This window comes from Panthera leo, chromosome D3 (assembly GCF_018350215.1).
Source record: "Panthera leo isolate Ple1 chromosome D3, P.leo_Ple1_pat1.1, whole genome shotgun sequence".
Classification (NCBI taxonomy): domain Eukaryota; kingdom Metazoa; phylum Chordata; class Mammalia; order Carnivora; family Felidae; genus Panthera; species Panthera leo.
Window position 1 is genome coordinate 88780892 of NC_056690.1, and position 72089 is coordinate 88852980.

Below are 72089 nucleotides of genomic sequence, written 5' to 3' on the forward strand. Positions count from 1 at the left end.
AGTTACAAAACTAGTCTGAGACGAGGCATAAGGTGGAAGTTTCCTGAGCACTCGGGACCCAATACCTAGATAAGTCAATTAGCCTGTGACTTTCACCACAGGACGTCCTCTCACGAAGTTGTGGCAATTGGAGTGACAGGAGAGGCAATGAGGCTCTACAGGCATGGTTTCGCTTACCTGATTAAGCCAGGGGAAGAGTAGCAAGATAGTATGACCCAGATGTCCTCAAGCAGACAAGCTCAATATACACATACATCCAAACTTCATCCCTTAGGACAAACGAGACCATCTGTTGTCACGGACCCTCTGTTCATTCTTCCTTTTATAGTATTATTTTGTATTTATTATTTCGTTTTGTATGCATGTACTTTGGTGATTATACAAGGGTAGCTGCTGCTCACAAAAGTGTGCACTTATTGTTGTGATAAACACTGCCAACTGGATGATTTTCACTCCTACTTAATTTCCTACTCCTTCTATGTAAATATTGTTGATCATTACTAATCAATGAGACACGCGTCACATTTTATTTTGTTTTTAAAACTTTTTTTCCACGTTTATTTATTTTTGAGAGACAGAGAGAGACAAAGCAGGAGGAGGGGAGGGGCAGAGAGAGAGGGAGACACAGAATCCGAAGCTGGCTCCAGGCTCTGAGCTGTCTGCACAGAGCCCGACGCGGGGCTTGAGCCCACGAACCGTGAGATCATGACGCGGGCCGAAGTCAGACACTGAACTGACTGAGCCACCCAGGCACCCTAAACGTATCACATTTTCAACTATTTATTTACCTTTATTTTTAAGTTTTGGCTAAGACAACATGCCTCTAGACACCGTGTATTTGTTCACTTCTGAAGGGCCTACTCCGCTCCTGTCTTATTGACATTTTCACAATATTGGCTGCTTATTTCCTTTTGACATCTCAGGGACCATTTGGTTATTGTAGCTAGTATTCCACATATTGATGGCCTCAACATTGACTTGTGCTCAGAAAGCCTGTCCTCTAGCTCATGATCATATAAATATATATTCTTTCATATTTTATTTTTTAACCTTTATTTTATTCTTTTTAAATCTTTATTTTTGAGAGAGAGAAAGAGAGAGAGAGAGAGAGAGAGGAACAGAGAGAGAGTTGAGACCCTGACTCGGAAACAGGCTCCAGGCTCCAAGCTGACAGCACAGAGCCCGACTCGGGGCTTGAACTCATGAACTGCGAGATCGTGACCTGAGCCCAAGTCGGATGCTTAACTGACTGAGCCACCCAGATGCCCCTGTGTTCTTTCATAATTTAAAATGTTTTTCTCAAGTTACCGTGGCATTTAGGTCTTGAACCAGTTGGAAGTCTTTTGTCTTACGATATAATGTTGGGATTTGGCTTTTCTTAATTACCGCCTTCGAACACATGGTTTCCTGGGTTAGTGGTGTTTCTGGGGCTCCCTCGCTCCCTGACCTCCAGTCTTTAGTGTCCCTCTCCAGGCAAGTGTTGGGGAAACCTGCACACCCAGTTCCCCAGGCCTTTGGTGGCCCAGCTTCTTCAGACACCCTGCGTCTTCTTTTTTTCAAGAGGCATCTTTATTATTATTATTATTATTTGAGAGAGAGAGTGCAAGTGGTGGAGAGGGGCAGAGGGAGAGAGAGAGAGAGAGACAGAGAGAGAGAGAGAGAGAGAATTTTAAGCAGGCTCCATGCTTAGCACGGGGCTTGACGCAGAGCTTGATCCCATGACCTTGGGATCATGACCTGAGCTGAAATCAAGAGTCAGATTGCTTCACTGACGGATCCACCCAGGCGCCCCTATTTTTACCATTTCTGAGAAGTTATGTAGCCATTGTTGTTATCACTCCCATAGTTATGAGGAAAACAATGTCTTCTTTACTCTTCAGGGATTCATGATGATTTTACCAAATCTGTATGTCTACTTGAGATAGTACTTTTGTATCATGTTCTTCCCGTAGATCTGTGCCTTCTAAGCTCCAAGTCTGGGGACACCTGGGTGGCTCCGTCGGTTAAGCATCTGACTCTTGATTTTGGCTCAGGTCATGATTTTGTAGTTTGTGGGTTCAATCCCTCCCCCCATTGGGTTCTGTGCTGACAGTGCAGATCCGGCTTGGGATTCTCTCTCTCTCTCTTTCCCTCTCTCTCAACCCCTCCCCTCTGTGTGCTCTCTCTCTCTCTCTCTCTCAAAATAAGTAAATAAATATTTTTAAAAATTAACAAATTAAAATTAAAAATTAAAATTAAAAATTAAATTAAATTAAAAATTAAAAAAGTAACTCCAAGTTTAGGCCTAACTTCATACTTAAGAGTGGTCCTGGGCTTCAAGGAAAATCAGGGATGCGTCTGAGCCTTACTTCCATGTCCCCCAACTGTCTGCATCGTTGTCATTCTGACGGGCAGGAGGCCTCTGTGCCCTGTATTCCAAAGTAGTGGAGAATTTTATGGAACCTGCAACACCATCTGCATCCTACCATAACCCTAATTATCAAGTATTCACTAACTGGAGGTGGTAATAACCAGCGTACTGACGAAGAACCTGGGAGTCCGAATGTTCCGGAAACTTACCTAAGTTTCAAAAATAAATAAAGATCATTGTCTGGATTTGGAACCGTATCTGTCTGGGTCAAGATTCTACATTCTTTTTTTTTTTGCTGGATTACTCTGCTAATTCATTATCTGCAAATGGTCGTCTGGCACACTGCCCATTGCGTCACCTGATGACATCTATGTGACCAAGTGCAGCCAAAAAAAGGGCTCTGTCTCTGAAGAAACGAGTGTGCTGTTTCCTTTCTGATGAGCTGTGGGCCCCTCCCATAGCCTTTCGTTCTGCTCTAGCTATTGAGGCTCTTACAGTCATAGTTCATGTTTACCGGGGCAGCCAAATTAACCTTTCCTTGAGGCGTATTTGGTTTCTCTTTCTTTCCTTGATTGAAATTTCTATTTTCGTTTAATTTTTAATAAGTTAACATTCATGCACGCGAACTTTGCTCTAAATTACCTCAAGTCATTTGGAGAGTGGAATGATGTAAGTAAAGAAAATAAAGAAAAAAAATGTTCTTTATTTTCAATAAAGAAAATAAAGTCTATACAGTTGTGGCTTTCTCAGAATGTCACGTAACAACACAACTCATATCGAGCCTTGAAATACATCGGTAAGGCGAAGGAAATAACAAAAATCCTCCTGCGTTAAAAATATGGAATTGCCATACAACACGTAGCCGACATGCTTTGCATCGTATACACAGGCTCCAAACCAATGGGGGGAAAAAAAAGCATTTCTTGGAGTCGGACTAAAGGGAAAACTGATAGAGGAAGAGGAAAGCTGACGAAAAGGCCGTGTTGGGTTGTGGAGTTCAGGTGTGCACATGCGTGCATGTGCATGGGTGCATGTACACGTGTGTGCACGCATGTGCGTGCATGTGTGTGAATGTGTGCATGTGCATGCAGGTGTGCATATTGGATTCATTCTTAGTCGTCAAGAATGCTGATTGTTCACATCCGCTACGACACGAGAAGACATCTTGGGCTCATAGGAGGCCAGGACTAGAAACAAATTTTCTGGTCCATTAAACCTGATTTTTTTTTTTAATTTGCCATTTTTAAAATTCATGACCAGCGTGATCAGGGAAACCCTACGCTGAAAAATGAACCCAAACATCAAACTCAATTGATAATGTTTCTGAAGTAACCTGATGAAAGCACCTTGGTGGTATAAGCTTTTAAGGTAGGTTGCTGAATGTTTGATGGAAAAACCGTCCTGAAGGTGAAGCCACGATCCAAAGTACAATTCACGTAATGAGGTGATTTCCCAATAAGTGTGAGCAGCAGGCATATTAAAAGATGGAATCAAACCCGAATAACTTCAGATGACAGAAACTTTTATGGGCTATCCATAAAGTGTCATCTAAATGATTACAGCTAAACAAATAAATCAAGCATGCAAGAAATTTACAAGACTCAAAGAAATAGAATCCGTAAGCTCAAAATAAAAGAAACATAGTAACTAGGGATAAAAAAATGTAGTCGGAAATAAAAAAATCCATCAAAAGATAATAAAAATAGATTGTATAATATATAGTACAAATAAAACTTTCATATCAATAGAAGGCAACGTGAATACAAAAATTTAAATAATTAAATAGAAAACAGGAAATGGGACTAAGATGAAAAGAGAAAAACTTTTGTAAATGAAAAGCACAAGAAAAAGAATATATATATGAAAATAAATTATACCGGGAAACCGTAAATATAAACTGATTAAACTCCTATTGAACCTATAAAAATAAAGATTTTTTCATATTGGATTTTGTTTTTAAAAAATCAAATTATATGCCGTTTAAAAGACGTCTCAAATTTAAAGACATAGGTAATCAGGAAAACACCAACCAAAAGGAAGCTGGGATGGCTCTGGTAAATACCATTCAGGGGAAAGCATTAGCACCTATAGCCCAACTCTGGACCCTTCTTCCTACTCAATGGCTGGCTGGTCACAGCATGACTCAGCAAGAACACAGTGGTCAATACACTCTGTGTGACCTTGAGATCCTGGACTAGAATTTCTCCCAACACTGTTCCAGACAGTGCTCTCGGATTTAGTGTGTATGCTGCACCCTAGATGACGGTGCCTCATCCGAGCTGGCATGTTCCGTGTGCCATTTTAACGCTTTACCAGTGAGCTACATCCTGAGGATGCGTCACGGGATGCGATCAGCAGATCCCACGATCCCGAGCCACTTCTTCGCATCCTTCTCTCTGAAGGTGTCCCCTGAGCAGGCGCACATGGTGCGGGGTGGGTTTCATGTCTGTGGATCAGACAACGTCAACCTTCAGTTAGTTGACTGGCTACCTAGCCATACAAAGGTTCCGTGGGCAGGAAAGGCAAAACTATACCCAGGATAGGTATTTCTTCCTCTGATGATGCACCATCAGCTTTTCTAGGATGGAAGGGGTCCAAGTCATCAACTCTCTTTTAAGAAGCTGGTTGGTATCCTTGAGGATACACCTGCCTGTTGTTGACCGTGGACGTTTCAGAGGCTGCGGGAGTGAGCTTGCCTGTTACCAACCTCCATCTCTGCCATTGTGGCCAGTCCATTCCAGCTTGCAGCACCGAGGGAGTTGATGGGAAGGCTGGATGATGTCACATGGCTGAATCACTGTGTCTGCTTAGCTGTTCAGTGACTCTCCCAAGGGGGATGTCTCTAGAGGGCGTTGGATAGGGCTCGTGACACCAAAGTCCTCACTCTGGTGCTGACGCCCAGGTGTCCACCAACATGTCCTTCCTCCGGACTCCCTTATCTAAGATCTGCCGGTCCTTGTTGTCCCAGGTCCCTGGCCAGCCATAATAGATAAAATGAACGGCCATGAGCCCAAATGAGAAGGGAGAAGATTTTTGAAACATTATACAATTGAATAAAAATAAATATGCAGATAGTATGAGGAGGCATTGCTAACAGAGATACATACAGATGTACTATTTGTTATAATAGGACAACAGAATATAACGCCAACAGGGCACCCGGGTGGCTCAGTCAGCTGAGTATCCGACTTTGGCTCAGGTCGTGATCTCACGGTTCGTGGGTTCGAGCCCCACCTCGGGCTGTGTGCTGACACCTTGGAGCCTGGTGCCCGCTTCGGATTCTGTGTCTCCCTCGCTCTCTGCCCCTCCCCCCACTTGCACTCTGCCTCTCCCTCTCTCAAAAATGAATACACACTAAAAAAAATAAAAGCAAAGAATATAATGCCAACAACAACTTTTTCTAGAAAGGGAAAAATAGTAAATACTTTAGACTCTGTAGGCCTTGAAGTCTCTGTCACAGCTATTCAACTCTGCCTTGGAGCAGTGGTGCCGAAGAAACCACAGACAGTAAGGGAGTGAATGACAGTGACGGTGTCCCACAAAACAGGACAGAGGCAAACTTAGCCTTCAGGCCACGCCGTTAAGTAAACGACTCAATTCCCAAAATGATCCGTAACTTATTTAAAGTTTAAAAATGAAAAACCCCAAGTATTTTAACATATTCAAAGACTTTTAAATGCAGAAAAACACCCCGTAAACTCACCCACAGGTATTTAAAAATAAAACAAATATTCACAAGAACTTGAAGGAGAAAATGTATGGCATATTTATTCACAATATCCCCCAAAGGATCAACAGCCAGGAGTCCGTCAATGGCAGAATAGGGAAACAATGTGATATATTCATACTATGGAATTATGCTATACAGCAAAAACAAATCGCAACATGAATAACTGTCAAAAACATTCTGGTAAGTAACAGAAGCCTTATAAAACTATGGTATGTAGACTGCATACTTTTGTTTATGGAAAGTTCTAGAACAAGTGTCACTAATTTATGGTACAAAAAGATGGAAATAGTGGCTGTATCTCAGTGGGTGAATGTGGACACTGACTAAAAGTAGATTCCGAGGGTGATAGAGATGTTCTTTTTTTGAACACATTCTGTTTTTTATTCTTTATTAAAGATTTCATTTTATTTTTATGTTTATTTCTTTTTGAGAGATTGAGAGAAAGAGTGGAATAGGGGCAGAGAGAGAGGGAGACAGATAATTCCAAGCAGGGTCTCTGCTGACAACAGAGAGCCCAATGTGGGGCTCGAACCCACAACCCGTGAGATCATGACCTGAGCCGATGTTGGCTGCTTAACCAACTGAGCGACCCAGGTGCTCTCAAGATTTTATTTTTATGTAATCTCTATACTTAACCTGGGGCTCGAACTCACAACCCTGTGATCAAGAATCATATGCTCCACTGACTGAACCAGACAGGTGCCCCTATAGATGCTCTTTATCTGAATAGGGTTTTGAGTTACACAGGTATATAGACACCAAAACTCATCAAAAGGTAAATTTAAATTGTGTGCATTTTATTGTTTTTCCCCTCAAAAGGAAAAAAGCGTAAGCACGTATTGAGCCTTAGATTATATGCTTACTAAAATGTTTGGGGGTGTACTTACTGATGTCTGCAATTTACCTTGAAATACATCAGAAAATACAGTAAGTCGATGAATGGATAGAGCCATGTATAGTTGGATACATATATGATAAAGAAAATTTTAGAAACATAGCAATCATAAAATCTAGATGGTTTGTGTATGGGCATTCACTAAAATTATTTTAATGTTTATGTGGGTCGAAAATGTTCATAATAAGATATTAGGAGAAAAATAAATAGGTATTATGAGCATCTTATTCAAGATAATGATATTTGCCATCATGGTTTTGCTTCTGCTTCCTAAATTATATTTTGGAGGAAATATTAATGCATCAACAGTGAATTCATAGAAAAATGATATGAACCTATAATTTTTACATTTAGCTAAATTTCCATCAATATATTCAACATAAACTTGCCTACAATTTATTTTCCATTGACTATTAATCTCTTATTCATGGGTTATGCATAGATTCCAGAAAGAGTCTGTTAATTCATCTGTATTTTAAAGCATTTTTTCCTAGTATTTTTTCCCTAGAGTTTTTTCCTAATACACAAATGCATTATGTATTTTCTTATAGTCATATATACCAACTTTTTATACTGACCTCTAACATAATTCATTGCTTTACTATAATAAGCTTGCTCATGTTATCCCTGTGAAGTACATAATAGATTCTACAATGGCCTTTAATAAAAGCATTTATCTAAACATGACTTACTAAAATATTTATATAGGTTTTGTAATCAAAGTAGTGATGGAAACATTTCTAGCAATGAGGTTGATGTATGTTTAAAAAAATCACAATCGTTTAACTTATAATGTGGGTAGACTATTTCTTTTTTTTTTTTTTCCTTTTTCTTGACACTGAAATTCTCCATATTAAAAGCTCTAGAATTTGAAACTTCAAATTTTCTAAATTTAAATGTATCTAGAGCACTTTAGAATAATGAGAGAAGGGTTGGGGTTTTTTTAGCAACACAAGTTAAGATCTAACCTTAAAATGACACTGTATCTATTTTTTTATTCAAACATTTCTCAATGTTGATTTATTATTTAGAGAGATAGACCTCAAGCAGGGGAGGGGCAGAGAGAGAGGGAGACGCAGAATCCGAGGCAGGCTCCAGGCTCTGAGCTGTCAGCACAGAGCCCGACGCGGGGCTCCAACTCGTGAACTGCCAGATCATGATCTGAGCCCAAGTCAGACGCTTAACTGACTGAGCTACCCAGGCGCCCAGACACTGTATCTAATTTAATATCTATCGGTTTATATTCTTCTAGATGCTTAAGGTGTTATTGAATTTGATAACTTCATGTTAATTACTGTATTTCATTGGGTCCCCCTTCCAAAGTCACGTGTTGAAGTTCTACCCCTACCCAGAGTACTTCAGAGGGTGACTCTGCTTGTAGCATAGTAGGGTCTCTAAAGAAGTAATAAATAAAATGAGGTCATTCGGGTCAGCTCTGATGTGACTGGTGTCCTTAAAGAAGAGAAGCTTAGGACCCAGACACACACCCAGGGAAGACCACGTAGACACCGGGAGAGAGGAGCCATCTAGCATCTGGAGAGGAGCTTCAGAAGAAACCAATTCTGGGGCACCTGTGTGGCACAGGCGGGTGAGCGTCCAACTTATCTCGGGTCATGATCTTGCAGTCACGGGATGGTACCTGCGTGGGGCTCCATGCTGACGGCCAGAGCCTTCTTGGGATTCCCTCTCTCCCTCTCTCTCTCTGCCCCTCCCCCACTCAATAAGTAAACATAAAAAACAATTATCCCGAAGAATGAAAAGCTCTTAAAATGTTTTGGATTTTTCTCAAATTTGAATAGATCTCTTTTGCTTGGGAGAAGTTGAAAGTATCTATTTGGAGAAGACACAGTTGGAAATGGGATCAATACAGGGCCGTTTCAGAGGCTCACCCGGGACTACGGCTAGAACGAGTTAAAACAGAACACGGAATTGCAATGTGCCATTTGTTGGTTTTTCTTCGGGTATGAGATTTCAGTTGTCAAATATTAAAAGATTAACTTCACAAATAGAATAAGTAGCAATATTGTGTAAACTCCTACCACCCCAATGGGTGTCGCGTCTGGATGTCAAAATATCTAGTGACAACATCATATGCAAATTGAAAAATTCCATAAATCAAACGGCTTAGATGGAATGAAAAAAAATGTAGTCTGAAAAAAAAATGGGTTCAATTACTCACACGGATCCTATAGATGCATGTGAATAGCTTGCATAAAATTATTTTGTGTAAGAGTGGACATATGTTATATCTCTAAATTAAAGTGCCATTTATATAATATGGTAATTAAGTGCACACAACAAAATTAATAAGCCTTAAAATTAGACATTCATCTATTTCCTCTGCACCCTGAGAATTTAGAGTCAAGTTCACCAAAAACCTCCTGTGTATTAGTGTAGATATGGTGTAAGCATTTGAAATAAACCTGCTAAAATACACATAAATGTATATTTACGCTGAACATCTGTCATTCTAAATAATCTGATGCAGTCTTTTACCTTTGTAACCAAGGAACTTGTTCTGGTTATTTTTTCAAAAGGAAGATAGTGAAATGCTTGAGGAACAAAAACTTAAAAGTGCCTGAGAACAGCGTAACCTATGCGATTGTAAATCCTTCTCCCCCCCCCCCCCCCTCAAGTCTGCAATTCCCCTGAGCTTTGCAATGGCCACAAGCAGTGCTAGCTTTCCCCTTGTGCCAGTCTAGACATAAGTGACTTCACTTTCCGCTCCTGGCTTGCTAGTGTAGCACAAAGGTAATGGGGAGAATTAATGGATGGATAGTCTGCCGTTTCCGCTCTTTGCTTTGCTCTGCACACTTTTCCCTTTCCCCCTAGACTTTGAAATCCCCTGACTCCGGAAAGGGAGGATGTGACAGGAACAAAAGGCGAAACAGGAGTGAGTGCTCCTGTTTTGAGCTTTCAAAAGTCAAGGGCGTGACCAAACCAACAGCTCTGAGGGCCAGCTAACTCCTTAGGAGTCCTGGCCCCTCGCTAACCAACAGGGACAAGGGATCAAATGCTCTCTGCCGGGGAGAACAAGAGTGAACAGCTATCAAGGACGCCAAGAAGTTAGCTCCTCTGAGAAGGGACTTGGTGTCCTAAGTGTCATGCCCCGGGCTGAGCTGGGGAGGAATGATAAAAGCAGATGAGAAAGTTGGTCATCTAAGGTCACACTGAAGGCTTGTCATTTTTCTTTGCTGACCTTTGGGAGAGTGAGTGGTGACTGTCCTTCACGTCACCCCAGCAGCCTGCAGCAGCAGTGGGACTCAAGACGTGTCACTGCCTACCACCAGCAGGAATCCAAGAGTGACACAGGCATGGCTCGGGCTCAAGGCAGAGCCCACGCGGCCCCCCGGGGGGTGGACACAGACTCCACGGACCCACGAACAGAAAATTGTGGGATGCAACAGTGTTACAGGTTGAGCAGAGGAGGGGATTAGGACCACACCAGTAAAAGGGGAGTGAGACAAACTCCACTTCGCGCCCCCCCCCCTCCAAAAAACAGACAGACAAACAAAACAAAGTTGGATCTAAACCATAAAACGGACCCAGACAACGTTGAAGTTATCGGAAGCAAGAACCACAGACCCAAGGGTCAGCCCATCATCGTGCCACAGTCTTTTGGACTCCCTTTCCTTGACTAACTGCTCAGTAGCTGCACACAGATTGCGCAATGCGTGTGGCTGGCGTCTTCGCCCACCGGGAAGCCACCGCCAACTGGGACTCGCCCCTACTGAGACTAACCTGGCCGCTCTGATCATGTCTCATTGGTGAGGAGTAACACCGTTCTTGAAGAGAAACATCAGAATCCTTATGCTCACGGCAAAACTGCAACAGAAACGTTGTATCACGTTGTTCAGATACTAATGCTGGGTGTTAATTATTTGGCTGCCGGACCACAGACCAAGGCAAGGCCATTTGTAAACGTGGAACTATTAAGTAGCAAGGTTATTTATACACACACAAACCCAGTCCACCTAAACACACATCAGTCAGGCAATTTATTAAAGCAGTTACTTGGTAGGCTTCTTACAAAATTCTGCATTTGGGGCACCTGAGGGGCCCAGTGAGTTAAGCGTCCGATTTCGGCTCAGGTCACGATCTCACAGTTCCTGGGTTCAAGCCCTGGGTTGGGCTCTGCACTGACAGCTCAGAGTCTGGAGCCTGCTTCAGATTCTGTCTCTGACTCTCTCTTCCCCTCCCCTGCTTGTGTGTGCTCTGTCTCAAAAATATGTAAACATTAATAAAAAAAAAAAAAAAAAAGTAGAACCATCTAGCACGGCTTAGCATGCCCTGCCTGTTAACCCCTGTCCGGCCTTAACTCAGACCACCTGCTCATGGGTCTCTGTCCTCCCCAAATATTGGCCTTTTTTTTCTCTGTTTCTCCAAAGTGCACTGTTCTTTCTCATTTGTTTTATCTGCCAGAATCATCGAGCTCCTTCACAGGTGCCTTCCTTTCCTTTTGTGGATCCTGGATGAACCTCACTTGTATCTTCTCTTTGCCCCTCCACGTCCCCATCCCCGACTGTCTCACACGCCACCACCATTCCCTCCATCCCCGACACCTGACCAGTTTACACACTCCCACGGCAGCGGGTAATCATTTTCACAGAACGAATCCGACGTTGAGATCATTGTGTTTGTAGAATCATTACTTGTTTAATATCTATTATCTTCTCTGTAATTCGGAAGATTCTTCGTGGATCTTAGGGTTTATTTTGTTACCATTATTTCTAAGTGTTGGACATCTGATAGATGCTCAGTGAATATTTTTCCACATTGTCTTAGTTTGGGCTTCTGTAGTAAATGACCATAGACTCTCTGGAGATTTGAGGTCCAAGATCAAGGAGCTGTCAGCTCCACTGTCTGGTGAGGGCTCTCTCTCTGGCAGGCGGACAACCGTCTTCTCCTTGTACCCTCACCTGACGGGGGTCGGAGACAGATCGTCACTCTCACGTCGCTTCTTATAATGTTGCAGGGCTTTGTTACCTCAATAGCTGGAGTTTGTGGTGTCTGCACTTCGAAGAACAAAGAGGTGGACAAAAAACGAGCACCGGGCAAAAGTTACTAGAGTCTAAGATTAGAAAGTAAGAGTAGTAGGAAAGCTCTCTTTGCACAGAGGTGACTGCCTGTGACAGTAAGCAGGGGTCTTGACTTCATTAGATTTTGGTCAGGCCTCATTCCTTCTCAGGATCTACCCCTTTCAGCTGGAAAACTCTAGGTGCTGGGTTGTCCCTTCCTGATCGGCTCGACTCCATTGTGTGAGGAATCAGACCATGGTCGTGCCGTCCCTCCTATAACATAAGTGTTATGGGTTTCTTTTTTTTAGTTAGGTATTTTGATTGTCACACTCCTGAGGGGCACTGGAGAGGGAAGAGGGGGTGTCTGTCACATTCTTAAGTGGGACCTTACGCCCGAGGGGTTTCACTGTGGCCAGATGCTCCCAGCATTGTTCCAACATGTGCGTTTTTCCCACTCATGGACCTCGGGCCCTAACATTTCCCTCCCTCCCTATTTTATCCTACATTTTCCCCATCACAAGAAGGGCACTATCCTCAGGTTTCAATCACCTCTTGGAGGTCTCACCTTCAAGTACCACCACATTGGGGATTTAGGCTTCGATACATGAATTTTGGAGGGAGAACACATTTAGTCTATAGCACATATAGAGTCAACATGGCAACATAGTCAACATAGTCAAATGGCAAATACTATTAAAAACCTTAGATGTTTCCATAAATCTCTGAGCTTCTTAGGCCACATGGATGATTATTGTAAAAGCACTTTGAACTGTGAAAATCTGACCAAGGAACTGCAGAGCGAATAAAGCATAGGTGGAAAGAAACCACAGGAGTAGCCTCCATTGGGCCTCTCATCTTCTCGGCCACTAAAGGTCCTGGATGTCAGTGAGCCTCAAACATCTCACACCACCCAGGGTCAATGAAAGAGCCAGTAGGTCTATCCTGCCTTTGGTTATTGAGAATGGCAATGACCTTCATTGTTAACACAGGGAAACCCAAGTGCCAAGACAAGGCCCGGACATCATCCTCAGGTGAGGAAAAGAAACATGTAACATTCTGGAAATACTCTTTAGGATTCAAAGAGATATGAAGTAGCTAAGAACTCAATTTTATAATTTAAACCTAGAAATTCATCCTGTCATCTAATTTTTGCCAAATGCTTTTTATGTCTCTCCCAGTAAGGATCATTCTGTTCTTACTTTCTGAATACCTAACATTGGTGGTTCATGTGTTCATTTATGTTTACATGATTTTCCCCTTGGAGTCTACCCTCAATTATCCATAGTATTGGCCTATCACATTAGGTTTATAGTTGCAGATAAGTGGCAATGATACTTCTGATAAAATTAAATTAAATTAAATTAAATTAAATTAAATTAAATTTTAAAAAAGACAACTGAAGCTGCCTAGTATGATTTCATATCAAGAAACAAATATTGATTAACATGCCTTTTATCCATACCTTGATCATCTTAAAGAAGGTGCAGGAGAGGGAGTGACCAAAATAGGAGAGAAAAATTAGAAGAAACAACCTTATGGGTTTAAAAGAAATACACAAGCAATGCATAGACTGTTGTGGAAATGTTGGGGTTCAGGAGAAAACAGTCAAGAAAGAATCCTTGAGATGTCTTCGGTATAAAACTGTGGTTTTATTAAAGCACAGGCACAGGACCCGTGGGCAGAAAGAGCAGCACTGGGTTTGTGAAGAGTGGCTGATTATATACCTTCAGGTTGGGAGTGGGGTAGGGACAGCGTAAGTCTCTAAGGAACTTGTAAGCAATGTTTCCGGGACCTTGAAGGGCTAGCTGTTGTTAGGAAAATGTCATTTATTACTGTCTAATAAAACCTCAGTCATGAGACTCTTCAGATGTCTGTCAGTGGGACATATATTTGGAGGATGGGGGTAGAGATAAAGGAAGTTTCCAAGGGAATTTTCATATGTTAAAGGAGACTTCCAGGATCCTGGAGGTCAGGATAATGTTAAGCTAAGATTGCCTTTTTCCCGTAGCAAAGTATTAACGTTGGAGGCCGTTGAGTTCCTAGAGGAAGGTCACCGCCTGTCTCAAATACTTGTCAATGAGCTGTAAGTTGTAAGGAAATATAATTTTTTTTTCTTTTGCCTTCGTTCCCCACGTCATAGACAATGCACAGTTTCCTGGGACTATATTTTGTGTCCCTCTTTAACATTTTTAACATCACTGTCTTGCATTTATGAATGTTTTCTCGAGCCTTCATGACAGTTCTGGCCACCTCTTGCCCCAAGGTCACCTTTTCTGGAACTATAATCTAATCTTCTTAGTGTCTCATCAATTTATTAATTCACAAAAATCAACCCAGCTTTCAGACCACCCTTCTTGTAACAAGGCAATAGATCATTTCAGGCAAGGGTGTGTTGTCCTATGATGCAACACAAAGGGCAGTGAGGAGAAGTCAAATTTGTCTAAGGCAAGATTACCACAGAGCACTTGTGTTAAATCCCCTCTCCTGCCCACAGCCATTTGTGTTTAACAAAAGAACACTTCTTAGGTAATAGCAATATTTAAAATAAGGCCATTGTCGTCTTGTTTGTTGTTTATTTCATTGACAAATCCACTCTCCAGAGGTCAAGGAATTAGCTCAGAGGGTGGCATTGAGACTATAATGGTCTGTTCCATCTTAAAAGCATTTGAAAACACCTAAAGGAGCTATAGAAATATAAAATATTCTTGTAAAGCCATTTTTATCATTCCACACTCACTGCAAAGGTAACCATGGAAGTCAGACTAATGCCAAAGGCAAGATAAACCTCACTTGAACAGGCAAGAGTTTCTGCATGAAGGACTAATTGGAAAAGGCCAACAAATCAAATACTCAAGCAGGCAGGAGGCAACCACAAAAGAGAGGAAGGGACTGGGAAGAGAGATTAAGAGATTAAGACAATTGGGAACATTGTTAAATGTAGCTCAGGGTAAAACCAACCATACATTTCACAGACATGCCTTTGTGTATATGAGGCCAAGTGTGGAAAGGGTTTTTACATAAAGGAATGGATAATGGGAGGCTTGCTTTTATTGTCGTTTGAGTTAGCTTTGTGTGCTACACGCTGGTTGCCATTGGTCCTTTGGACCCTATAGTCAAGAGTGATGGGGTTTGGGGAGTCATGGTGGGGTCCAGAGCCAATGATCAAGAAAGAATTCTTAAGCCTTCTTCGGTGCAAAAAGGTGATATTATTAAAGCATGAGGAGTTCACCCGTGGGCAGGAAGAGCTACCCTGGACCTTGAACAGAGACTGCTTATACACTGTGGAGTTGGGGGAGGTAACATCAAGGGCAAGTCTTCAAAGGGATTTCCATATGCCAAAGAGGATTCACAGGAAACCGGAGGCCTGGCTATTGTCAAGCTAAGGTTATTTTTCCTTCTAGCAAAGCATTAACATGAAGACAATAGGGAGTTCTGGAGAAATGTTCTACTCTGCCAGCCTCAAGTATCTGTCAATGGGCTGCAGGTTACAAGGAAATTTAATTTTACCTGCCATTTCCTTCTGCCTTTGTTTCCCACATCAAAAAGGAGCACACATTCCCAGGATCCAGGGAACACTGGCCTAACCAACTCTTCCCACATCTCTCCAACAAAGACAAACACAAAATCATCATCACCTTTTCCTAGAGAAGATCTGGCAGTGGGGTCGAAATGCTTTCCTCGCCCTTGGACTTAAACTCATAGTCGAAATACCATGCTTCTTGTGCTCTGAGCAGACAAATACACAATGGAACTTGGCACATAGTGACCGAAAATGAAATGGGAACCATTCTGTTGCTGTCACACAATGATAACAAAATACGCCTGGAAAAAGACAGTGGTAAATGCCTCATGACAGGAAAGCATTCTTTGTAAACCTTGAATTGACTTTTTTTTTTTTGTCTCATTCCAAGAAAGGGGAAAAGTAAAAATGCTGTGATTAAGGGCTCAGTAGTGGGTGGTAGATAAATAACATCCAGAAGGATGTACTAATGATGGGGTCTTAAAATAAGTAAAGGCAATTTTTTGTTGGCCAGAAGCCACAGCCTATAATTTATTTCATTCTAACAAAACACCGTGTGGCATGATTCATTAAAGAACAGGGAGAAGGAGATGTGACGTCAGAAAGTATTCACGCTGAACATTAACCCCGAAGCTGATTGTTTGACGGAAAAGCACTCGACTCGTGCCACAACCATTTCTATTTGAAGCCACTGGCTGAATTCAGAGCAAGGCTGCTGTCACTTCCTTGCTTCTTGAATAGGAATAAAAAGACACATTCAAAAATTAACTCTAGACAACACTCTGTTACAATAACTGACACCTTCTGGCCATTAACCCTCAGATGTTGTGCTTCTTTGTAAATTTCCGAGGTTTCTTCCACATGTTAGTGGATTCTGTAAACATTTCTTTAGGTTACATTGAGGTTTTAGAAAGTCTCCAGGAGAACAGTATCTGTGTATATTTGTCTCAATTTGCATGTGATGCGTGTGTTTTAATGTCACCACTCAACACCAAAATACCAACTTGGTATTTATGAATGCTAATATTATTATGAGTGCTAATAGTAAAGAAACTGTATTATTAAGTGACATGAACTTTAAAATGATTTCCAACCAAAACAAATGTGTGCTTTTCATCCTATCCTTTCCGTTGACCAGGTCCCCCAAGAATCTGCCTAAGGTGCTCTTGACCTTCCAGCGTACGGACATCACCTCTTTCTCGCTCTTCTTTCTGGGAGTAGTAATCCCTAGAGCTTTTTATAGAATGGACAGTCCTGGAAAACTGTTTTATTTAGATTTGTCATCTGAAACGTAAACAATGGTTTCTCGGCACTGCTCACTTTGTGACCACTCCATTCTTACCAAAGTTTTCTACTTACGTATGTGAAATACACAGCGTAGAACGGGTTAAGTTTTGATAATATTGAATTTAGTCTGTCGGTCAACTTAGGTGCAGGTGAGAGCAGAGGCTGAAGAAGCTCGGAATCTTTTGAGAACACTGTTGTTCATTCAGACCTAAATCAGATTCCTAAAGTGGGCCTCCATTCATTCATCACTTTACGAAATAGCCATTGGAGGCCCAGGGGTTCCAGGGATCGTGTCATTGTTCAATGGGCAAAGACACAGACACAGACAATTACAAACTATTATTTTATTTTTGTCTTTTTAAAATTTTTTTTAAGTTTATTTATTCTTTTTGAGAGAGGGCACAAGCAGGGCAAGGGCAGAGAGAAGGAGAGACAGAATCCCAAGCAGGCTCCATACTATCAGTGAAGAACCCGATATGGGGCTTGAACTCATGAACTGTGAGATCATGACCTGAGCCCACATCAAGAGTTGGACACTTAACCAACTGTGCCACCCAGGCATCCCTATTTTGTCTTTCTTTATTCAGCTTCCTGTATCTGAGTTATTTTGTAGGAAATTACACAGGCAAAATGAGGTAAAGTAAAAATCGTCACTAATGGCTTTAACTTAAGAGACAAGGATCAATATGCTCTACAAAGTTTTTTAGGTGTTGGGGGAAAAAATCTCAATAGTTTCTGATATGAGGGGGAAAATATCAGATTTGATATTATTTTGTAACATCTTAGTTATAAAATGGCAGTGAGTCTTTATTTCACTAAAGTTTGACAGTCTTCTTAAATGTATCTTCAATTAAGTAATACCAATAAGCAAAAAAAAAAAAAAAAATCCTTGTGCTATTTAGTACTTACTTATACTTGGCTATAATAGTATACTATAGTAATTTTGAAATAATTGAATTATTTTTCAATAGGTCTTTTTATGTGAATCTTGTGCTGGGACATGCAAAAAAAAAAAAAAAAAAAAACAACTTAAAAAATTTCAGCTACCAAAAATAACTTGATTTGTTGTTAACTGCCTACTTAAAATATATCAGACTATTTGCAAATACTTTGAAGAAAGAAATTCTATGTTCTGGGTAACATTTCTCCTGTTGTTGAATTTTCTGTTATTTTCTGGGAAGCACCAAACCCTATTTAAAGGAATTAATTACAGCTTGCATTTTTTTAAAGGCTTAAAGGAATGCTTTAACTTACATTCTTAAGACTTCAGGGAAATGCTCAAAAAGTAAGATTGGCCTATAAGCCAATATATCAAGTAACCTACAGTCCAATGATGACAATACGAAATCAGTCCCTCCCTGTTGAATCAAGTAAGTGGAACCTGGGCAAAATGTAAAGGGAATGTGAGCATTGGGTAAAACGTGCACTTTGACAGCCATGGTTTCAGTCTTGATGTCCACAGAATGCGCTGACAGCGGGTGAGAATCAATAATAAGAAAAATATTTCAGAATTTGCAAACACCTTAGCACTGTCGACACGTGAGCTGGTTTGATTCCTGCCAGACAGCATCACAGAAGGCGTTATCATGGTGCTATGGGCTGAAGGCGTGCGTCCCTTCCCAAATGCCTATGGTGAAGGCCTAATGTAATGGTTTCAGGAGATGAGGCCGTTGAGAGTCAGTCACGCCATGAAGGTGGAGCCCCCACGATGGGACTGTGTCCTCATAGGAAGAGGAAGTGAGCTTGCCCTCTGTCTCTGCCATGTAAGGACACGACCAGAAGATGGCTGCCTGCAAACTGGAACCCAGTTCTCCCCACACGTAGCTGTCAGCACCTTGATCTTGGACTTCTGAGCCTCCAGAACCATGAAAAATAAATGTTCATTGTTTAAGCCGCCAGGTCTATGGTATCTGGTTACAGGAGTCTAAACTAAGACCTGTGATTTAGCCAAAGTGTTCGTGTCATCAATTATTCTAAGAGCTTCATGACATTTAGACTTCCTGTTCTTCTGAATCTGGGCCGACTTCAAGTGTCTCCTTCTTCTACCTGCTCTGGATACATTTTGTGTCATAGTCAGTGATTCCCCTTTCCTAAATTACTTAAATTTTCTGTTAAAACAATTCTCAATAAAAACAATATGTGAAATGGAGAATAAAATGCTTTCATATCTGATACCAAGAACAGTAAAAATAAAGCTGTTTTTATACGGTAGAAAATTTCTTAGGATGGCAAGTTCCCCTATAATAGAAGCTGAATGTCATCTTATATAACTGGGGTAAATTATGCTTAATTCATGATAGACAAAAATACTCACACTTTGATCTGTCCACATCAATTTAACACCATTGATTTATCTTAGCACCTTTGTGAAAAACATGAGTCTTCCAGTGAAAAGACATGGAGTATTTGTTTTATTTAGAGTAACGATTACGACAGAGAGAAGATTGCATGTGTTATTTTATAAACAAAAAAGTATGTAATTAAATGGAAGTGTTATATATTTATTATGTAGAAACTTACATATGTTAGTTTTCTTTGTGTTACTTTGATTGAGCTGTAATTTATCATTTATACAAAATTCTCATATTTTAATATAGTTTCATAAATTTAGATAAGTATATATAGTTATGAACCCATCACCCAACCAACAGTGCCAGAACCCTAAAAATTCTTTTCCTTCCCCTCTGCATCGGTCGTTCTCCTTCCCTGCTCTCTGGCCCTGAGAAATCACTGATCTCTTTCTATCAAAACAGTTTTTGCTCTTTCAGAATTTCATAAAAATGGAACCAGAGGATATGGAGTTTTTTGTGTTCAGCTACTTTATTCACTTGAGGTTTCATATATTAATATGTTCCATTTCATTGCTAATTGGTGTTCTGTATTATGAGATTCTAATAATTTGCTTATAAATTCACCAATTGATGGTCGTTTAATTTTTTTTCTGTTTTTTATCTTGTGAATAATGTTGATGTGACATTCATATGGAAGCTTTCCTGTGGACATATATTTTGTTTCCTCTTTTCTCTTGGGTAAGTAGTTAAAAGTGGGACTGGGGGGGCAGAGGATGCATCCCGGTGGTTCTCTAAGAAAGGGACCCCCAAATGGTGTTAAACAGGCAATGCTAGTACTTGGTACATTACCCGTATGAAGGAAAAGAGGCAGAAAAGCAACAGGGAGAGAGCTTGAGAGACACCTGAATGCAACAGAAGACTGCACCAAAGTGAAGGAGAGAGGTGATATGATTTGGCACAGCCCAAATGCTTAACAAAGCCATTGGTGAGTTCCCGGCCAGTCTGCTGGGGATGGGTATGCCTGGTCACCCTGCCAGGCTCTGTCACCGGCTGGGAGCAGCTGTGGCACAAACACAAACACAGTGGTGGAGATGAACGCACAGTAAGGAGGCAGTTGGCCAACTTCGCTCCCTGTCACTGGAAGTCTTGAGAAGTTCACTCTTATGGCTCCCTCGTGTGAAAAATCGCATTATTATTGGCTCTCATTTCCACTAGCAATATATGCGGGCTCCCATGCGGGCTGCATATCCTCACTGATCCTGGGTATGTGTGCCTTTTTTACTTTCCCATTTTTGTTGGTTTCTAGAGGTACCTGACTGTGGGTTTGGCTTTCATTTCTCGGATTATTCCATACGTTGCACACCTTTACACATGTTTCTTGGATCCTTGTGGATCTTCTCTTATGAAGCGTCGGGCCATCTGACATGCCTGTCATCGTTATTGCAAGAATTCTTTGCATATTCTGGAAACAATGTATTGTCAAATTCAAATGAGTCACTAAACACATATGGTTAGAATTTCTATTTTCCCAATATCAATAAATGCAAAACCCTCCTGAACCACTGTAAAGTATTAACCACAAGGCAAAAGTGATTTGTAAAGCAAATCACAAGGCAAAAGTTTGAGACCCACCGACTTAAGCTGATGTAATAGTTATATAATTCGTAAGCGTCTGGAACTATTTTTTAAACATGGTTAATAGAATTTGTTTTTTTTTGTTTATGTTTTTTTTTTTTGATGACTGGATTGGGGATAGGAAAGAAAGAGAGGCTTAAACGATAACTCCACAAAGTTGGTCTGAGCCACGGCAAAGAAGGAAGGAGTCTTCCTGAGAAGGCAGAAGAGGGAGGGTTGATCTATATGTGAGGAGTGGTGTTGGGTTTTGACATGTTGTACTTAAGACAAATATTTGATATCCAAGTGGGGAGTTTCAGCATGCACTTGGATATAATAGTCTGATGTTCAGAGAAATAACTTGCACTGACTTCTAAATTTGAAAGTTGTCAGCAGATTGGTATTTAAATAAGGAGTACCTTCGTTCATCTTGGGGAGGATATAGTTGAATTCCAGAAACACAAAAATGCAGTATCCCCACCTTCACACCATGGATTGCTTACAAGTGCTTCATCTACAACATTCCAGTGGTTAGGCTTCAGGTTGATTTCTTTTCCTCCCTCTCTCTCTCTCTCTCTGTCTCTCATGCCATAAGACATGTTCTTCTATCATGATCCCTCTATGGAATGCAACCATTGCAAGTTAGGCTCGAATTTATTTTCATTTCTCCATAAGTCAAGTTCTGTTTTTCTGGGTCCTGGGGCAAGTCATAGAACTGGGTTACCCTTCCGGGTGAGCTCAGTCTTAGATTTTTATCAGATTAAAGTAATTATCCACAGATATACAACATATATAAACATATGTGTATTTATTATGTATACATACACACACTATCTGTATAAACATATTTTATATGTGTATATGATTTGTTATGTATCTAGTTAGCCACTGAAAGTTCTGATTTATGTGGAAACATTTTTATGAAAAATAGGAACGATTCTGCTTCTCTCTGCTCGCGTCTTTCTGTACAAATATATTTTTAATTATTCCAGGCATGAAATGTAAGGTTTTTAAAGATGTCTAAAGGAACACTTTAAAAACCCTTCTAATGTTTAATGAAGTTCATTTTCTGCAGTCTTTAGATTTGATTTAAGCTAATTTTCTCTTATTCCCTCAAATACTATCAATAATGTTAAAACTGTTATTAACAAATATAATTATATTTAATAACCTAAAAATTGTATGTTTTTTCATTTCTTATCTAGGCTGAGCAGCTCTATTTTTTTTTTATTATTCTTCATAAGTGTGATTCTCGGATAAGACTTTCTTCAGTGTCTTCTCAAAACCTATCCATCTTCCTTAGTCTATCTTTGTCTATAAAGATTACAATTGAAGTGTTGATATCTGCTGAGCCCAAAGAAATTGCATTTCTCCTACAGCAATAGGGATTCTTTACAATGTAATTTTCTCCTCATTGTAATTCACAAGGAATTCTCTAAGTTTAAAACACTTAAAGATGTCCTTTTGAAAATATGCAAGATTGGCACTATCGTAAGAGTTTCAGAATTAAATATATATATATAAAATATATGTATAAAATATATATATACATATTTACATATTTACATATATATACATATATATAAAATATATGTATAAAATATATATACATATTTACATATTTACATATATATAAATATACATATATATAAAATATATGTATAAAATATATATATATATGTATAAAATAAAATAAAGCTCACACTTAGCCAGGCTATTCCTTATTGAAAAGTTGTTCTCCCACTCCTAGACTAAAACCATGCAGTGTTTTGGTTTTAAAGCAGAGCGGAAAGGGGCCCCCGGGTGGCTCAGTCAGTTAAGCATCCCACTTTGGCTCAGGTCATGATCTCACGGTTCGTGAGTTCGAGCCCCATGTCAGGCTCTGGGCTGTCAGCACGGAGCCTGCTTCGGATTCTGTGTCTCCCTCTCTCTCTGCCCCTCCGCCGCTCTCACTCTGTCTCTCAAAAATAAATAAACATTAAAAACAAACAAAAAAATTAAAGCAGAGTGGATGGATGAGAGATTTAAATATAAAAAAGACTTGGAACTGTAAAACTCCGGGGAGAAAATATGGAGAAAAGGTTTCTTGACCTCGGTCTCACCGGTGATCTCTTGGGTATGGCACCAAAAGTGCAAACAACAGAAGCAAATCTAGACAAGTGGGACTACTTCAAACTAAAAAGCTTGTGCACAGAAAAATAAACAATTAACCAAATGAAAAAGCAACACAGAATGGGGGAGAATATTTGCAAGTCAAATGTCAGATAAAAGGTTAACATTCAAACTATATAAGGAACACTTACAACTCAGTAGCAAAAAAAAAAAAGAAATTGAGAGACCAAATAATCCAAGTAACCAACAGGCAAAGCACTTGAACAGACACTTCTCCAAAGAAAAGACACAAATGTCCAACAGCTCTCTGTAAAGATCATCAGCATCACTACTCATCAGAGAAATGCAAATCTAAACCACAATGATGTACCCCCTCACAGCAGTTAGAATGGCTTACCATCAAGAAGACAAAAGATAAAAAGCCTGGGGGAGGATGCGGGGAAATCAGACTCCTATATTGTCGGTAGGAATGTAAAATGGCCATTGTTGTCACAATGGAAAACACCGTAGTCCAGAGGTTCCTCAAAACATTCAAAGCACAACAACCGTATGATCCAGCAGTTCCACTTCTGGGTATATACCCCGAAGAACTGAAATCAGGATCTTAAAGGGTTACCTCCACTCCTGTGTTCACTGCAGCATTATTCACAATGGCCATGTTATAATGAACCCAAATGCTCACCGACAGGTGAATAGAGAAGGGAAATGTGTATACCCACAATGGAATATTACTCAGCGTGGGACGGTAAGAAAATTCTGCTGTTTGTGAAAACACAGATGAACCTGGAGGACATTTGCTGAATGAAACAAGTCGGTCACAGGACGACGAACACCACACGACTCCATTTATATGAGGTACCTAAGAGAGTCAAACTCACGGAAGCCAAGAATAAAATGGTGGTCATTACCAGGTGAGGAGTAGGAGAAATGAGTTGTTATTTAGTGGGTGTAAAGTTTCAGTCATACAAAGTGGATTACTTTTAGAGCTCTGTTGTGTAGCCTATCGCATTCAGTGAAAAGTACTGTGTTGTGCACTTACAATTTTGTGAAGGCGGTAGATCTCACGTTAAGTGTTTTCACCGCAAAAACCAATAGGCAAACAAAAAAACCCTCAAAGACACAAGGAAGCTTTTAGCAGGGATGGATAGGCCTATTACCTTGATAGAGATGATTTCACGAGGGTGTACATGTGTTCAAAGCAGTCAAATTGGACACATTAAATATGTAATTTTTCTGGTATATTAATTATACTTCAATAAAATGGTTACAAACAACAACACACACACACACACACACACACACACACACACACACACACACAAAAGCAGAATGCCCGCATACACAATTCACATTCCATTCCTATGAAGCACATCCTTCTTCTCAGGTCTAAAACTCTTCAGGAGGACTGTCCTATGTCCATGCCACATTGGGCCCCAAAAGACAAGACAGCGCCCTGACGTTGTCCCAAGTTGGGGTCTGTATACGCGGCTGGTCTGGGGAGAGGTATATAAGTCTCTTTGCCTAGAACTTCCTCAAAATGAAGTACCTGTAGACCACCTCCAGTCAATGCAATCCACATTTAGATCTAGATGGTGATTTAAACCCCATGTTACTTTTTATTTACCACTTCGGTTTTATTGTTCTATGGAAATCTTGTTAAAGGAAATGATTGGTTCCCCAAACCAGCCTAAAAGAGTAGTTACCCTGTCACATATCCTTTTCAATCCAGGCAACAGAACACCCGCCTTCATGACCCACATAGCCAAAGAGGAAAAAGGTAGAACTTGCATCAAGGGTTGTGAAATCCATAAATAGTTTTAGAGAATTTGGGGTTCTTTGACATCTTCCTCCATGCCAGTGCTGGTTTTCCAACACCACCATGTAAACACCCAAAGGCATGTTTCTACATGAAGAAATGGATGCTGCTCTCAAGCCAGTTAGTCTTGCAATAAGTGATAAATTGTTCTTATACTGTAAACCAAGACCACAAAATTCAAATGTTTACACATGATTCAGGCTAAGATTTCAAACGTCTCCCCTTAATGAGAACATATGCGGACACAAATTTTCTGCAAATCTGTAAAGAAAACATACATGAAATGCACAGAAGTGACTGCTGACAGGTGGGGAGGCACCCAGATGCACCTACATAATTCATAATATCATGTCTTGGATCTATTCCTATTCAATCCCACTGCATTTTATAACTTTTTTTGGGGGGAGGGGGATCTTGAACTGCTATGAAGAAGGGTTTCATAAGCCTTTCGATATTGTTAAACGGCTGTTATTCCAATCCACATCACTCAATTTTTTTCAAGACTTGCATTGTTCTTGACTATTGTTTTCCTTTCTCACAGGGAACCAAATCCTTCAGTGCCCCGAGGCACTGAAAAAAAAAAAGCCTGATACTTGGCTTTGTTTATTTAACAATTTCAGTTAATTAAAAAAAAAAGAAAAAGAAAAAGTGAAAGAAGAGTGGAATGCTTTATGTTAATGTTCAGACTAATTATTTGACTCAATGATTCAGCGCACATTCACCAGTGAGGCTTCCAGAGAGGTAAGCAGCTGTGAAAGAACTCACCAGATTCCAAACTGGAAAGGCAAGTGGAGAATTTTCTCCCTTTGAGAGATTTTGGAATCTGCAAACTGGGGCAGTCACGTCTGACCACGATCATACTGAATGTTGTTCTTTGGTCTTCCGTGTGTGTATGTGTGTGTGTGTGTGTGTGTGTGTGTGTGTGTGAAACCGAGGCAATGCTCAAACATCAGCTGACCATGAGGTAAACGCTTTGATGCTCAGGCTCTTGCGTGGCATCCCTTACGCAAAGACCCCTGTGTGGACATATAACATTGCTTGAGTGACATGTAAAATATCAAGCCGTCTGCAGTATAAAATACTGTTTCCATTAAAAATAGGTAAATTTTCAATAATAATAGGTACATCCTTAAAACCTTACAATTTTTTTTTAGTTAACTTAAAATATACCTTCCCCCCCCCCCCCCTAAAATGTGTTTCATGAGTACTGCATACTCTATTACCCAGGGCATGTCCGGACTTTTTTTTCACTTTCTTGGGTTTCTGTTATTTTTCCCCTAGAGAGATATGTGCGATCCTTTGTAATAAAAATAATCAATCTATTGTGGCCAAGGCAATTACAGAACATGAAGGAGATCAATCAAAAGCTTAGCGGCAGTGAATACTGATGAATGTGTGTGTGTGTGTGTGTGCGCGCGCGTTGCACAAGCTCACGTGCGTCTTCAGTAGCAAGATGTCTATAAAGCTCAAGGAAAGGAGGACATAAATGCCATCTAAAGTCGATGTGCTCCAAGGATAGGGAAGCCCTTCTCCCCGATGCCCAAACCCAACATCCTACCTGCCTCAGTGTCTGTGTCTCAGGATTCTCCTCTCTGCTGCTATGATGGAACTGTGGCTCTCATCTTCAGCAAACCGCTGCTTCTGACATCCGAATTCCATCCTATCCTCCTTTCTCCAGAACAACGTTGCCACCATTCTTTTCTTTCTCTTGGAGCTTTGCTATCTGCGGATGAAACATGCTCTAACATCGACTGTATTAAAACTGCCCGTCACCCCACATGGCCCTCAACTACCAACCCATTTCTCGGCTCCCCTTACGGGAACGTTTGTCCACACAGGCTGTATCCGTTTCCTGCGTTCTGTTCTCTCCCCCCACGCCTCTCGGATCTGGTTCCTGACCTTTGTGTTTCACAGACAACCCTGTTACCGGATGCACAGGTTCCGGCCGCCCACTCGGCGGGCCCTTGGTACTTGACACATCTCTCGATTCAGACTCAACATCTTCTGCTTGACCCGTTCCTCCTTCTTGAAATGCTTTTCCTTCTGAGAGAAGCATTTCCCTGTATTTCTTTTCCTTTTAAATTTTCGCCAATGCACTCCTTTTGGTCTCTTTGGAAACATTCATCAAACCAGTCTAATCAGACTCTAAATATTAGAATATCCCCCACTTTGTCATGATGTGTTCTTCTTTTCTACTTACTCTTTCTTTCTTCCTAATTTTTTTTTTAATGCAAGTGATAGCATCAAACTGCCTGGCTTTAAAGACTATGAGACTATGTGCTAAATATTCCCAAAATATCTACTTGGCATTTCCACATCAGTGTAAAAAAGGAGTCTCACATTTAATCTATCCAAAACAGAACGCGGGGTGTGTCTGCTCCTCTCAATCCCCGTGCCCCCCTTCTGCCTCAGGCACCCCCCATCTCAACGTGTCGGCACCATTCAGCTCAAACCCGAAACGTCAATTTTTCCCTTCTTTCCCACATCCCTCAGAGTCGACCCAGTGTGAAGTTTACCCCGTTTCTTTCTATTTTCTCTGCTACCCCCACAGTCAAACCTACTATGTTCCTTCTCGAGGACTGTTGTGCTGTTCCCTTTGCAAGGGATCTCCTTGCCTCGGCTCCTGCCCAGGACCAACAGTTCCCCACACGGCGACGTGTAGACATTGCTCCGGAAAAGTTCCCTGGAAACCGAGACTCCCTTCCTAGTGGGTGAACGTCTCCCTCTGTTGACACGGACTTCTCCTCTCCACATTGTTCCCTAGGCTCCAGCCACCCCTGGATATTTTCTCATTCCTCAAAGAAACCGACGTTTTCCTTCCCCTGCGATTTTGCACGTGCGGTTGTTGGCTTTCCTTTTCCCCAAATCCTTTTTTTATGATCTAGCCTTCGGAGAGGTCCTGTCTCCACTCTCATCGCAGGGTCCCGTGCAATTCTTTTCATCAAGTGTGGCTGTGGCTTCTCCTTGTCTCACAACCTGTGTTCTAACGGACAAGTCATTTTGCCCTTCAAACACCTGATAGATGGTGGCAGAAAGCCAGGACAGCCATAATGAAAACCACCTTCCAGAAGAAGGAATATGCAGCTCACACATCAGTCTACAGCATCTGTCAAATCTCGTTGGACTGATGTCTGAAAGACTCCCTGCCCCGTTAGCCCATCTGTGCCCTTCGTCAAAGTCCCTTTGTTATTGCCGCCTGTGGTTCTGGCTGGGCACACCAGCTGATTCTTCTTTGCCCATCCCTTTGCTTAGCCCACAGCATCCAAGGGCACTCCCAGTGATGTTCTTTTGGGGACCCGGTAGCCTTTGAGTCCTCCCGGTTTGGGTTTAGGGACTTGGGGATTATTTGGGGGGATTAAGAGCCACAAGAAGTTGCAAATCAGGCTTGGAGCTGCTTCGGCGAAATTCTTTCAAGAATTTTGCAGGCTCTGGTCTGATTGATTTCAGCCAGTTTCAGCTGCAATAAATTATAACAAAAGATCTTTCCTAGACTTCATCGCTCAGGCCTTAAACTTGGTTTCTGAGCTCAGTTTTCTCTGTCTCAGAGTTAAACTTGTTCCTGACTGGGTAATTAAAACAATGGGTTGGAATGGGAAGGCAACACCCTTAATCTGAATTTTCCCAATAGGCCTCCTTTCCGCTCCTATTACCAGGCTTTATAGCCTGCTTTAATGTGGTGACTAACACAGGTTTTGTTCTTATCAAGTTCCAAGTTGTGTGGACCTCAATCAACCTAGAGTATTATACGTTACCATCCTTTGAAGGTAAATTTCATGAGTGGGAAATTCTTCTCTGGTTTGTATATTGGTTTATACCAATTACTTAGAACAATGCCTGAGACAAAGGAGACATACAATATGTATATGTTGACTAGATGAATGAAGAAATAGGTCTATAATCTGTGATTTAGTAAAATATATCATGCGGTAAATGGATATATTTATATGTAACAATATTACAAAACATATCCTGGAATAATAGATAGCAGCTTTGGGAGTGATTACCATTATGCAAGATGGGAGAAGAAAGGATCTAGGGAGATCGAGTTTTAGCTGTGTTGTATTATTTCCAATCTATTGAAAATTCCAATTCTCAAAGCTACTATTTCATTGTGCTAAAAATGTATTTAAAGGAAATATGGAAAAATGTGAACATACAAATATCTGCAGATACCTGGTCATTCCAGGTATCATTTTCTTTTTTCTTTTTTTTTCTGAGATAGTCCCAGTTTAAACATTTTCAGCTGTGTTATTCGGAGTAATGGACAGGACTGTTCCTACGTAAACATCTTGATAGGCTTTGACTTAACGAATCCACTGGTAAAACTATTACCGAAACCAAGATAATGAACGGTTGCATCGGCTGTGAGAGATAGCTCATAACCTTTTTTAAATGTCATTTTCTAGGATGTCAAAATAATTTGAAGCAGCAAAAAAGGAAGTCACAAGTCTCTGAAAAGTTCTGGAAACGCACCTCACTGGACATCCGCACCAGCTCAACAGGGCTGAGCGGAGCGGCTTCAGCTTCGTGACGACCTGAGCCGTAATGGTGGCTCTGATGTCTGTGGGTGATGAGGATGGGGAGCAGGAGAGCTTATTGGATCACTTTCTTCTCTTCTTCTATCTGTCACTGTTTTCCCTCATTTGATCTGCTGCCCCGTCTGTGAATAGGAGGGGTGGCCATGCATCAATCACCCCATTTGGAGAAGACTACAGACTGGACCCTCCACACAAAACACTACTCTTCCTACTTGGGCCCTATTTGGATTGAGTCTTCGTAAAATTCCGCACTCTGTGTACTCTTTGAGGTGTTTTAGACATACGGAATTTCTCCATCTGACATTTGCTTTGCTTGGTTTCCCCTCAGGTAGAAGCTGAGACAGGTCTGTTACTAGGAATGAGTCAGAGGGAAGTCTGGAAGGTGTTTGGGGCACAGGTAATGGACTCACTATTGCTGGGCTCTTTCTGCATCCCCACGAGAGTTCATGTCCCCACTCCCAGACGCGCGTGTGAGATGTGACTGAAACGCTCTCCTGAGCATCTCACCCATACTAGTGGAACTAGAGAAGGACTAGGATACAGACCAAGTGACACACAGGGCAGTTGAGGCCTGGTCCCGTCCGCGTACAACTTTGGCATGGCAGCGATGGCCATTAGAAAGCATTGCCCGGGCTAAGACCGTTGTCGAGCAAGAGTCTTAAGGGTTAAGCTCCCTTAAGAATGTGATTCTATTTCACTTACTCCATAAGCAGATACAGGTTGGACATTTTACTAAACGACGATGTAACTTTTTTATCATCTTCTAAGGAGTAGTATTATTTTGCTAAAAGGCGTTCAACATTTAGATTATTCTAGCCCCAATCATTCCTTCTCACATGAAAATCATCACGTCCAGCTAATGTAATTCTTCCTGTCATGTGGCGAAATATCCGTTGATGAAACTAGTCATTAATTAGTTTGATTAATTATAGTTAATTATATTGCCAACTGAGAAAAGAGGCTGAGCTAAAATGAAAAAAAAAAAGCATTCATTTGGGGTGTCAGAATTGCAATTTGGAGAACTCAGATTTGAGCAGCAACCCCAATAGTAACCCCCTTTCCCAGGAGAAAAACTCAAGAGTTTTTAATGACAAAAGTGAATCCTTTATATGATGTTTGCAAATAATTTTGATTGGATTTGGTGACAGAAAACTAATTGGCTGCATATAATTAGTTGCTAAGTCTATCACTAAACAAAGTCTCTTGCTGAAGCGAATTACAGGTGCTCAGGCTGAGTCCTTTGGGTATTTGTGCTTTGGTCCTGTTCAAGAGTTCATAGTTCCACCTGCTTGCATACGTGCGTAAGACCTACCTCTTCAGTGGCCTCCTGGATCCATTTTGAAGCCCCTCCACGTAAGGGGCCCCATTTGATTTCACCTTTCACAATATTAATTACCATATTTATAAAATATTAGGCGATTAGAGTTTCATTAAATAAAACACGTTGTAATCATCGCTCACCATCAATAAGGAATCTTATAGCAAAAAGTAAACAGATCAATCGTTTTTTCAAGAGACAAAAGGAATGACAACAATCACACTAATGTTGACCATCTCTGCACCATTTAATTTGTGCTGTTGCAAGAACTTTACGTGGAGTAACTCATTTAATACTAATAATAACATACAAGTTGAGTTGTGTCAGTATCATTATTTTCAAGATAAGTAAACCGAAATACAGAATGATTGGTAACTAACATTTTAGGGGAAGAAGATGGAATAAAAGGGAATATTTTATAAACCATGACACCATCTTTTTTTTTCTTTCTTTTTCCTGTGGGAGCAGATCCTGGTGGTTATGGGGTGGACACAGGAGCCCCTCTGTCTAGTAGCTCAGCTAATATCCTAACTCTGCCCCTTACTAGCTGTGTAACGTTGGGCAAGTTGCTCTTCATTCCCTCCAAAGTAGTATTAAAAAATTGTGCATGAACATAAATACCATTTTATGAAAAAAAACCCACATTTCCCAAAACAAAGAAAGTAGAAAGTTGCCATTGTTTTACAGTTTTTGCAAATATGCTGGGTATCAGCCTCATAGAAGAAAGCTGTAATCTTCTACTGGCTTCGGTACCCAATCTGTTGTGATGTTAACATGTTGCTGGCCTCTAGAAAAGGCCACTGTACCCATGTGAGAGAATGAGTAAAAAGGCAACCAACTAACGTCTCACAGTTATCATAAAAATAACTTTGACTTCGTGAACGCTCTGAGTGTCTCAAAGACCACCAGGGATCCCCAGGACCTGCTCAGAATAGTGATGCCTATATATGTATATATATATATACATATATATATATATATATTTGGTCAATTTAGACAATTCACTCAGAAGTACAATTCCCCAGAGGAAAGCTATCAAACAAGTCATGTTTTCTAGAACAAACAAACAGCTGATTAAAACTATACTTTTCACTTGTCTAGTGACTTTGTTTTATTTACGCCTATATGTTGAAATACTTTATGAAGATTGTATGGGCCATCTAGTTTTCAAAAAAATGAATCTAGAACATTATATTTCTAAAAGAAAATCATCTTTCCATGGGATATTGAGATACAAAACAAGAAAGTTCCAAATGCTCTCAGAATTCCGTAATTCTTGGCTTACCAATAAACACACACACACACACACACACACACACACACCCCAAAACTTAGCTATTTCTCTTGCTGAGGAACAGACGGAATGTGGGTGTCAGGATTCCATGTCTCATCATACTTGTGCAATAGTTCATTAGGTTGTACGTATGAGAATCAATTAAATACTTATTATTGAAGGTCAACAGCCGGGTACAAGCTGCAAATTCGTTTTCCTGCTCTTGAGACAGAACATAAAGAGCCTCATTTATAAGCTCATATTATTATCAAGTACCAAATATTTTTTTGAATATCTAGTTTGTTTTCTTTTAAAACAAGGTAAAATATCAATTTACCTTTTTTCGTATAGGCCTATTTCTCTTAAAATGTTTAACCCTTTAGAGTAAAAACATTTTCCAAACAATCCTGTTTAGAGGTCACGGTTGTTTTGGTTATTAGTAGCAGCTAGCCTCCCCACCCTTAATTCTCAACCTTCGCGAATTGAAAGAAGCTAAACTTATCTCAGCACTTTTAATGCAATGAATGTATTATTAAATTGTATTAATCAATTGATTCTCTTTATTATTGCAGCACTCACGTCAGCTCTGCATTGTTTTCAGCCCAGAAACTGCTCTCGGCGCTGTTTTGTCAGCATTGTAAAAAAACGGAAGCCTTACTGGCTCTGCTTTCCACCATGATCAACACCTTGTAAAAACAACTGCACATTAAAGCAAAAATATAATTGTATAGTCCCAATTCCACCAAATATTTCTGTCATTTTTGTTACTAGCCTAACATCCTGCAATTAATTCATAATTCTCCTATGTGGTCCTAGACCGCATTCCTTCTTTCTTGTCTCCCAACTTTCTGTAAACATTCTTAAGCCATCCCGTTGGAGAAATGGATGGAGTGAGTTCCCAGATGGAGTATCTCATGAACTGAGCATCTCCCGGACTGAGCCACACCACATCTTCCCCAGTCCTTCCTCTTTTTTTTTTCATGTTCTTCATTGCCAATAGTTTTCCCAGATTAAAAAAAAAATCCCGTTTTAAAATTATAATTAGAAGATTCAGGTAAGAAAAGATTATAAATATAATTGTGATCTTTCAAAGATAGGAGGCAATTTTGTTCACCATCGGTTTCTCTAGGAATTATAAATTGACAAGTGAAAGAAAAGTTATAAAACCCAAATAAACCGATGAATTCGGGATAAGTGGAAAACACTGTCAAGCAATTAATCAAGTTTTCGGGGATGTTAGTGGGGTCCGTGGGGTCCGGAGCCGACGACTGAGAACGAATTCTTGAAGACGTCTTTGGTGCAAAAAGGTGATTTTATTGAAGCACGGGGACAGGACCCGTGGGCAGGAAGAGCTGCCCTAGGACCCTGAGGAGAGACTGGTTATATACTATGAGATTGGGGGAGGTGAAGTCCAGGGGAAGTTTTCAGTGAGATTTTCATATGCTAAAGGAGCCTCCCAGGATAGTGGAGGCCTAGCTACTATCAAACTAGGGCTGTTTGCCCTCTAGCAAAGCATTAGCACTGAGTTCCTAGAGAAAGGGTTTACTCTGCCAGTCTCAAGTATTTGTCAATGGGCTGCAGGTTATAAGGAAATTGAGTTCGATCTGCCATTTCCTTCTGCCTTTGTTTCTCATATCGCTATGGAGGGGTGATGTTGGGGTTCCAGGAAATGGAGTAGGTTGGTTTCTGGAGATTACGCTATTGATAAGAGTGCCTTTTTCTTGTAATTTACTAAAATATTTGTAAATAGATGGAGACTCGGGTCCTGCGGGACTACGATCGATCGATCGCTATCAGTTAACCATTTGTTTTTCCACTTTCCTTTGTTCTTGGGCAGTCAGGAGAGCCTGAGGAATATCACACATATCCCACCTGGTTGGGAGGCTGGGGAGGGGGTGAGGGTTGAGGCCTGTCAGCTTGCCTTATGCTCCCTCAGCAGCAATGACCGCCAATTAAGAAATAAGACAAAGGCAATTCTATAGACAAGTTCTTTTTTCAACCTTTAGGAAATAGTAACATCATCATATTTAAGTGTCCTTGAGCGTGGAAAATGTCAATGGCTTCAAAATTTGTTAGCATAATGTCAATAGAAAACTATTTAAATCGTAGTAGAATTAAGAAGTTTTCCATTCTATTTTTAAAAGTATACAAAGCCATCAAACCTAACCCTAGCAAATCAAAACCAGGACTGCCTTAGGAGAACTGCTATGTTCAAAGACACCTAAGATTTATTATAGGAATGCAGGGCTGGTAAAATTTTAAGAAACCTTTAAAGAACAAAAACTATTTTGATGCTGACATGGAAGTTAGTGAAATGCAATCTATATTGGTTGAAATATACAATTGGTTGTATTGTACAACTGTTATGCCCAGAACTCGTGATCCCCAAAGACCACCAGGGAGCTGAGTCCGATGCAAAAGCAAAGAGCCTTTATTTGAGCTAGCTCGAGCTCAATCTCCTACCTGCACCAAGGCAGCAGTGAGATACCGGGGAGAGAGAGCGGGTTTCAAAAGCACAAAGATTTTATAGGGGTCTAGGGGCAGTTGGTGAGGTAATGGCTGTGGCCTCAGCCCATTGGCTGGGGAAGGGTCGGAGTCCTGTTATGAAGTTTGCCAGGCATGTTTTGATCAGGAAGTCTGAACTGGTGAGCGGGAGGTTGCTCAAGGGGAGGAGGCGTGGTCAAGGTGAAGGACACAGAACAAGATGGAGTCCGCCGGCGTAGGTCCGCCCTTTCACAACCTCTGGTTGAAAGAAACATTTTAATAAAATAGGAAGAAACATATTCTTCCTTAAGTTATGCTCCCACCCATTTGAGACAAGTCGCCAGCAGGACATTTCGTAGCCACTACTCACGTTAAAGCAGAGGCATTGTCGCTATTATTTCTGCGATCATTCACAAATAAGCAATAATAATAATAGATATGAGTATCCATCTCGCAATTTCCATGTTACAGGCATCATGCTAAGCATTTCTGTAGGGTGGCTCAGCAGATCTTCATTCGGCACCCCTGCTGTTGGTGCCACTCATCAGTTCAAAAAGGAGAGATGGAAATCACAGCCCTGTGGAGTTGACATCAGGCCTATTAGGGAGTTATTATGCAGCGACCACATTTTACAGATGAAGAGGCAGGCTTGAAGAGGCTAATTAATTTCCTCACAGTTACGCAGTCAGTGGCAGGATGAACTCAAACCCAAGGCGATTTCACTCCAGAGTGCAATCTCTTGTCTCTCCCCCTTCATTCCGTGCCCTCCATTCTTTGTCAATTTCTAGTAAATTCTGCAATCAAGAAAAGAACAACGTGCGTAAACTTTATAAAGCAGCCCCTGAAAACAGGGGTGTGACCTTTAATGCTCCCCTCCTATCCTCCCGTGGGAGAAAAGGAAAACAAAAAGACCCTGAATTTCCAGGAGGGCCTGGCGGTGAGATAAGTCAAAGAACACAACATTCGCAGGGGGATGTTTCTCGAGGAAAGATCACCCTCTTACCAACTCTATTACTTTAGTCCTAAGAAAGACTTCTACGTGGCCACATTTGACATATTTTTCAGGTCATACTAATAGGACTTTTTTCTTGGGAGAAAGTATAGTTTATCTCCAGCTCTCTACTCTTCCCTGTCTTTGTTGGAATCCGTTTCCTTGGAAGCAGATGTTGCTGTGAACGTTCATTACCTTTGGCCAAGAAGGTCCAGGCCAGGCTGATGATGAAGGAACACATTTTCTCTAATGGTTCTCATGCTCCAAGGGTCAGTTTTAGGACCAATACTGCCTCTGGTTTGAGTTAAAGACTTGGGTGGCAGAATCTAGCCCAGATAGATCACTGACGGGCACACGACGCCCAGGTCCTAATAGCAGACAAGAGTTTGGGCTGGGTCTTCTAATCTGCTTATATGGTTCACTTTCCGAACTTGCAGAAATAAATGGAGAACTAGGGACACCTGGGTGGCTCAGTCAATTAAGCATCCGACTTCAGCTCAGGTCACGATCTCGTGATCCGTGGGTTCGAGCCCCGCGTCAGGCTCTGTGCTGACAGTTCAGAACCTGGAGCCTGCCTCGGATTCTGTGTGTCCCTCTCTCTCTGCCCCTCCTCCACTCGTGCTCTGTCTCTCTCTTTCTGTCAAATAATAAATAAACATTATTTTTTTTTTAACGGAGAACTAAGGACAAGACTCTGATCTTGCTGGGGTCCCCTGGATAAATATTATCATTAAGTCAACCCATTTGTTTACAAAATATGAATGATTACATTCACAAAGTCCCCCAAGCTCCATATCTTCAATTGCTTTATAGTGACTACAGAATTACTTTCCAAATCCTTAGCTCTGATATTTGTGGCCATTTGCAGTCTGGGGTTGACCCACCTTTACATTATTTCCTTCTGTAACTTTAATTCGGCGAAAATGGGTTTATTTCTGTTTCTGTACCATGTCTAAGGTATACCGAATTTTGTTTCTTTGCTTAAGTTGTCGTCTCGATTTGGTGTGTTCATCATTCATTTCGTTTCATCTCATTCTGCCCATTCTCCTAGTTTTAACACTCCGAGAGTCAGACTAGAAAGCCTCCTGCTTTATTTTCCCCAATTTAAAAAATTTTATTTGATATCTAACCATGCCTCTTCTAGATCTCTCTGTATTCGCTGAATGTGGGGCAGTGCCTTCAAAATGTTAGGGACTCATCAGTTTTTATTAAAATAGGTAATATATGCATGTATGGTGTGGTGTGAAATCTGATAGTGACGAATACAAATTGTACAAAGAGTGTTTCTTATAAATACCCAGAAGCTACTATCACATTTAGACAAAGAACAGTTGACGGTGGCGGTAACAATTTCAGAGAAAGAGATTTCTGTTTATTTGAGTGATCTAGATAGTCACAGAAAACTTCATCTTTTAAAGACCAAAGTGATGAGATATCAAAAAACTAAATGCCACGCGTCCAGAAGGTGACTGAATTTAAAAGTTTGGGTTGCCAAGCAGAATGTGGCATTTTCACAGAAATTGCACCAAGCATTGTCCTTCAGGATGCATGCCACTAATTAGGCATCTGTGAGCACCTTATGGTTGATGAATTAAGCAAAAAACAACTTTTATTTCTTATGGAAAATACACCCACGGCTTCCAAAGAAAAATTATCCACCTCTAAAGAGTTCAAGACTGTCCCGGTAATGAATTTCATTTCTTACATTCAAGCTGCTGAAGATTGTTAGTTTCTGTGAATGATTAAAACCCACTGTCATGAGTAACGATACTTCACCTTTACTAAATGCCCCAGCATGAGAATGAACTCTTCCCACTGTAAGATGGTTGCACGTATTCATTTTACAAGGTCACAATGCTAGTACATGACAGATTTGGGGTTTGAACCCAGGCAGTCTATTTACAGATTCTGTGCACTTGACCGCCGTACTATATTATTGAACATAAAGAGGCTGTATTCATTCAATAGAAAATTTATGGCAGGGTGATGAATCACATGTCTGAACACTAAATTACCATCGACAATTTAAAGAGAACTTATTACACCTTAAAGCCAGTAAGTGCCCAATGAACTGCAAGCACTAAATAGGTGACTAATAAAATTTCAGTATAGAAGACAGTTGTTTTTGTTTTGTGTTGGTTTGTTTTGTTTTTATGTAGGAAGCATAGTATTTTATGAAAGACAGTAGCAAATATTTGGACTTCTTATATTTTACATTAGGAAAAGATTATACAATCAAGCTTGGAATTTGAAAAAACTGGAAGGATCAAAACAGGATATTATATACTTTGGGGGGTGTTTATAATATATAAAATGACAAGCTAAGTGTTTTATAGACAATTTTACCCAATCCTTCCCAAACCTTAAGAGGCAGTTATTACATTGAAGCCGTATTTTAGGCAAATTTTATATTTTTAAAAACTTTTCATTGAGTTGGAACATTTGACAAGCAATAGCACAAACCATAACATACGCTTCAAAGATTTTGATAAAATGAGTACAACCCCCGTAACCAGCAGCCACGTGAAGAAAGGAAACATAAACCACCTGTCATTAGACCATCTTCCGGCCCCACTTAGTAAACACCTGCCTTTAAAAGTCACTATCCTGTTTTTTTCAGCAGCACAGGTGAGCTCTCCCTTTTTTTTTTTTAAAGATTTTATATCAATGGCATCATATTTTTAGACTCATACAGTACATAGTTTGCTTACCATGAAGTTAAGCGCCCATCCATAGTTTTATGGTTACTAGTAGTCGTTCACTGCTTCTTACCGAAGGGTATTTCATCGTATGAATTCACTATACTTTATTTGTTCATTCTTACATTGGCAAACCATTTAGTCATTTTTAGTTTGGGACTATTATAAATAAAGTTTCTGTGAGGACTGTTATACACTTCTTTTAGTGCACATATGTGAGCACTTGCCAGGGAGAGCAGACCTAGCAGTCTGGCTCAGTTCGGTAGATTTTTGACAACTAGTCTAGCAAAGTGACCACATCGACTTACGGTCCCAACACGAGTGTGCGGGACTTCCATTTGCTCCACATTCTTGCCAGATGCTTACCACTTTCCATCTTGTTTTCAAGTGTCGTGTCTTACATGCACAGCATTCCTTGCTTTAGAGTCAGATGTTGAGTGACAGAGTCTTTGGACAGTGGAGTTTCCCCGGAGGATTTTCTACAGACTTTCCTTTGGCAGTATTCGGTGGGACCCCACGGACCCGTAGGGGCATCCTTAAGGTTCCTTTTCCCCACAATTTAAATAGGCTGCCAACCTGTGGCCAGGCAAATCTGTTAAAAACAAGGTGGGTTCTGCCTTCTTTAATTGATTCTAGTTTTTGAATTTATTTTATTATCAGAGAGTTTGTTAATAACACCCTAGGATTTGAAGTTGCACCATTTGGTAAATACTCTTGCCATCACCCTATGGAGACTTCTGTCACTTGCTCTGCTCTTACGGTATGTTTGTCTGTTTATGTGGCCTGGTCTCATGTATTTTGATTTTTCCTTGAAGGTCTTGAGTGTGCTGAATCTATACAGGAGTGTTTCAAAAAGAACAGATGACAGTCTCTAAATATCCTCTTGAAGCCAAGCCCAGTAACTGCTTGAACCCATTAAAGAGACAATCAGATTACGCAACAGTAATTGTTCAGAGGTTGGGTTGGAACGCCCGTGAAATCTATGATTTTTTTTTCCCTTTTTTCTCCGGTTGCTTCTAAGATTCCCTCTTTATCATTGATTTTCAACATTTTCAGTATGATATATGTTAACCAACTTAGGCTTCTCAGAGCTTCTTTTAACTGTGCTTTGCTGTTTTTTGTTACATTTGAAAATTATCAGCTGTTATATCTTCAGATACTTCTTCTTATCCATTCTTTTTTTTCTCTTCTCTCTCCTCCGATTTCAATTTCATGCATGTTTAATCATTTGATATTGTCCCACAGCTCACGAACACTCTGCCTTTTCCCTGTCTTATTTTCCTTTTAGTTTGTTCTTAGCTTCAGGCAACTTCTATAGATCTGTCTTTACCTCTACTCCACTCATCCTTTTCTCGGTTGTGTCTGGTATAATGATGTTAGATCCGTGTGCTGGTATTTGAGAAGCATTTTTCTTTTCGTTACCATATATATATATATATATTTTTAATTTTATTTCAATCCTTCTGCTCAAATCTTTTAAGGTATGTTGTCCCTTTTTTCACTATAGCGTTTCACATACTATGCATAGTTATTTTAAATGCCTGTATTTCCAAGACCTGAGTCATCATTCAGTCTAGTTTTGTTGGTTGCTTTGTCTTTTCACAGTGGATTGTTTTTGTTTTGTTTTTTCCCCTCTAAGCTTGCGTTATAGAGTTGACCTGATTTAAAGTCGAGTGATACTTTAGGTCATTTTAGCCTACCCTGAAGTTACCTCTGTATGAAAGGTATACCCCACCAAGGGGTTGAGCTGCGTTTTCAACTCAGAGCCAGTTGTGATCAATATAGTCCGCATCCCCGCAGGGTCGTGAACACTAATCTTTTCTCCTTGCCACACTTAGAGTGACTTCTCTGTAATTTAGGAGTTTTCAACAAAGCCCTTTTGGCTATCACCCCGGACAGATTTGAGATTCTTGAGTAAATGTCTTGAAAGGTAAACTGATCATGTTTTTGGTGCGTCTCTTGCCATTCCAATACCCAAATATTGCAAATGTTGTGGGCATTTCTCTGTCCTCCAGCACCAGCTTTCTTCTCAAAGCAAGACAAGGATTGCAGCCCCCTGCTGACACCCGGAATGGTCAAATACCCGCAAGGACGAACCCGTTGCAAAACATCACCTTAATCCTACAAATTCTCTCTTCTTCGGATTTTTAGATTCTCTTGTTCTTGTTTTAGCTACTTTCTGATGCGTTCAAACAAATAAGTTTTCAACTTTTGGTCAGTGGAAACACTGGTCTGCCTTTAAATACTCCCTTCTCTCTCACAGCAGAAAACGATAGTGCTAGTTTGAAATAGGGTGTCTGTCATTAATGGTCTCATTTTTATGAGACAATTGTCAATCATAATTTCATCCCTGAAAGGTTAAAGTCTTAATAATCATAATTCGTAAGTTGACATATCTTCCTTGGAAGTTGTAATTCGTGTTGATATCTTTACAATATTATTGTGCTTTTTCAGTATTAGACATAAATTATTTGGAGACTAGCCATTTATTTGCATGACATCTTTTGTCAGGATTTTGGTTTTTATGACAGCTATGAGTATTTAAATTATTTCAATCTGTATGAAATGTCATATAAATATTTTCATTGTTCATAATTCTAGTGTTAAAATCTGTGCTCCCAAGTTGATTTCCCTGCAACAGAACTGTATGTGATAAAGTGCAAGATTATGGCCAAACAACCTCTATATTATATTTCCCTCTTGTTTTCTAACAGGGAACTTAAAAATCTGTGAAAGATAATGTCAAGATAATAAACGGCAGCATTAAAGTAAGATATGCAGCATGTGGATAGATTTTTGCACTCCATTGATTTTCTTATTTACAACAAACATTCCTTCTGAAACTCTAGCAGAGACCTACATGTAATTTGAATTACATAATATTTTTAGAAATACGCACCCTGGAGAGAACAGTAACTTCGATGTTTTCTTTCTTTTATAGGTAAGAAACATAAAGTTCTTTGAAATTAAATAACTTACTGCCTGCACCTAGCTATCATACGACAGATATAGTTGACTTCAACGCCCATGCTTTCAATCATTATGATGTACCAGATTTCTAGTCATGTTCGTGGTTATGCTCCATTGGCATATGCAGCAGAAATTTACTGAGCAGCTACGAAGTTCCAGAGGCTATGATATGGCTGGGGATACAAATATGACTAAGACACATTTTCTGCCTGTATTGAGCCAAGAGGCTATTAGAGAAATTCAAAGTCTAATAAGATGTCAAGATTTGATTCTGCTCAAAGGACCATTAAATAAAAAGAGGGATAATTGGATTTTTTCCCAGAAATTATTCTTTGGGACTTGGAAATCCACCAACACTGCTGCAAAGTGGAAAGTTGTTACATTTGTGTAATGATTAAAAGTATTTAAAAGATTAAACATATCATTGGTCGTTTTTTAGCATGACAATCAATTATTTTTCAGAATATTAGCAAAAATACTTCCCACTTCAATTTATTTTTTTTTATCACACCAAATCCAGGTCCTTTACACTGAATTCATGTGAAAACATTTGGAATTCATTCAGTAGACAGTCAAACCTCGGTGCATGGGTTCCTTCCTTTTCTTCCAGGAATGCATTTTATGTTTTGTCCATCTGTAAAATAGCTACCCGTCTTTCAAGATTCAATCCAAAGGTCATTTCCAGGAAGCCCTTGAATCAATCCAATGTGATTGCCAGTGAAACACAATTGAGTCTTTGCTGTTTTAACATATCTACCATATTATTGCACTATTTGTTTTCAAGTTTCTCTGTGTAAGTGTGAAAGTACCGTGAGGGAAGGGGCAATAACTCCTTTGTTTGGATATTTCTGACCCATAATACAGTTACATTTCCCGTAGGAGGAAATTAGTCTATTTTGAAAGGAAGTTATTTCTCTTCTAGGTATATATCCTGGAATGTCTTTTCCATGGTTCTCTATTATGTTAATATAAGACATTAGAAGACCTGCATAGAAATGTTCATAGCAGCTTTGTATATGGTTTGAATGGAACCAGCATAAATTCATAGCAAGAAGAGAACTGTTAAATACATTTCGGTAGAGTCATACAATAGGATTCCGTGGGGCACAAAGGAGAACTAGATTAGGTGTAGATGAGTCAACGGGAATAAAAATAACAAACACAATGTTAAACACCAACAGCAAGGAACAGAAAATAAAAACCAGACAATATCACTTAGATGACGTACAAATAGTTTTATACATATATGGTGGAAATACACTGTGGGAATAATAAATCCCAACAACAGAGCAGTAGTTCCCTCGGAATGTTTCAGGGACAGGTGGGTGGAGGTGTCTGTGTTCTAAAGACAGCAAACAGAAGGATTCACCTGGCAGGTGGGTAAGTAGGAATTTGTTCCCTTTTGTAGCTTTACAACTTTGTTGCACGCACACTTCCTAATATATTTTGTAAAAGATTCACTGTTTATTATGAACTTAATTGAGAAATCCAAACCTTCGTAATAATTTAATTCTTCTTCTCTCTCCCTTTTTCTTTATGACAAGGGAATACAACTAAATGAATACGCTTAACAACAACTTACCATGTCTCTCTTTATCCTGCATTTCTTTGGCCACCCTTATTCAGCCATGAGACCAGAATTAAGAAAAGAGGGTACTAAGATATACAGAAAGGCAGAAAGGATGAAGAATGCACCTCTTTTTCCTAAAAAAAAAGTATATTTATTTTGAGAGAGAGATCGCACAAGTGGGAGAGGGGGAGAGAGAGAGAGAGAGAGAGAGAGAATCCCAAGCAGTCTCCGTGCTGTCAGTGCAGATCCTGAAGCAAGGCTCACACTCGTGAACCCTGAGATCATGACCTGAGCTGAATTCGAACTTTAGCCAACTGCGCCACCCAGGTGCCCCTGAACACTGCACCTTCTGGTCCAGGGTTTTGGGGCAATGTAATTTGGGCTTTGGAAGTGGTAAAGAGGGAGGAGAGAAAGACACAGAAAAAACACAGGACAAAACACTCACTTCCAGGTTTCTAGGGTTTAACTAGGGGATAAATACGTCCATTATACACTGGCAGGGGAACACTAGCAGAATGAACAGCTGCCTCAAATCATGTTTAGGATTCTGGGAGTCTACAATGTCGATCTTCAGCCATGGGAATAGAAAAATGAGAGAAAGGATAATAAGCCATAGAGAAAAATAGAAAGAATGGAGCACGCTCTTTCTGGTCTGGGGAGACTGGATACAGACTTGAAATACTGACTTTAAGATAATTAACGCCTTTGTTATGTTAAGGCTTTCAACCCATGAACACGATATGTGTGTACACTTATTTAGGTCTTCTAAAATTCCATTCGCCGGCATTGTGTAGTTTTCAGCATACAAATCTGGAATGAGTTTTGTTGGATTTACGACTTCAGCATTTCATTTTTCGAATGATTGAAAATGGTACTGTGGTTTTAATCTCACTGCACATGTATTCATTACTAGTTTATAAAAATGCATTTGATATTTTCTCTCTGAGTGAAATAAGCTTCATAAAATAAATTGGGATATGTTCTCTTTCCTATCTGGGGAGAAGATATTGTGTAGAATTGTTGTTAATCCTTCTTTAAGCATTTGATAGAATTCTCCAGTGACACTTTCTGAGCATGAATATCTCTTTTTGAGAGTTTTAAAGTTATGAATTGAATTTCCTTAATAGTTTTGGGATTACTAACATTATCTATTTCATATTGGGTGGCAACTTGCAGTTGCTTGTGTTTTTCAAGGAACTGGTCCATTTCATATGACTTGACGAATTTGCAGATGTAGAGCTGTGCATAGTATTATGTATTTTTTTATCCTTTTGATGTCTGCATTGATAGCCATTGTTTCCCTCCTGATATTAGAAATTGTGTCTTCTTTCTTTTTTTTGTTTCTTTTGTCAGTGTTGTTAGAGGTTGTTAGATGAATCTGATTCACCTTTTCAAAGAACCAACTTCATTTCATTGAATTTCTCTATTTTCAATTGTATTCATTTTCCTTGTATATTTATTATTTCCTTCCCTTTGCTTTCTTTGTGTTTATTTTGCTCTTCTTATTTTAGGTTCTTGAGGTGAAAGCTTAGATTATTGATTTGAGACCATGTGCTTTCTTAATGTACTCATTTAGTGTTACAAATGACCACAGCACTACTTTGCCATACAAATTTTCATATACTGCATTTCTTTTTTATTCACTTCAATGTGTTATTTTTTCTGGAGATTTTCTCTTTGACCTATGGGCATATTTAGATGTATGTTATTTGGTTTCCAAGTAATTGAAGCTTTTCTGTTATCTTTCTGTTCTTGATTTTTAGATGAATTGCATCCTGGTCAGAGAAGATATATTGCATGATTTATTCAAGTTGACATTTAAATTTAAATTTGTTGAGGTGTGTATATATCCCAGGACATGTTCTGTTTTGGTACATGATTCATGGGCACTTAAAAAAAATGTGTTTTCTGCTGGTTTTTGATCGAGTTTTCTTTAAATGCTGATTAGATCCTATTGGTTGAGAGTGTTGTTGAGCTCATCTACATCCTTGCTGGTTTCCTTCTAATTTTTCTATCAATTGCTGAGAGATGGTTGTTCATGTAGTTAACTATAATTGTAGACTTGTCAGTATTTTGGCACATACACATTTAGAATTGCTTTATCTTCTTCATGGGTCAACTGCTTTGTTATCGTTTATAACTTTTTCTTTGCTCTTAAATCTACTTTATCTGATATTGATATAGCCATTCCTTTCTTTTGATATTTACAGGATATATTTTTCATCTTTCTACTTTCAACTTACCTTTATCATCATATTTCAAGTGATTTCTTGTATATGGGATATAGTCGAGTTGTTTTATTTATTCTAGTCTGCCAATCTCTGTCATTTAATCTGTGCATTTGGATCATTTACATTTAATGTGATTATTAATATGGTAATTCTCAAGTCTGCCATTTTATTTTATGTTTGTTCTCTCTGTTTATTATTTTATTATTTGCTGTTTTCTATTTCTTGGCTTTATGTGGATTCCTTGAGCCATGTTTAGAATTCTATTTCAATTTTTCTATGGGGCTTGGAGTATATTTTCCTATAAGCTCATTTTGCAATTGTTCTAGATATTGCATTCTATACAAACAGGTTATTACAGTCTATTGGTACCATTATTTTATAATATAAGTTCTAGAAGGGAAGTGTAGGGACTGTAGTGAGCAGAAATTATTTTAAGAATGAGTCTCTGAAAATTTAGTAGAATTAAAGAAAGTACAAGTGATCAGGTTGAAAAGTCCGTTACATTTACAGCAATAAAACTAAAGCCACTCTCAGGCACACCTTGATAAAAATGCAGAGCATACAAAACAAACACAAAGTCTGAAAGGCATCTGAGAGAAAGGACCTCCAAGGGAACTATTTTTAGCTTGGTGGACATTTCATCAGCAGTGGCATATGCAGTAAGAGGATGGAACACACAGTTAAAGTGCTGAGGAAACATAACTGTCAATCTAGAAATCAATACCCAACCAAATTATAATTAAAGCGTGAGGGTGAGGTAAGGACGTTGAAAAACATAGAGGTGGAGAAAGCCTTGTGTGTTAAAGGTTACAGTGACTATAGTTTAAATTGTGTAGAAGAAATTTCTGAGGGATGAACCTAGTGAAGTATGGATAGTTAAATAAAACCTTAGCTATTTAGATGCTGTAAGACCTTTCAACTATCTTGTGTATGTACACAATTAAATAAATGAAATATGTATTATTATTTGAAAAACATGTGTCCCTTCACCTTTATTTAAGTTGCCATCTGACATTGTTTTTAATCTTAAATTTGAACACTGGCAAAATTATTCTTGGAGGACCGTACATATTGTCATTTTAAAGTGAAACTGTTATGATACTATATTAAATGCATGTAATGTACCCTTAATACCATAAGCATTTTAGAATTTTCAAAAACTCTGAATGTCATACTTCAGAGCTAACACATTAGCCTCTTAGTGTTTCAGGAACGCTGGCAGAAGGCATGGTACTTCTGGGTCCCAGCAACCATGCAGAATGAGCATCATATTTGCATGAGTCTCCCTTGCCTCCAAGTCCCAAGGGAATGATGCGGAGACAAGATCTGTTGTGCACCCTATAATCAACGGGTCTGTGTTACTGCTGATGAACCCCTGTCTTAGAATATCCTCTGTCTTAGATATCCTCTGCTAGGATATCCTCTGTCTTAGAAAGAGGCTGCTGGTCTGCCTACCTAACCTCTGGCCTGGAGGGAGGCATTAGCTTTCCTGGTCAAGAAATCTACTCTCTGCATTGGAGGGAGATAGTCTCTTCCATCCAAGGCTATTTGCTATTCAAGTATTGAACAGATGATTTGGGACAAAAACTTGTCAGCGTCTCTTCGGGAAATGTGGCGTTTCTGATCTTCACGATCTGGTCCATGCCTACTTCTCCAGCTTTATCTTTGGCTGTCATTCAACACGCACATAATACACACCTGCTTGAAATTTCCTAAAAAAGTCATGCTCATATTTACTGAGTTTACAGGATCTTGCTAGTGCTTTCCATAGCTTATCTCTGATATTTTTTCACAACTCAGCCAAGAGTCACTACCTTAAAAGATAGATGAGACAACTGAGATTTTAAGAGATCAAACTGCATCCTTAAATGGCTTGAGCATGAGATTCTGCTCACAAGTCCCTACCCATTTCCAACTCCCTCTCGGCTCCTTTATGTAATTAATCCCTACTCACATGTTAAGCTTCAGCTTACGTGTCATTTCCTTAGGGATTGTTTGAATCTCTAGGCCAGTGAGTTATGCCTCTAATGAGCTCCCATCAAACACTCCTACACCGCTCATCACACTGTTTTTACATCTGTCTCATCACTTGCCTGTTTTCTTCATTTTAATCTTCTTGATGGCAGGAGAAATGTTTGGTCCATCTTTGCACACTTGTACCTTACGTTCTATTGGTCATAGTAAGCATTTTATAAAAATTTGCTGGTTGATGGGACGCCTGGGTGGCTCAGGTCATGATGTCACTGCTTGTGAGTTTGAGCCCCGCTTCGGGCTCTCTGCTGTCAACGTGGAGGAACCTGCTTTGGATCCTCGGTCTCCCTCTCTCTCTGCCCCTCCCCCTCTTGTTCTTTCTCTCTCTTTCTCTCTCTTTTTCATAAATAAATAAATTTTAGAAGTTTGCTGGTTAAAGGTACGCATATCACCCCACACTTAGTTTTTGATGAATCTTCCATTCCCTGTTAGGACAGAGGACTCTCGGTTTGTCCTTCTTTGAGGTAACGCATAACATAGCACAGAGGTTGTATAACAGAAACACCTACACAAAGATGCCATGTAACACAAAATGAATTGAATGGCTTTGATTTAGATATATATATCTGTGGCATTATTTAGTCTCCAGTCTGATGCTTTTTGAATAGAGAAAGAGAATATATTTAGCTCATATATATATATATATATAGATATATAATCGTTATTATCACATTAATTTGTATCATTAAAAATGAAATCACTTGATTTCCCCGAAGTATTATATCCCACTAATGTTGTTTCTTTTATTTCTTTAAGTCCATATATTATCTCCGGGAAAATATTCAGGAAATTCTAAGTAGTAAATGAAGCAAAGACTCATTCATTTGTTTTATTTCTATTTTTTCACTTCCTATGCTATCGATGCTTCTCAAGTTAACTCTAGGTTTTGCTTTCCTTTTCGTAATTTGGGTGATGAAGAGAACCGTACATCTAGTTTCTATTACGCCTGGTTTAAATAAAACTTCTAGAAATTTACGGCAGCAATGTCTCCAAATAGTGACCCAGGTCTTTTGATGTTAAATTGGCAATAAATCCATTAAACATGCTTTATCCTAAAGTTCTTTACCTTTAATTTTTATGCACACAGGTGAGGATAATGGAATTGGTACAGCCCTATGCAGACTGCAGTACCACCCCTTTCTTCTTTCTTTCTTTCTTTCTTTCTTTCTTTCTTTCTTTCTTTAAGTATACATGTGACATTGAAGCTCGTTAGAAAGTGTCAATCAACCTTGGGATTGTGCATATGTGTGTGTGTGTGTGTGTGTGCGTAATCAAGAGAAATAGAGAAATAGTATTCTAAGCACACAGATCCCAGGGGCCAGAGTGTTTGGGTCCAGCCACTTGCCTGCTGATTGACTTTATAAACATTGCTTTAAATTGTTTCAAGTGACTTGGTTCTTTTCTTTTTTAAATGGAAAATAAAAAGAGTATTTGTCTTAAATATATATGCATGTGTGCGTATACGTATACACATACAATGTATATACTAAAACCTTATCCAGTTAGCACATAATAAATATTAGAAATACTATTTATTATCATGAAAGCATATGATAGCCATATAGATCAAGAACACATAGAGAGAAACAAAATCTTTCTTCTAGCTTTTCAACAAGGTTTCTGTCCCCCTGTGTAGTAACACAGCAACGGTTCTCCATGTTATTTCTTGACACCTTCTCTCAGACCAACGTCCTGTCTCATGACTGAGACTTCTAATGGAGGGATCAGACAGCGGGTTTATTATTTCAAGTTGGCATCCTCCCTTTGGTTGAAGCAGAGTACATAACCTGCACAGAAGAAGGGTCAGGTGGGGAACTGTAATGAAAAACCCGAATCAAATAATGTTGGAGAATCAAGATCAAATACGAAGTGTATCACAATCAACTCCACTTCCGCTCTTGACATCACTTCTTCCGTGGTCATCTCCTACGTGTTTGGGAAGAGTCCCTAACGCTCTCCTTTTTCCATTAGGAGGTCCCTCAGCACTTAGCTGTCATTATATTTACATTAGTTCAAAATGCTCAGTTGATGGATTCAACTCTCAGTATAGCTGAGACGTGTTAATTTGATTCTGGTGACTGCCGGTTGGCCCTCGTCTTTCTTTGGCATTCAGGTTCCTCTCGGGTCACAGTAGGGATCTCAATCTCAGAAGAGTTCAATGTCTCATCTTGCAGTCACTGCTGACGTGATTCAGAGCCATAACAATTTTCCTCTTTAGTGTGAGGTACCATTAACAGAGGCATTCAGTTTGTTCTCTGCCAGGAACTGAGGGTGGGATTAGTTGTATAGCGTATTCTATATGGCTTATACTTCAGGCTTCCATGAAACAAAGTCACCACTCAACAGAACTTTAAATTAGCATACTCAGGAAATCTGGAGCTCCCAATGCAATTAGCATACAGCTGCTAATTATCAAGTGAAATGCTGCATTGAAGAGGGAAGGGAGTTTGCTGTTGATTTGGGCGTTAACATGAAGAGATAATTATTTCAAGCCACTTTACTTTGACATTTTGGTTATTAAACATATGTTTCTAATTTTTTAGCGTAAAATTTTGCTGGAAAAAATGTATGTGGCAACTGTTTCTTAAAGTTCATTTGAATATTATTCAATACATTCATTTGAATTGTGTATTGTGCTATATACATCTGTACCCTTGCAGACAGAAATATCTAAAATGTATTCTCTCATGAAAATTATTGATAGCTATTGTTAACGTGCTTCATGAGTTACAAAATACTATGTGTAGTACACACATAAATAAATAACTCTCAATAATATCTTTATAACAGAACCAGCTTCTCCAAATATGTGGCCAAGTATTTCATCCATTTCATTTTTCCCATTTATCACTTTAACACACATCACCTTTGTCTTGCAACTCGAGTGTTTCTCTTTTCAATGTCCCTGCCTGGCTGTCCCCAAACAGCAAATGTTGTCCGACCATTTGTAGGGCTTATTCTATTCCAAAGTATGTTTTTAGAGGAAACTTTGATCAGTTGAGGGCTGCCTTTGCTCCATCCTGTCCCCTACCTTGCCATTGACCACCATCCCTAATGGACCTTTCCATGCTGCAACTAGGCCTTTGATTAGACACCCCCTTGTCCCGGCTGCAGGCTATCCCATCATTGGATCCCAAGCCACACCTGTCCTTTGCATATCCACACGGTCAGCCACTGTTCACAGTCTCATGGGTCTCCATGGGTGTGATTGAAATATGAAAAATATCGGAAAAAGAAATAATGGTCCGAGTTAGGTCGGTATGGTTGAAATATAAAGCTTAAGAAAGTTTGTGGCAATAGATGAGCCTAAGCTGATGAACCTGTAGAGATCTCATGTCATGATGGGTTCTTTTAAGCCACGGATATTCTTTGAGAAATAGGGGAAATTTGAAATTTTTTTTTAATTGAAATGTTTTAAACAGTGGAGTAGCACTTTCAATTTTTACTTAATGAAGTTAATGCAAACGGCTGGGTGGATAATAGATGAGAGAAGGATAGATGACAGTAAAATATCCAGACAGGATGCTATTGCAGTAATTCATGTGAAAGGTAATGACAGAGAAAGAAGTGGGTTTGGACAGATGGGTAAGTGCTGTTCACTGAAGTAGGGACCACGAGAGAAAGAGGAAGTTATTTTTCTCAATAAAATGAATGTATAGAATCTTTTCTTATTGAGTCATGGACAAGAAAGCAACAAATCCCACATCCATGCATAATTATGGCAGTTTTAGTCTAGCACGAATAAGTATCCTCTTTGCAATGGCGGTTTGTAGTACAACTGAATAATTATATTCAATATATTATTTCACTATATCCCACTTATACTTTTGATCTTCAAAGAAAATCATCAAGGTCAACTGCACATTCTGTTCTCATGTTTTACAAACATCTTCACTCTGCCTTTGAGGGAACCATCTAAGGCAGTTTATTTTACACGATCCAAATCATATCTCAGGTAAATATCAACATGCCGAACTGAGTTCTGGGACTAGAACCCAATTTTTGGATACAAAAGATCTTCTGATTTTTGAGCTCTTATATCACATAACCTCTCAAAAGCAGGAGGCCTGCCCAAAGGTCACATATTTTCTGACTCCATCAAAGAATTAGATAGTTCTATGTAAAGGTTCACATTTGGCATTATCAATCCAATGTTTTACTATCTTTCATTCCCAAACCTCTACCCATTTTAATTTTTATATGAAAATGTAACTTTATTAATATTCCATAGATAAGACTTTTAACTGTACCATTTATATTAGCTACTATTATTCTCAGTGGGATTAAGGAGAAAAAATAAATCCTAAAATGTTTCCAAAATAGGGAGAAAAGAACAAGTGCTCATAGGACTCAGCAACAGCAGAGGTAAGATTGATGGAAGAAAGATAAGAGTAAATATGAGTTCAATATTTCCAAAAAATGCAGAAATGGGGTGCCATTGACAAAAACAGGGGAGCTGGGAGGTGGGACTGCCTTTACAGGTGGGTGGTGCATTTGATTTTATACATGTGGAAATATATGGAATCGAAAGTCATGAAGAAACATTAAATGAAAAGATGACTAGAGTTAAAGACATTTGATTCAACTGCACAAAGAGAAAAGAAAGACTTACGGAGTGACCTAACATCAAGTAACATACCAATTGTTTTATTCAAGTTTATTTTCACAATGGCCTTACAGATGGTTACTACTATCCCATTTTCAAAGATAACATTAATAAGGGTAATAGGAACAATGTGAACTATCGGTTACAATATTCTTAGCATTTGTGATTAATGCACTTAATACTTAAGAAAGCTTTAGAGATAGGTTCAGTTGTAATCTCATTTTCTACAGGAGGACATTGAGGCACACACAGATCTTAGTTCTTGCTCAAGATTACCTACCAGTGAATGCTTTTCACAAGATTCAAATTCAGGTTATAAAGCCTCTTCACTTAACCAATGGGCTTACTTAACGACCTTTTTATCATAAAGGCGCTGCAGTGATGATTGTAGTGGCTTCATGATTGGTCAAAAATAATGTGTCTATGCACAGGAAAGTCGTGATTAAAAGCTAGTCTTTTTAGATGTAGGTTTCCTTGTGTTCTTCATTCCTTCAGGCTTGCTCTTAAAAACACTTTAACCCAGAAAATCAATACAGCCATGCACGTGGACATGTATTGAAAAGAAATGCTACGGTGAAAAGGGCAACACCTGGTGGATAGTTAAGATAAAAGGAACAAGAGGGACAGGGTCACCAAAGGGAAAGAAAGAGTAGCTAAGAAGTAATGGGAGATCCAGGAACGTAGCTTTGACAAGAATTAATGAAGAAAGTTCCCTGCAGAGAGAGTAAGTAGAAACAGTTGTCAAAGCCATGGAGACAGTACTGCGTCTCCGACTGGGCACATGCAACACGCTGTGGTATCCTAGAGACAGCGTCATCCGAGAAGGACCAGGCTTATGCAAACATCAAACCACAACACAGAATGTAAGCGTTTCCCCTGCTCTCGATCCTTCCAAGATGTGAACGCTATTTTTAGACAAATAGTGCTATCTTTGCCTTTTAAAGTTTTTATGATTTTTTAGAAAACAAAAGGGTCGCAGAATTTAGGAAACAATAAAACCAGCAGAAGCTGTGTTCTCTGTACTTGTTCAACAGTTACACATTAGCTTTACCAACTGCAAATAGGACTATTATGTATGTTAATGTAACTGCAGCTTTTAAATCATACTTCTGATGACACTATTTTTAGAATGAAGACCTTTAAGAACACTTTCCCCCCTTTTATTCTAGCTCCTCCAACATCGCTACCAAAAGTAGCAATTACTGTCATCAGTTAATTGAATTGATCTAGTCGTGGGGGTTACAGCACACTCAGGAGAGGGTGCCAACATGAGCCTCATAGGTGGTGTCTCAAGTGCTGGGTTGAGAAGGATTTCTGTGATCATCTTTCAGTTCAGAAAGAAAAAAAAAAGTGTTAATTGATTAGTGGCATCATTTACAGTGGAGGGAAGAAAGGGGGGGGTATAGAGGGGGTCATAAATCTACTATTCTAAGATTAGGTACTGCTGTGGACTGAATGTTTGTGCCCCTCCCAAATCCATATGTTGAAGTTTTGGTCTTCAATGTCATGGTATTTGGAGGTGGGGTCTTTGAGAGGTGATCCCGATTAGATCAGGTCATGCGAGCAGGTGGGCTTAATGCCCTTATAAAAAGAAGAGACCCAAGGCCTGTCTCTCTCTCTCCTTCTGCATGCTCACACTCAGGGAAGGCCATGTGAGGATAGAAGAAGTTCAATATCGACTGCAACCAGGAAGAGGGCTGTCATCAGACATGACATCTGTTGGTGCCTTAGTCGTGGACTTCCCAGCTTCCAGGACTGCAAGAAATAAATGTTTGTTGTTAAGCTGCCTAGTCTATGGTATTTTCTTTGAGCATCCCATGCTGACTAACACAGGTACGTAGGGCCTAAAGAGTAACAACAGTAGCTTCCTTTTAGGTTGAATTCTAAAGAATTCTTCCATGTAACATGGGATGTAGCGGACGAAGCTCTGTAGAGCTTAGCTGAATGAGACCTGCATGCAAACATGATCTACCCCATGATCACAGCAGATTTGAGACGAATGGTCTGCACAAGGGACTGAGGGTGAATCACTGGGTGTGAGAGTGGTAATGTATAAGTAGAATTACTGAGCCCACCCCTGGTGAGAAGGTGGGCATCCCCAGTCCAGTTAGGAGGGTGTCTGACACATAGGTTCCAAGTAGGGAAGGGACTTTTTATAGATCAGGAAAAAAGCTTGAGTATATGGTACATTCATTAAAAAAGAAAGAAAGAAAGAAAGAAAGAAAGAAAGAAAGAAAGAAATCCAAAGGATCATGCTAACTCATAAAAATAATTGCAATGAAAACTATTATTACAAATATTAATTTTAGCTAATATATATTGGTATTTACAGCATAACAGGTGTGGAGTTAACTCTATGTATACCTGTTCATTCATTCATTTGACAATTATGTGACTCTTGCTATGTGCCTGGCTCCGCTGTAATGGACCTTGGTTATTCGATGTGAGCAGATAAGAACTATAGTTCCTTTACCTTTCTCTGAATCTACTCTGATATTGTTTATTTTATTTAAAACATTTTTAATGTTTATTTATTTTTGAGAGAGAGACAGAGACAGAATGTGAGCAGGGGAGGGGCAGAGAGGGAGGGAGAGAGACACAGAATCTGAAGCAGGCTCCAGGCTCTGAGCTGTCAGCAGAGAGCCCAACACGGGGCTTGAACTCATGAACAGTGAGATCATGACCTGAGCCCAAGTCAGATGCCTCACTGACTGAACCACCCAGGTGCCCCAGCTCTGATATTGTTTAAAAGATCAATCTAACCAGAAAGTTCATTCAACTCACTCAGTGGAACAACAAAATGAGCTCAGCGCATGGTTCAAATAACCCTACAATTCTCAAGATTTTCTGAAGTTCGAGGTGTGCCAAACACTATCAATATCTATATTGATATCTATACTTTGGGACAGTTAGATCAGAAGGAAGGAAAGAAGGCATATTAACTGCTAAGTCAGCTTATGTGGCCCATAATTTTCTAATTAGATTTATTTTGGTTCTCCAGGCATCTTAAATGGCAAAGTGCTTTCTGAACAGTGACTTCAAGAGTCGGTTCTAAATATTATTCAGTTTGAGTTCAAATAGAGGATCCAGAGACATTCGATCTTTAAATAATTCTTGATAATTTGAATTTTCTTCCTTCTTTATTTAAAACATTTTTTTCTTATTGCAACATGATATCTGAGAATCAAAATCTGAAATGTATATTCAGCTTCACTTAAAAAACCTTATTTGTGCTTCTGCAAAATATCTTGTGAAATGAGCTGGAAAACCACAGGCAGAAATGAAACCCTAGGAAGAAAGAAGCTGTTCTAATTAGCGTTATTTTCATTTGAAATAGTTTATTTTGATTTTGATAATAAGAAGAAAATGAAATAGATTGAAGTTCCAAAAAGTTATTTGCATTTCCTTTCTAAAAATGGTAAAGATTTGCCACTTATTCTCATCATTTAATATGTGTTTCTAGATCTAAAGGAGGCAGAGAGTGGATAAAGAAGGTGAAAGGGCCATGTAGAAAATGAGGCTGAAACAAGGCAACGGGAGACACCCGAAGCCTGGCAAATGTATTTTCCAAAAAGGACGACCTGATGAAGGCGGTGAGGAAAACAGGTGCTGACCTACCTTGGGAAACGGATGGAGTCTCTGAGACCAAAGCCAAAAGGAATTGCACAAAAACAATACTCTCCAGTTGGTACAGTTTCTCCAGGAATATAGGTTAACAATTCTGGGGCAACCGTACATGCATACTGAAACTGAACAATTCAGTAAATCCGTAGTGGGGTGGGAGCTGGGTTTTTCACTATTGGAGTCAAAATTAGAGATGAGCAAAAGAGGGAGGTTAGAATGATCCGTGGGATGATGCACGAGAGTTGGGGACATCAGCATGGACTTGTGTTGAGCTTAACAGATACAGACGATCACATACAGAAATGCACGTAGATACGTGCCCGTGTAGGACATACTGTAGACACACGTACGTGTATTATTTCTGCTGCTGACAGAGCCCCAACCAGTGACACGCTGTGACATAAATTACTTCTGACATCCCTCACCCTAAGTCTCATAATGCGCTGTTTGATTTGCATAAGCATTTTTGTTTAATTTCAATGTCGAATTTATCTGAAAAAAAATCGTTATCAATGCAGTTTAATTTTCAGATCATGAAAGACTTCTTGTAATGTTACCATTCCTTTTCGGTGCCAAAATGTATGTCAGGATTTAGAAAACTGTTTGGATATATAAATACAACTTCGGCACATTGTACACCATGAGTTTAATGTGCATGTGGTGTGGTGTGTGTGTGTGCATGGTGGGTATGAGTGTGTGTGTGTGTGTGTGTGTGTGTGTGTGTGTGATTTTAATGGACCTGTTTGCATTTCCAGGGTTCAGTCTGTGAATGGCTCAATCCAGGGACTCCGATTACTCTTGGAGAATTGATTGAATGATGGTATTGATGCACAATAAAACTCAACACCTTCTAGAGTGATTAAATCCCAAAATATGCCAAAATAAGCTGTAGTCTCTTTAATAAGCAATCATATCTACACAACCTAAATAAAGACTGGTGGGAACACAATTTCAATTGTAGCCTAACAGCTCTGGAAACACTGGAATTCTCTCGTGAGTATACACAGCTCAGTAAACGTCAAGGTAAGAGCCATTCTAACACTGCCAGTAATCGCACAATACAGATGAGGTCTTTTTAGAGGGATTTCTATCCTGTTTCATGTCTGTGGATGGAAAAAGGAAGAGAAATATTTTAAGACAGAATTCAGTATTGCCACATCTCACATTTGTCACCTCGCCTCAGTCTGCGTTTACCTAAAATATCTCACGGGCATGTTGTCTTGCTTTCAAATGAGCATTTTATTAGTATTTCTTCTCTGAATATACTTATCTTCAAGCCTGCAGCCCACTCCTATGTAACTCGGCAATTACAATCCTCTTAGGTCTGCCCAGTAGTGAGAATATACTCACAAATGTAAGCTGTTTTCAGTCTGTAGGATGCAAATGTAATTAGAATGTGGAAGATGGTTTGGAGTCTAACTTTTTAAGGGGAACTTATGGTATGAGATGGAGGAGAATTTTGCTCCCTAACTAATCGGTCCTATTTAGGAGACAGTGAGTTCTTCTGAATGCCGTGAGGTCGACCACTGTCAAGAAATAGCTTCCATAAAAACGTCTTTTTTAATCTATTCAGACTAATAATAAACAACCGTCAGCTGTTCGGTGCAATGATTTTGCAGCGCTCTGAGGTTCTTGGAAATATTTCAAAAGTAGAGGCAAAGAGAGACTCCCCTAAGCTTTCTTCCGTCTCTGTTTTAACAAGTACATTTTAAAAAAAATCTCATTGCCAGTCAAACTCTAGGCGCCTGGCGTGAGCCCCCACTCCCACTGGAGGCAGGATCATCAGTCCCATCTTTAAAATAATCGTACTGATACTGACATCTTCCGATTCCAAGGATTCCGGTCTCATTTGGGGTCCTTTAGGGCACAGAATCTCTCTGGGCACAGTCATAATGAAGATATGAATCAGCGTTCACAGTTTCTCCAGAGATAAAGCAAGCTGTAAAGATATTTGCAGAGCTATTACTCTTGTTTTGGTTCCCTTTGCTTCTGCAACTTAATTTTTTTTTTTCTGGATAATGGGACAGCCCATCTCTAACACTGCATAAATGTTTATCAAACCATCCTTTCCCTTGGATAAAGTGCTGGTTGCCACACTGGTATACCAAAGACACTGTTTGGCTTACAAGGCAAAGTTTTCCAGAAATTCCCTGAACCAATATCATAATTAACCCAGGAATCTATATAAAGCTCAACTGAGATGCTAACATGAAAAACAAAATGCTAAAAATAAGTTTCTCCCAATGTTGGTTAGTTGGATTTTAGGATTTTATTCACGTAAACCAACCCCCTGGTCATGGTTCATCATCTTCTCTAGAACCAGGCACTGGTTTAAATTGCCTGCTGAGACCTGGTCACAAATGCCCACATAGCAGGTTCACGAGAGTTAGACTGGATACTCCAACATTGCAAGGTCTGTTGAGATATGCCTTTAACAGAGACAATAAACCTATAAGAATGCACTGTTCTGCTTGGAAGATATCAGTGAGCTGCATTCCTAATCAAAAGTGATTGCCAGACCAGAAGTCACTGTTACAAAATTTATCTACACATTGAAGAACAAAAAATAAGAAATGTAACAGACTTTGACAAAGATTTAAAAACATCAGAAACATAAAATGGTCAGAATACTAAATTTCTATTTGTCATCATTGTGTGTGTGTGTGTGTGTGTGTGTTTGGTTTGCAAATAAAGTTGTAAAACTATGACTTTATGCTTTTGCAATAAAATTATAAAGTCCCCTTCGTTCTCTTTCCTGCCCCCTCTCTTCCTTAGAACAAAAGCTAAAATGCTTGCTCGCTGATCCCTACATAACTACGTCATCCATCTGTAAACATCCTATCCCATCCAACATGGCCTCTGATGGAGGGACATATTCATGGGTCAAATAACAACAATTCTTTGGGAATTAACACTGAAAGAAATCTAGCCCCATACTACTCTCTCCAGGATCCACAATGGAGGCTATTACTTGTTAAGACTACTACCGGGGAGTAGGGGTCTGGGACAAGAACGTGTGAAAGCACCACACACTTCATTTCCCTTACTGATAGGCAGCCATTTTTCTGAAATCAATTCTCCCTGGGTTGCTGCAAGGCTTTAGTTAATTTCTAGAGTTCTGACAAAATTGATTTTGACAACATGTGCTAGTTTTTTCATTGCTTTTATGGACAAGTAAACGTTCAGAGGTCCATACTCTGTCCTCTGGCTGATGTTGCCCTGGTTGAAATTCTTGGCACACGGGGAGCTAGCTCTCAGCTGGGGTAGGGGATGGAAATAACTTCCACTTTTGCTAGTTTCTTAATACATTGCTTTTCCATGATGGTTTTCTTAACCCAACACACTCCTATGTAAATAATCTCTTTTGCAAATTATTCTTGTTTAAATCCTTTGGAATGTGTCAATTCTTTCTCATGGAACCATGGACTGATATATAGTAATAAAATTCAATAGAACCCAAACATTTCAAATAACAAATATGTACAAGACAGAGCGCTAAATTCTAGACTGCTTTTAAAGAAAGCCACAATAGATTTTCGATGACAACATAATTTTGTAACTTTGCCTGCTGATAAAATATTTCCTTTAAACCCACTTTGCTTTAGATATAATCCATTCAACAGGCTTTTACTTTCCTTTAAGAAATTGCTACAGATTAAAAAAATAAACATACCAAAACAAATGAAGGATCACATGTATTTCTGTAGTTATTATGGAGATTAATATTTCTCATTAGTATTTTGAAGGAAATATCTATAAATACTTGGGGAGTGCCAATTATAAATGTTATTCTAATTTCCTCAAGCTCTTTTACTTTTGTGATACAATATTTAGATAATAAATGTTTTATTTTTCTTAATTGAATACTGTTTATGTACCGAGACATTTTGTTTAGGGATTTAATTTAGAGGAGATAAATTTTTTGAAAGATGCAGAGATTTTCATGTAAAAAAACTTGAAAGGACTTTTCATTGCTACACTGTGTATAAATGCTACTACAATGGAATTCTGGTTCTACGAGTACAGAAGAGATACGTGGTACTTAAAATGCAATTTAAATAAAATAAATTATTTGCACATAATAATAATTTAAACATAATAGTATAGGTATGTGATATAATAATATGTAGTTTTTCTCTCGGTGACCTTTATTAAGTCATTTATTTTATTTCACTGTGTCTCAATCTTTCATCTGAAGGAACAATAAGTTGTATACTTCATATATGTCGTCCTAAATTATGGTATCAACTTTTTGAATACTTTGAAATGATTATAGATTCACAGAAAGTTGCAAATATAGTGCAGAGAGTTCCTGTATCCTTGGCAAAATTTCCTCAAATGGTTGCACCTTATACAATTATAGTACCATATCAAACCCAGGAATTTTATGTTGTTGCAATGTTAATGATATGTTTATATTATTTTCATTATTATTTAATATTTTATTATTTTATTATTATTTTATTTTATTATTATTTATTAATAATATTTTAATTTATTATTTAATATCAATATTTAATGTTACTAACATTATTAATATCTTTGTTAATAATATTTTCAACCAAAGCTGTATCTGTCCCATGCCAAGCTTTGATAAATTAAGTCAAGTAATTTAAGTTTATTATTTTAATTAATCATTCACAGATTAGTTCAATCTTAATAGTTGGTTTTGTGATTCCAAACGGAGGAAAAAAAATAGCCCCCAGAAGGTTCTTCAGTTTTTCTTCCTGACATGTTTAAATTTTGCATGATTTTTTAAAGGGAAGAGAAAAAACATTTTAGGAAATTAAAATACTCAGTATTTTCTGATAGGTCAAGCCCTGGGTTTTGATATTTGTTCTATATCAACTATTCATCTACTAAGTGTGGCCATATTATAAAAGTAAGCACCATTACATCTATAGTAATTTTCTTAAGTTGGTATTTTACTAAATATTTCTATCAATAGCTAGCCACAATAAGTTCTTCTGACATCTATACATACAATGTCATTCACTGGCACGTCTAAGTTGATTTATGCTGCTCTTTTAGGGGAAGGGACCTCTTTTTATTTTACCTTAAATGGCTCTACCCTTTAATGTAAATACTCCAAATATAGTAGAACAAGCATACAGATAATAGGGTCTTGACATAGCGTTAATTGGAGCCCACGGAAATGTGCAGCCGCTAACATAAGACACAACATATGTATAATTAAATGTCATTTCTCTTTTTTAAGTTCTTGTGCAAAAAAAAAAAGAGTTTTATAAATATTTTTTCTTTCTTGCAAAGGAGTGGCACTCATTAAAAAGAATTGATAATTTCCAGCTTTCTGTTGTCATTTCTCATTTACTCCTCTGTCATCAATTTCTTTGTAAGAGGACAATGGATGTGATTTTTAGTTTCTTCTATCAAATAACTAATTTTTCTGGGATGCGTACATCTAAAATGCCTAAATTACAATACGTACGGAATGCCTAATAGATTTGTAATTTCAGAGTGATCACAAGAAGGAACTGGAGGAGGGGTGGAGGTCTGTGTTGAGCTCTTTCCTGCTGCTATATTGTCTAAAGGTGCAGATCCCTACTGAAATGAGGGATATGGGAGAAACCTAGGGCAGGAAATCTAAACAATAGTGCCAATATGCTAGTTAGATCATCACATCTGTGATTGTGTGGTCAGGCAATTAGGACTGATGTGTTAAATGTTACCCGGGTAATAAGAATGAAACATAAGTCAACTCATGTAATGACTCAAGGTTTACTTGAAAATTGAGTCAGTCACTTTTTTCTCAATTTTATTACTGTATGAGTTTGCTTTTTATTTTGATTTTACACATTATGGTAAAGGGGAATTGAAAGGATAATGAAAAATACATACTTAAGTGCATATCAGTCAAAGAATAAGGTTTAAAGGCCTGTAATTAATTATTCTTATAGGGGGGCGCCTGGGCGGCTCAGTCGGTTAAAGCCTCCGACTTCGGCTCAGGTCATAATCTCACGGTTCATGAGTTCGAGCCCCGTGCTGGGCTGTGTGCTGACAGCTCAGAGCCTGGAGCCTGCTTCAGATTTTGTGTCTCCCTCTCTCTCTGACCCTCCCCTGTTCACGTTCTGTCTCTCTCTGTCTCAAAAATAAACATTAAAAAAAAAAAAAGAATCATGCTTATAGGAATATGAAAATGCCCAATTTTGTTAAAAAAAAAAAAAAGGATCTAGCAAATATCCTAAAACCATGCACAGAAGAAAACTTTCATAAAAATAGAAGTGTGGTCAGTGATACACATACATTCATGAAATTTAAGCTTACTTCAGTGAAATTTGATAAAGGACAGATTCTTTAGATTTACAAATAATTGCCTTTTTGTATCTGTTCTGCCAATCATTGCCTTTTTAAACTTAGTCCCTGCAATCCAATCACTTCAGAATCTGTAAAGATATAAATTTTCCTCTATCAATGTGCAATCTATTGCGTATAGGTTAAGTGTGCAGGTAAAAAAAAAATTGTTAATACAACAAAATACAAAATTCAGTCTCTTTATTCTTTGGAAATTAAAAGTGTTCATGAATGAAGAATCCTATACACAACCACTGTCTTTCAAAAGTATTACAGTGAAAGAACATTCTCAAAATTTGTGAGAGCTCACAAAACATAGGACATATGTTCTCTCTCTTAGAAAAATATATTGGTACACATATTTCAAGAAAAAAAAAGCTAATCAGTTTTCAATGAAAACTTGAATCTAAATTAAATGTGTTTAGTGAAATCTAAATGATTTTTCCAAATTTGAGTATAAAATTACCCCCAAATGTGAATGTTATCTTAGAAAATAATCCCAGACTAAACAAAGATGGAAAAACATAGAGGAGAATGCGGGGTCACATAAGCCAATGTTAAATTACTACATATTATAAGAAGAATAAAACAATTATTTCCTTAATTCAATTAAAAGTGAGAAGAAAAAGACTCATATTTTAAGAGAAAGCAAAATTACTATAATTAATTTTGTGAATCTTAAACTCACAAGACCAAAACTATTTCACGTGTATTTATTGTTTTTGCAAGTGCTCATAGAATGTTCGCCAAATAAACCATACCCTGAGCCAGAAGATAGGTCTCATTAAATGTCAATGGATCAACATCATACAGACTATAATCCCTACTCATAAAAGACTTAGCTACAAAAATAAAACTTAAAAAATCACCAATATTTGGATATTAGGCTATATACTTTTCAAGAATTCACAAGTCAAGGATGAAATCATAATGAAGATAATACAATATTTTAGAATGAGTTATAATGAAGATACAACATATCAAAATTGTGGAAGGTAGATGAACAGCGATTTAGAGGAAAATTTATAGCTTTAAACATATAAATTATAAGAAAAATAATTTAAAATAAAATGTTTGAATTTTGATCTCAAGAAGCTAGACAAAAGGGGTAATATATTGAGGCAACAGCCAAATAATAAAGAAAAAAGATAAAAACACAGTTTTTATTTCTATTAATCCCAAATCAGATCAACTGAAGGAGAGAAAGAGTGTAAACACTCAGGTGTTCTTACAAGGATACTAACACTATCATCTTGGGACCCTTGCCTTTTGGGCCCACTTTAACCTTTATTACTTTCTTAGAGGCCCCATTTCCAAATATAGTCACACTAGGGGTTTGGGATTCACCATACGAATTTTGGAGGGACACAGTCAGTCCATTGCAAAGACCAATAAGAAAATGTGCATAGCAGCTTTATAAGTAATAGGCTGAAACTAGAAATAATCCAATGTTCATCAGCAGAATTGATAACTCAAATGCTTAATGGTACAATCAGGGGACAGAATACTAAACAGCAATACAAATAATTAATTATTGATACACATGATAACAAGAATGACTCTCAGCTCTATCGTGAGGAGCAAAAGCAGTCACAAACCAAGGATTATATATCATATGCATCCATTTATAAGAGGTTCAAGAGCAGACAAGGAATAAGCAAATAAAAGCAATAATTTTACAAGTCAGAATAGTGGTGACACGGGACGGGGTAGAATTAAGAAAAGAAAATAAAATACATACAATTGAAAAGAAAAAAAAAGTTCTTTTCAGAATGTCGGTCGGTACAGGATGAATTGTTTCCCATAATTCAAATGTTGAAGTTCTAATGCCTATACTTCAGAATGTGACTGTACTTGGAAATAGGACCTTTAAAGAAGTAATTCAGGGAAAATGAGATCATATGGGTATAATATACTATACTATAATATAATATGATATAATATAATATAATATAAAGTATAATAAAATATAGTATAATATAATATAATCAATAAATATAATCAATTAATATAATATAATATAATATAATATAATATAATATAATATAATATAACTGGTGTCCTTATAAGAAGAGATTAGAACATGACACACGGATCATGTGAAGACACAGTGAACAGATGACCATCTATACACCATGGAGAAGCTTTAGAAGAAGTCAATCCTGCAGATACCTCGATCTCAGACTTCCAGCATCCAGAAGTGTGAGAAAATAAATTTCTGTTGTTTAAGCCTCTCAGTCTACAGTACTTTGTTATAGCAGTCCTGGGAAACAATACAACTACATAAAGCTAATAACTGCATTTATTTATTATTTATAATTATTTATCTTAACTTCTAGTACTTAAGACAGAGTAACAATGGCGTAGAAATAGAATAAATCTAGTAACGAAAGGAAAAAGGAACTCACGAAAATTACCACTGATACTGAAAATGCCATTTAACAGATATGACAGTGCATATTAGGGAAAGAAAGCATAAACTTAAAAAAATAGTTTATAATAACAGAAGATCCGTATGGAAAAACAACTGAACCACCATGTTAAACCACAGACAAAACTCATTTCTGGGTTTATTAAAGATCTGGTTGTAAATGTCAAAATTATAAAATATTTAAAAGACACTGTAGAATATTTATTAGTTTAGATAGGAAAACACTTCTCAAGCCAGGTTCATCAAGTACAAACCACAGTGGAAGAGAATGATAAATTTGAGAATAGTAACATTAAGAAATTATGCTCATTAAACTAGACCATAAATCAAATGAAATTAAAGCCACACACTAATAAAAGATATTTCCATACTGTGTAACTGACAAAAATTTAGTATTCCTAAAATATAAATAACGTCATTGAGTCTATAATGAAAAAAAAATCACACAATCCAAAGGAAGAATGGGCAAAAGACTTGAGTTTTACAAGAAAGGAAACAAAAACGTTCAATAAACTTAAGAAAAGAGCTGTCACCTCATTAGTGATCAGGGAGATGCAAATTAAAGCCATTTCACCAGAGTGGTAAATACTAAAATCTCCAAACAATCAAGCACATGAAAGAAAGTGGAAAAATAGGAATTCTTTCTATATTGCTGCTGTGAATCAAAATCATACAAAAAAAAATGAAGAGCAATTTGTCATTATCTAGTAAAGTTGACGATGGACAAATCCTGTAAGTCAACAATGACACTGCTTAGCGACATGGTTGAACCTATGCCCCCAGGAGACATACAGTGAATGTTCACCACACGGTTTGAAACTGTCCAACGATGGAAACAAGTAACAGTGAAAACTGGTAACATAAACATAACAAATTGTCCATGTTCCTAAAACTGCAATACAGCAGTGGAAATGAATGACTTAAGCCTTCATGTGTATGTATGAATAATTTCTCAGTAAAATTTTGAGTGAATGAAGGACGCCACTGAAGAATGCTTTTGGTATGATTCAAATAATTTGACAAAGTAAAACAATTTACTTGGGGAGACCAAATAGTTTAAAAAACAAAAGAAATAGTAAGCAGACACACAAAACAAAATTCACACCACTGCTAAGCTATGAATGTGGGGGAAAGGGGCCAGGGAAGGACAGACAAGGACTTGAAACTGATGACGGTCATGTCTGCACTACCATTACTTGAGTTATTATTCAATTCTTGCACTGTTCGCCTTCAGAAATTTCACTCGTTTTATAGAAATCCTCTTTTTCTAACCAACATTTTATAAACAAATAAGTGCTTTAATAAATAAACATTTTTTAAATAAATGTTAAATACATGGTATCTATGAACTAAAAATGACCATAATTCGGGTAATTAATAGTTATTTATTTAAATTTCATGATAATAGTATGATTCTTTTAATATTTAATAATTTAATCTTTAATAGGCATTTACAGAGCATCAGAGTGGCAAGTCGGTCAACCTGGCTACTAGCTATGTTATTATATAATCTTTAAGAAATTTTATTAACGTTCTATAAAATACAGGCAATTCTAAAGCTATGGGAAAAAAGCTATTATTTTTCAGGGTTTTTTTTTGTGAAATTACATCAGAGCTGTATGTGAATGGATTAGAAATACTGGGTAACAAGATAAAGTTAATTTCTTGCTATTTAAAAAAAATAGGGGCACCTGGGTGGCTCAGTCATTGAAGCATCCAGCTCAGGTCGTGATCTCATGGTTCGTGGGTTCAAGCCCTGCACTGGGCTCTGTGCTGGCAGCGTGGAGCCTGCTTGGAATTCTCTCTCCCTATCTCTCTGTCCTTCCCATTCTCTCTCCGTCTCAAAATAAATACATAAACTTAAAAAATAAGCATTACAAAATAAAGAAAAAGGAATCTTTCCACAATAGGCAAGTCTTTAGAGTGAAGAATGAAAATCCTGCTTCAGTCTCTTCTGTTCGACTTCTTTTCCTACTTTTGGGAACAGTGTGTATCTCTCTGAACCTTTTAGTGAGCATTTACAATTAGATGGTAAGTTCAAAAATATGTTTTAGATAAGTTAAGTCTTTCTTTTGCATAAATATAGTCATACCTTCAGTATGTCTCTGAAACCCTTCATTCTTCACTTAATACATTTTGAAGATTTTTTTTGTGTCTCTTCTACCATTTCCATTGTATTTAATCTCAGTAAAGTATCTTACCCATGATTTATAAAACTAGTCCTCTGCTGATGGATATTTTTGCTGTTAATGTTGCACCATTAAAAAAACATTGCAAATATCCCCATGATTATTTCTGTGTATACATAAATTAATATTTCTATAAGATTCCCTGCACAGATGTGTAATTGCTGAGCAATTTTTTACAAATGCAACCAAATTGCCCTTCCAAAAGGCTCTGGCAACGTTCATTCCCCAAATAATTTTTGAATACAGCCTTTCCCCACATTTTTGTCAGCTTTTTCTAATATCGGAAGGACGGGTAAAACATGGGAATTTTTAATTTTTCAGTTTCCTGGTTACTAATGAGTTTTAACATCATTCTATGTGAATAAACATTCACCAACTGTAAATTTAGCGAATGGCCTTTTCATTCACTCTATCCAGTTTTCCTTTAGTTGACTTTTTCCCACACGTGTTTATCTGTGGGAACTATTTACAAGTTAACTGTTAAGCTTGTCTGAAAAAATATTTTCACAGTTTGACAGGTGTTTTGAATAGTTATGCTGTCAGATCTTTTCCTACCATTCTTTTTCACTGCCTGATACTGTTTTTTAGTCTACTAGGTTGGGCATGAAAAGTTGGGGAGGTTATAAAATCGTTTTTAGACAATATTTGTGCTTAGAAAAGTGATGCAGATAGCCTGTCTGGAGTGGTTTTTGACCAGGATCTGCCTGTAAGGCAGCACTGCCCTAATTGAACTTTGACTTTTTTTTTAATGTTTATTTTTTATTTTGAGAGAGAGAGAGAGAGAGAGAGAGAGAGAGAGAGAGAGAGAGTAAGAGCTAGGGGAGGGCCAAAGGGGCGGGGAGGAGAATCCCAAGCAGGCTCCGCACTGTCAGCACAGAGCTTGATGTGCGGCTCAAACTCGGGAACCGTGAGATCATGACCTGAGCTGAAATCAAGAGTCAGATGCTCAACCAACTGAGCCGCCCAGGAGACCCGACCCCATTTCCCTTTGTAATCACAAGGGGTTTATATTGAAGAATTGTCTTCCTTAGTATTCTATAAATGTAAGAGTCAGTATGTTGATGTGGTATTAAACTAGTTTCATCGACAAGTAAACAAAGTAATTTTCTACATTATTTCTATAAGAAAATGAATTCCAAGTTCTAAGTAAATGCATAATAAATACACATTTTTGAATGCACCATAATTTTTAGTTAATACTTGGAAAGGTTAATGTAAATTAAATGCAATTTTTTTCATAAAAAAAAAACCCCTGCTTTGGCTGTACAATTGTATTTAGGATTTTGTCTCAACAGGGACAATAAAGCTGTTACAACTTTTTATCCCCATCTAGTGGCAGAGCATATACTCTTAGAAGGACACATACTTAGATTGAAATTTCAAACTGGGAGAGTGGGTATTTCATGACAGCCTGCTGTATCTTATTTGAAAGGAATTTTTCAAATATCAGGCATATGTATGTTCAGAAATGGAAACTGGGGGCTGGTTTTGCTTATGGTTTAGGCTTTTTTTTTTTTTAGCACTGAGAATAAAAAGCAGAGCACCAAACAAATGCGTTCTTCTTAATTTATTTTACATTTACCATCTATTAAACCTTAAACTTCAACATTTAAAGGCCACTTTTTAAGAAATAGAAATGTTTTATTGAACAGTTAAAAACCATTTCTACTGTCTACTTGACTTTGGAATTCTTCACATGGTAATTTACAAACATTTTCTCTTATGAAGCCATGTTAATCCAGTATTTCCTTCCCAATAATATTGCTGGAAGCATCAGGAGGAAAGAAAATAAACATTATAACCTGATGAGTGGTCGACATTTCCTCCTCATGTTCACATGCTAACTTCTCGCTACTCTTCTACTAACCTTGAATTATCTCATTATCTGATGACAAAAAGAGCAGGTTTAACCAAGCTTTTATTTATTTTTTTTTAATTTGGGGAACTCTTTTCTTTAATTTTTTTTTTAACGTTTATTTATTTTTGAGACAGAGAGAGACAGAGCATGAACGGGGGAGGGTCAGAGAGAGGGAGACACAGAATCTGAAACAGGCTCCAGGCTCTGAGCGGTCAGCCCAGAGCCTGACACGGGGCTCGAACTCACAGACCGTGAGATCATGACCTGAGCCGAAGTTGGCCGCTTAACCGACTGAGCCACCCAGGCGGCCCTAATTTGGGGAACTCTTACCTGCAATGTATGTATTCTTTACTTTATGGCTTATAGTGGCATCATTTTGTGGTTCTAAAAACATTCTTCTCTAGAGCTCCTTGAATGCCATCTTGATTTCTTCCTTATACAGGAAGTATAAGATGCTAAAATGATGTCACAGCAATATGCAACCTGGAGAGCCCCACGTTGGATACAATGGGAAGTCTTCTCCTTGCAAAGGGTCTGGCACTGTTCTGAGAGTCAGGTGGCAGGGCAGTGACAAGTCCTGGAGCAAATTATTATAGCATGAAAATATTGGCAGGTTTGGAAAGCCTTCAAGGAGTGACATCAAATTAACGAGGTAATGTATGCTGTGATTTGCTAATGACTCCTTGCCGAGATCGACACTTTAAGGTGAAGCTCAAACAGCTATTTTCAACGTGGAATTCTATTAAACAGACATAAGTTGCAATTATGCTAACATTATAATTATTCTACCTGCTAATTTACTTTCAGATATAAATACAATATAATCATCTGTCAGAATCATATTCAGAAATCATGGGACGCAGCAGGTTCCATAGACAAATGTGCACTTTAATAAGAGAAAGGGCTCTGAAGGTAAAGTAACTTTCAGGGTGCAGCCGGGAAACGAATTACAGACTTAGCTGAAAAAGAAGACTTGTCATCACCGCCTCTCTACAATAGGCAAGCCCTTGGCATAATGAGAGTATGAATTTGGAAGAAAAGCAAAACCCTAAGGCACAATTACTGCCTTATCCTATAGAGGCTATAGACAATGCATCAGCAGACTAAAATCTATTGGCTGGCATTTTCTACATGCCTTCTGTCCTTGATAAATATATTTAGGCATTATTTAAATGGCTTTATTATTTTAGTCTTATGGGAATCAGTTGACAAAAAGTATGTAAATATTTTCTTACCTTATTCACATTTCCTTTCCATTTTTGTGATCAAGTATAATCTTCATAGCCATCATATTTTGGGTTATTTCTTCAAATGAATATCAGCAGAGGGGCACTTCGGTAGCTCAGTTGGTTAAGCACCCAACTTTGGCTCAGGTCATGGTCTCCCAGTTTGTGAGTTCAAGCCCTGCGTCGAGCTCTGTGCTGACCATTCGGGGCCTGGAGCCTGCTTGGGATTCTGTGTCTCCCTCTTTCTCTGCCCGTCCCCTGCCTGCACACTCTCTCTCTCTCAAAAATAAATAAATATTAAAAATTGTTTTAATTATAAAAATTTTAAAAATAATAAAAAATATTATCAGTAGTATATGGATAAAGTATTACCTATAATACGGTTCATGGACTATATATATTATGTATTAATATATATATAGTCTTACAGTTAAAAATTTATTTAAATCACTTTTAAGCTTTGAATATGTGTTTATAAGCATATGAATATATCAATTCTTTTGACAAATTTTGTGTATTTGTATTTGTATTATTTATATATTTATTTGTTTATTTTTTTTTATTTTTGAGAGAGAGAGAGAGAGAGCATGCAAACAGGGGAAGGAAGGAGAGGTAGAAAGAATCTTAAGCAGGCTCTATGCCCAGCGTGGCATAGACTTCGAGATCATGGCCCGAGCTGAAATCAAGAGTTGGATGCTTAACTGACTGAGCCAGCCAGGAGACCCAAAAGTTTGTACACGTATTATACCAGAGGCCTGTTCTGAGCCCTGGAGATCCAGTGGTGCCTGAGATGAAGTTTCTCTGCCCTTAAGGAACACGTATCTTACTGTAAACAAGCAGATAATTCAGGTGGTTTCAGATTGTGATGGTAATGACGAAAAATTCAACAGGGTGATAAGCTAGCTAGGATGATGAGCAAAGTTCTGTCTCTTGCAGCTCATGAATTGTTCCATCATCAATTCATCAAAATGCTTCCGTTTCTTAATTGTTGCACTTTGTTTTGTCCATGTGATAGAGAAATTTCAAAAGCTACAAACCGTATTGACCTGGGTCCCATAGTTCAGGAAATACTGTCTTCTAACAAATAATACACTATATATCGGTATATATACATACATATATATGTATTTGTCAACTGTCAGGTTATATTCCATATACTATATTACAAATAGAATATAAGTACCTTACAAATTTATGAAAAAATCGTGACTTGCCATTTCTTAATAACTTCTCATATTATTTTAAAATAAATTTATTTTACAAATGTCATTATATTAATGTTTATGTTAGGAAATATTATAAAACTTCTGATAACCAGTATTTATGCATCTTTTTACATTTGTAGCCTTCAATAATAATGGCTATTGACCAACTGAAAAGCAACTGGGACAACTGAAGACCTTATACTTTAACTTTATTTAAACTTAAATTTTTAAAAACTGACATTTTTGAGGCGTCTGGAAAACTTTTGAGTATGTTTGGAACTAATTGGGTATATAAATCAACTACGTTGACTATAAGCCTCGTGAAATCTAAATACGGAGCAAATCTTTCCAGCGGATATTTGACATGTAGGCATTAACTGTAAAATGCACACTGGGCTTTCAAAACGTACTATGCCAATAGTTAAATATCTCATCATTAATACATTATATTAATTAAGTTTTTAAATGGTAATATCTTTGATATATTAAACTAAAACCACTGTTACAATTAAGTACACCTGTTTCTTTTTACTGCTTAAAGGGGAAATTGGAAAGTTTCAAATTGTATATGACTCATATTCTATTTTCATCACAGAGAGCTTCTCTAAGCTGTAATTTCGAAATTAAAGACCAGTCTTTGACAAATTCCTCTATTCTGTGCGTATTTAAGTATAATTCTTTGTGTTACTGACTTATACTTCTTTACATTATGTTATCACATTATGGAGTCCAAAACTGAAGTATTTTCTTCTTGCTTCTTCATGGAGTGACTTCATCTATATATTGACCTGATGTTTTTCTCATGATTAGAATAGGGTTATGGGCTTTGGGGAGGAAGACCACAGAGGCCATTTTCTATCCATCCTGTCAAGGGTACCGACCGTCACCATTGATTCTGTCTGGACACCTGGCTGATTGTCTCCACTGTAACTTGCCCTGTACATCTCTCTAATTCCTTGAGAATGGAGTAACTGCATACATTACCTGGAGTTCTTCTGCAAGAGAGAATTAGCTCTTCTCCTTTCTTTATTAATTCATCCCATCACTTACTTATAATCAGTATGGACTCCCGGGGATTTATTTCATATGTTGGGGAGAGGGAGCAATCCTGTGTTATTTATTATGTTGCTCAAGTGGTTCCAGTTTTGGAAGCTCTTTTGGCTGCTCTGGTCCATCTTTGATATATCCCTATCAGTGCAGGAGTTTTTATACTTTCTGGCACTACGCTGAGATGTGCCAGCCTCTCATCTTTATATATATTTTTATCCCAGTGCTAGAATCAGCCATTTCTCCCAGGAGCTCTGGTTCTTTTTCCGGAAAGATGGTTTGAAACTAAGATCTGGGAACTAGGTGCGCTTGTTGCTAACTGCAAATTTCTGGCTTTCTGGCCCTCTCAGCTGACAGAACAAGGAAATATATCTGAATTTACTAACCCGTGTAGACACGCAGATGCATAAATCTTTCATACGTAACCACCTGTATGTATATTATGTCACTTGGAGTTCGTCGTGGTGTCTCCAACTGTGGTGTGTGACCACATGCATCCTGCTGGCCTCCTCACCATGCAGACACATAAATTCCCACTCCAACCATAAGAAATCTGGCTTCCAACACCTGCCTTCCTTTAATCGATTGCTTAATTGTACTATGAATCTCTCACAGGAGATCACGTTTCAACCACAGTACAGAACCCACGTGTCACTCCTTACCTTTGGTCTTAAGCACCCCATTCATTTCCAGAGTTACTTAGGTCAGCATCGTTCTCTCCCCCCGCCACCCCCTTTAGGGAGCTTTTTTCATAAATTTGTAATGTACTTATATTCTATTTGTAATATAGTATATGGAATATAACCTGACAGTTGACAAATACATATATATGTATGTATATATACCGATATAT